Source organism: Mustela nigripes, chromosome 7 (assembly GCF_022355385.1).
Source record: "Mustela nigripes isolate SB6536 chromosome 7, MUSNIG.SB6536, whole genome shotgun sequence".
NCBI lineage: Eukaryota > Metazoa > Chordata > Mammalia > Carnivora > Mustelidae > Mustela > Mustela nigripes.
The window spans coordinates 72047259-72119347 of NC_081563.1; positions in this window are offsets into that span (position 1 = coordinate 72047259).

Below are 72089 nucleotides of genomic sequence, written 5' to 3' on the forward strand. Positions count from 1 at the left end.
AGGTGATATCTCATTGTAGTTTGGGTTTGTATTTTCTTGATGATGAGTGATGCTGAGCATCTTTTTATGTGTCTCTTGGCCATCTAGATGTTTCCCTTGAGGAATATCTGTTTCTGTCTTCTGCCCATTTAAAAAATTAGATTATTTGGAGGGTGTTGAGTTGTATCAGTTCTTTATATATTTTGGATACTAATCCATTATAGGATATGTCTTCTGCAAATATCTTCTCCCACTCAATAGTTTGTCTTTTAGTTTTGTTGATTATTTCCTTCACTGTGCAGAAGCTTTTGATGTAGTCCTAACAGTTTATTTTTTTATTTCCCTTGCCTCAGGAGATCTATCTAGAAAAATGTTGCTACAGCCAGTGTCAGAGACATTACAGCCTGTGCTCTCTTCAATGATTTTTATGGCTTCAATTTTCACATTTAGGTCCTTAATCCATTTTGGGTGTTTGTTTGTTTTGTTTTTGCTGTGTGTAAGGTTAATAAGGTGGTCTGGTTTCAATTTTTGCATGTGGTTGTCTAGTTTTTGCAGCACCACTTGTTGAAGACACTGTCTTTTTTCCACTATGTATTCCTGACCCTTTTGTCATAGATTAATTGACCACATAAGCATGAGTTTATTTCTGGGCTTTCTATCCTGTTCCGTTGAGCTATGTGACTACTTCTTGCCAGTACCATATTGTTTTGATTACTATAGCTTTGTAGTGTATCTTGAAATCTGAGATCATGATGCCTCCAGCTTTGTTGTTTTTCAGGATTGCTTTGGCTATTCAGGTCTTTTGATGGGTTCATATAAATTTTAGGATTATTTATTCTAGCTTTGTGAAAAATGTTGGTATTTTAATAGAGAGAGCTTTGAAACTGTAGATTGCCTAGAGCAATATGGACATTTTAACAATACTTACTCTTCCAATTCATGAGCAGGGTATACGCTGCCATTTATGCCATATGTAATGTCTTTCATCAGTGAATTATAGTTTTCAGCATGCAAGTCTTTCACCTTCTTGGTTAAAATTTTTCTTAGGTATTTTATTCTTTTTGGTGCAATTGTAAATGGGATTATTTTCTCACCATCTCATTCTCTTATTTTGTGATTAATGTATAGAAATGTGACAGGTTCTCTATATTCATTATATATCCTGCATCTTTACTGAATACTTTTATTACACCTAATAAGATTTAGTGGAGTTTTTAGGGTTCTTTCTGTATGTCATCTGCAAATAGTGACGGGTTTTTTTAAGTGTTTGGATGCTTTTCATTTCTTGTATGATTTCTATGGCTAGGATTTCTAGTGCTACGTTGAATAAAAGTGATGACAGTGGATATCCTTGACTTGTTCTGACCTTGGGGAGGCTGTCAGTTGTTCACCATTGAGGATGATGTCAGGTGTGGGTTCTTCATATATGTCCTTTATTCTGTTGAGGTGCGTTTCCTCTGAATCCAATTTGTTTTAATTAAAAAAAAATGTACTCATTTATCTATGTGGTGTATGTGTGAGAAAAAGTATCTATTTTTCAAAAAAAAGTATCTATTTTTCTTATTGATCAGCCAGTTGCTTGACTAGTTATTGAGTAATTGTTCTATTTCTAATTAATTTGAATTGCCATCTTTATCATGTATTGAATTTATGTGGTGTATAGACTTCCTAATGTCTCTTCTTCCCAATTTCATTAGTTTAGATGTTTATTCCCGTGCTAACTTATCTTGTAATTATTGCAACTTTTTCATTTTATTTATTTCCTGATTGAATAGATGGTATCTTATTTTCATTGAAATAAGCTCTTTTGTATCCAGTTCCTCATTCTAACATTTTTTTCAAATTTCTCTTTTTTAAGTTATCTAAGAGGTTTATCTACAGTACTATTCTTCTAAAAAAAAAACAGTTCATAAATTTATTCATCAATTTTATATTTTTTTCTATCTATCTAATTCATGGTTTATTTGAACATATTCTTATTTAAATAATATCTATTTCAACCAATCCTATTTATTCTCAGATTTTTGGGGAAGGTTCTAATTCATTAAACTGTAAATAAGAATCTTTTCTCTTTTCTTTGATTTATACCAATTCCATCTTAAAAATTCTCCACCCAAAATTCATCTAAGCAAATTCCATTCTCCTTCATGCCCCATTATACATGACCCAGTGGAACCATTTGTCTCGGACTGAATCCATGTAATACAATCACTTGCTTTTCATATGTAAAATTGTTCCTTAATCTGACCTTTGTATATATCTAGCTTTTTCTGGTAGATTGAATTTATTAGAAACAGGAACCGACTTCTGTAAAAACTTGGCATAGTAGTCAACAGGTTTTTCAATGAATCATGGACACACATATATTAATCTTCTACTTATTTAGTCATCTTTTAATTAAAAGAGAGATACCAGTACTATGCTGTCTTGGTGATCACAGCTTTGTAGAAAGCTTGAAATCAGGTAACGTGATGCCCCCAGCTTTATTTTTGTTTTTCAACATTTCCTTAGCAATTCGGGGTCTCTTCTGATTCCATACAAATTTTAGGATTATTTGCTCCAGCTCTTTGAAAAATACCAGTGGAATTTTGATCGGAATGGCATTAAAAGTAAGATTGCTCTAGGCATTATAGACATTTTAACAACGTTTATTCTTCCTATCCAAGAGCATGGAATTGTCTTCCATCTTTTTGTGTCTTCTTCAGTTTCTTTCATGAGTGCTCTGTAGTTCCTCGAGTACAGATCCTTTACCTCTTTGGTTAGGTTTATTCCCAGGTATCTTATGGTTCTTGGTGCTATAGTAAATGGAACCAATTCTCTAATTTCTCTTTCTGTATTTTCATTGTTAGTGTGTAAGAAAGCCGCTGATTTCTGTATATTGATGTTACTGAATTGCTGTATGAGTTCTAGTAGTTTGGGGGTGGAGTCTTTTGGGTTTTCCATATAAAGTATCATGTCTTGCCCTTCAATGGACGGATGGATAAGGAAGATGTGGTCCATATACACTATGGAGTATTATGCCTCCATCAGAAAGGATGAATACCCAACTTTTGTATCAACATGGATGGGACTGGAAGAGATTACGCTGAGTGAAATAAGTCAAGCAGAGAGAGTCAATTATCATATGGTTTAACTTACCTGTGGAGCATGAGAAATAACATGGAGGACATGGGGAGATGGAGAGGAGAAGGATGTTGAAGGAAATTGGAAGGGGAGATGAACCATGAGAGATTATGGACTCTGAAAAACAACCGAAGGGTTTTGAAGGGGCAGAGGGTGGGAGGTTGGGGGAGCCAGGTGGTGGGTATTATGGAGGGGGCATGTATTGCATGGAGTAATGGGTGTGGTGCAAAAACAATGAATTCTGTTACACTGAAAAAAAATTAAAAAAAATAAAAATAAAAAATAAAAAAAAATAAAAGAGAGGTACCACATTTTTTTAAAGATTTTTATTTATTTATTTGATAGACAGAGATCACAAGTAGGCAGAGAGGCAGGCAGAGAGGCAGGCAGAGAGAGAGCGGGAAGCAGGCTCCCCGCTGAGCAGAGAGCCTGATGTGGGGCTCCATCCCAGGACCCTGAGATCATGACCTGAGCTGAAGGCAGAGGCTTAAACCACTGAGCCACCCAGGTGCCCCGATACCACACGTTTTTAATGGGCTAAAATATTACATCAGGAAAAATACAAATCAAATAAATCCAGGGGAAAAATTGGTTGAAATTTTAGAGGCAAGGGAATCCATATATATTTATAAAATGTGAGAGAGAGAGATGTAGTTTGGGGCTTCTCAATAATTAAAGTAAAAATTTAAGAATAACTGAAATATTTTATTAAAAGAGTATGTAGAGTATGTTCCTTTGTGGAAAAGAACATGTAAGTTGAAATGCTTGATGTTGAGTATTTTATAAGTAGGCTAGAAATGAAACAAGGGGGTCTCTAATAAGGGCAAATATAAGTGGCCTAAGGAAATAGAGCAAGTCATTGCTGGCCCTGGTAGTGGGAAATGTATCATGGGTCACATACGTACACTTTCACATGGATTTCTAGGGAAGGTTAGATTTCAGATGAGTTTACTATCATGGTAAGAATATTCCAGATAGGTGCAACTCTTGAAAAAATTCAAGAGTTGAATTAAGAGGTACTACACATTTTATACAACAAACCAGAGTGGGTAGATCAGTAACTGAGGCTGTGACATAAGTAAAATAATCAGCTGTAACACCATCTCTTTCTCATTCCATAAATTCTATTTAAATATGGAAAGAGAACAGGGTTGATACAGGGTTAACCTACATAAGGGCTATTATGATGCTGTCTTCATAGAGAAATTCCCAGTTCAATATAAAGACAGGATTGAAGCATTCTGAGGTTTCAAGAAATCTTTCCATACATAGCGTGCTTAGTATTGATTGGGAGATAGATGCAAAACTTAGTCTTTTCATGATCCTCTTTTATGTCAGCCATATAGTTAATAACCATCTAACTGAACTTTTTCTGGTGTCCAGTGGGAAATGGAAATATTTGATGGACCCAAGCAGTTATGCTATCACTACAGGAAAGACTAGTTTATTCTTAAAATGTGTAGTTTATCTATAATCAACCAAAGTTCATAAAGCATTAAAAGAAATAATCTTGAATACTAAGATCAGGCAGACTGCCAGGTGTTTAAAACCCAAAGTAAAATTGTTAGTAACGTGTACATGGAAACACTTTGAGCATAGTCAAAAAAGACCCTCTAGCAATGCAAACATAGAAAAGATGTTAAATCTGGATTACAAGTCTTTGCCTGAGTATACTGGTTTTGTATTCTTGAAGGAAGTATCTTCATTGTTTGCTTCTTTTTCATGGGATGTTAAACATTCAGAACAATTTAAGAAGCCATAAACCTGAAAGATTTCTTTTCAGCTTAAACTAAGTCAAGACAATATTTATTTTTATTTGTCTAGTCCATACCACTAAAATCAGTTTATCATTGACTGAAGTGACCATAGTTATTCGCGCTGGGGTATCATTATAATGATCCTTTTTTATTTTTATTTCCTACTTTACTGTTTTGCTAAAATCAATATTTGAGGCTTCATTAAATTGACAGCTAAGTCTGAAATGTGTTTGCTATCGTTCAAAATGCAAATGACTATTTGGTGCTTTTAGTTCCAAAAAAAGTAAACATGTCAGGGATATTATGACTGTATATGTTTATTTTGAAATTTTCTACTCAGCAGGTTCCTTTATACTTCTGTAGATAAATCTTCTATATAAACATAAATTACAAAATATTTCTCAATTTAATTTGTTATCATTATGTTTTGAAAAAGTAAAATGAGAAGATACTCAATCCTGAAGATATATGAATTATGGTTTTGTTTTGTTTTTTAACAGAGTCATGCACATTCCCTGAATTTGTTCTCAGCTTCCCTGCTATCTATGTGAATTTGATCAAGGAATGTTAAGAATACAAGGTGAGAATTTGCCTTATTTGTCACCACATAGCTTGGTTCTGTCATTTTCTACATTAATGGGATTTTGTGACTGAGTGACCTTGTTAATACAGCAATATGTTTTCTGCCATATCATCAGTAACAATCTTCATAGGAAAAACTAGCATAGAAAAAAAATGGTTCATTTCACTCCATTTTTTTCTCTTACTTTAACAAAAGCAAACAACTTCCATTATGTCCTAATGCAACTACCACCATAAAAAAAATCTATTTTGAATGTTGAAAACATAACATGTTAACATAGAAGGCTAAAAACTTGCTGTCTGACAACACAATCAGATGCAGACATTTGGATCTTTGGCAAAATGTTAAAAAAAAAAAAAAAAGAAAAAGTGACATATTTTCTACCAGAGATAGAAAAATGGAATTAGGAGACCTCTAAAAGACCTCTAAAGATTACTATAAAAAATGAGTTGTATTAAGATGACTAAAAGTCATTTTCTTTCTTCTTTAAATCTTTGAACCCATGTGATGTTATGTCAGTTTCTGTTAATCCTATACTATCACATCAGTCAATTCTGCCTCCATGATTTAGTATTAAAGAGGCTGTCTCTTAACCAAGAGTGTGCGAAAGCAGACACTTTGTTAAAGGGAGATTAAGAATCCCAGTAATTTATCCTAATGGGCAGCTAAGAATTTTGTCTCTTCAAAGAGGTAAGTAAACTTTACTGGGGATTTTCAACAGGTGTTTCACTTGCTCAAGTCTGATTTTCCCTTTCCTTACCACCAGATCCCTATGCTCTCTGGAAACTTTCTACAAATAAAACATTTGCCTCTTACTTCTACTCTTTTAGGTAATTCATTACTTGTCAGGAGTCATTCATTTCTCCATCTAAAGGTTCTTTATCTTTGCTAGCATCTTTAGGTCAACCTTATCTTCAATTCCTACTCTGCTCATGGAGCCTCATTATTTGTGCCATCCTTTCTTCTCCACCTGTTTTTTAAATTAAAGTATAATTGACACACAATGTTATTTTCAGGTGTACAACATAGTGATTCAACCACTGTATACAGTATGTTTTGCTCATAGCAAGTGTAGTTTCCATCTGTCGCTGTACAACACTATTAAATACCAACTGGCTATACTCCCTATGCTGTACCTTTCATCCCCATTATGTATTCATCCCATGGTTGCAAGCCTGTGTCTCCTTCTGCCCCCCAGCAACCACCAGTTTGTTCAGGGTACTTGTGAGTCTGCTTCTGATTTATCTAGGTTCTACATGTATGTGAAGTTATATGGTCTTTTTCTTTCTCTGACCTAATTAATTTAGCATAGTATCATCTAAATCCTTCTTTGTTGTCACAAATGGTCAAGTCTTCATTGTTTATTATGGCTTATTAATATTCTGTTGTATATGTACACCACATATTCTTTCTCCATTCTTCAATCAGGGGATATTTAGTTTGCTTCTGTAACTTGGTTATTGTAAATGATGCTGTAAAAAATATAGGGGTACATATATTTATTCAAATTAGCGATTTTCTTTTGGTAGATATCATCCTTTCATCCTGAGAATAAATCCCACTTGATTATAGTGAATGATGCTTTTAATACATTATTGATTGTGCTTTGCTATTTGTTGAGGGTTTTTCTTTTCTTTTTTTCTTTTTAAAGATTTTATTTATTTATTTGACAGACAGAGATCACAAGCAGACAGAGAGAGAGGAGGAAGCAGGCTCTCTGCTGAGCAGAGATTCCAGTGCAGGGCTTGATCCCAGGACCCTGGGATCTGACCTGAATAGAAGGCAGAGGCTTAACCCACTGAGCCACCCAGGTGCTCCGAGGGTTTTTATTTCCATCTTCATTGAGGATATTGACCTGTAGGTTTTTCTGTAGTGGCTTTGGTTTTGGTATCCAGGTAATGCTGGTTTCATAGAATGTATTAGGAAGATTTCCCAAAGTTTTAGGACACACCTTCAATGGAACATGAGTTTGAGGAGAAAATGATGAAGTTCTATTTCAGTATTAGAAAAAGATTTGTTTTTATAAATACTATATATCACTATGCATGTTTTGATATGTAAATATTAAAACATCAAAATATTTTAATTATGTCAATGACAGTTGTGATATGCTCATGGAAGCAAATCTATAAAGAGAGGACAAGGCCTTTCAACATCTTCATTGAGAATATTACAAAACTCACAAACCCTTCACAACTGCCACTCACTCCTAGGAAGGAAGCAAAGTAATATCCAATTCTAAGCAGGTAGCAATGCAGTAAAGTTGCCAAAATTTGAGTAAGGTCATGTCCTTTTTTGTCACTTTTCAAAAAAAAACAAAAAATGAAAGAAAACACATCTTAATAACTTTTTAAGCCCTCCATTTGCTAGTTTGTTTTTTCTTTTAAAGGAAACAGGTTTCTGATTTGTCACAAACAAGACTTAGGAATCAAGCCATTTAGCCTCAATCTTAATTAAGCCTAAGAAGAAGAGCCTGTGGCTTTTAAAAAATCTAAATGGTTCATCATGAGCCACTCTGTCTGTCAGCTGTCACTTGGTCCAGGAATGAGCAGTGAATAAGGTTGTTTAAAGCTCAGATGCCGTGGCAAGTGCATCTGTCTTCCCAGGCAGCTCTAATCCTGCCTGGTCCACTGGCTCTACCTTTATGAGTTCTTTTGATTGATAATTGAGAGAATAAATCTTTGAAGGACTTACAGGAATGCAAAAATATATATATTAAGATTTCAGTAATAAAATATCTACCAAAGTACTTTTATGCAGTCTCCTTTCAGCTCTTGGACATCTAGTGCATTGTGCTAGAAAAGGATTTGGAATTAGGATTAAATTATACAGTTTCTGTTTTTCTGACATTAGGCATTTCAAACTTTCTTTCCTTTTTTTAATGTGTTTTCTTTTCCAAATTTTTATTTTCTGTCCCAAATTAGGAGTTATTCATGTTGGGTTAGGGACTGAGGTGGGGGCAGGAGTCACATCACAGCCTTAAATAGAAATTACTTTTATATAAGTGGAAAACTACAGGGAGAATTCAAAGGATTGGTCTGAGAAACATTAGATCTGATAGGAAAAGGTTATTATCCTGGAAGAAAAAAAAAGACTTAGTGGAAGCACTATTTTGAGGAAATCAGTAATTAAACACTCTTGCTTTAGAATCCTAAGCAGCTCCTGGAAAAGAAAGACCTCTAGAGGCTTAGGGTCAGGGTTTGAATAGACCTTCCTATTTCCTAAGTCAGGTTACAAATGTATCTGAACTTATTTTTCATGTTTTCCTTAGAGGATCCCCCTACCTTACAAGAGACAGGTTTGTTGTTGTTTCTGTTGTTAAGATTTTATTTATCTATTTCACAGGGAGATAGGGAGCCAGAAAACACAAGGAGAGGGAATGGCAGAGAGAGAGCAGGGAACTCAGTGTGGGGCTCCATCCCAGGCCCCGGATCATGACATGAGCTGAAGGCAGATGCTTAACCATCTGAGCTACCCAGGTACCCCATACAAGAGATAGTTTTATTCAAGTATCCCCATTATCTCCAAAAGAGCCATATAATATCAAACCCAATACTAATAACAATATTGACAATAACCATAATTTACTAAGCATCCACTATGTGGCAACAACCATTCTAAGTAAGCACTTTATACTTACTAATTCTCAAAATAGTAATATAAAATGATCACAGTGATAAACACTTTATATTTTAAGAAACCAAACTCAAGAGGAGTCAGACACACTATTTAGAATCAAACGCTGTAAGTGGCAGAACTTGAAATCTTATCAAATCGCATCCACAGTCTGTGTTTGGTCTCCTCACCCTCTAAGTGCAAATATGATGGAAAAGTACTGTTAAGTATGAAGATGTTAATAGCCAAATGATTTATAGTAATGAATGTGAGCTTATTCAAAGGTATAAATATATGTGAATTATTAAATAAAACTATGGTAGATGTACTTGATGAAATAAAATAAATGCATAATTAATGTGGAAAATGCTTATTATTATAATGTTAAATTTTAAAAAGTCCACGTGATACAGACTTGATTGAAACCATGCTTTTAAAATGCCCAGACTAAATCTGGAATCCACTCTACTAAAACATCCACAGAGCTGGGAAGGGACAGTATAATGAGAAATAATTTTGGTTGTTCTTTCTCTCTTAAATGTATTTATGTTTTAATAAGAATGTATTATTCTTACCTTCATTACTTAAAAAATATCTTTATTTATTCCAAACAGGGATCATTTGCAGCCTAAAGTTAAATCCTGCCATACAGAATCATCCTCTTATGAAACTCTCTGCACACTTCCTGACCTCTCCTTTCTGTCTAGCTTTCCTCTGTGTGTCAGTGCCTACCAACAGTCTCATTGTCTCTAAGATCCTTGTTCTGGCTCCCTCTTCTCATGGCAGTTTTTTGCCTTGACACACTTTTGGCTTTTATATAGCCTGAAATTGTTCCTTTTCTGTTTCAAACTTGTTTTATTTCAGAAGGTATAATTCAGTGTTTTATGAACCTCCATAACATGCCAGTGGTTCAATTAGTGGAAGCATTAAGACTGTTCTTCCTAGGATAGGTGTCACACTGTTTCCCTCTCTTTGGAGTCAAAAACAAGAGAATCAGGCCTGGAATTCACACAAGAAAGGAGTCTTATTCCTACGAAATATTTAGTGCTATTAAAAGCTGTATACACTGGAATAAGTGACCAAGTGATGTTTAGGATTTACCACACGGGCAAGTGTGACTAATAAGTTTACTTGATGGATACAGTCTTTGGTGAAGGTCATACTTATGCCAAAATGATAGCTGAAGAGTTGTTTTCCATTTTCAAGAATTACTTGAAGTTCTACTCCTTGAAACAAGAGTTTGTTCCTTTGGAACATAAATGCAATTTACAATAATTTCTAAGTCATGATATTTGTGAATCGTATGAATCTGTACGAAAAGTAAAAAGAACCCTCCCAGGAAAGATGATTTTGCCTTATGTAGGTACCTCTGGAGATAACAGGAGATGACCTGAAAACTTGGGAACATAAGCCCTTTTAAAATCGGTATAGCTCTCAAATATTATCTCCTTTCATTTACTTCTCTGTAAGAAAATAAAACTTCAGCTTTTCAGCCCTACCCATATATCAAAAGATACTTGAGAACTGATATTCTGTTTTATCCATCTCAGTGTCTGCTAGAAACTGGAATTGTGCTTATTACATAGCAAATACCCAATAAATACTCACTGCATGAATGAGTACATAAATGTCTATCTTCTATTGGCCCATGCAGGCAAATCTTCAGCCTCAGCATGAACTAAAAGTGCAAAAGAAACTTTTCCTCCAGGAAGGAAAACAGTGACAAGTTCACTGCATTTCTTGCAAAATCTATCCGGTAATTTCATGTTTCTTCTATGTGAGCCCATACAGAAATCACACATGTATGTCCATATATGGATTAATCATTTCATTGAGCTTTAAGAATGTTATGACTGAGGGCCAGTTCCATTCCTTCCACCTGATAGATAATAAAGGAAGATCATTTATTTAAACATCATCAGGGAAGATTGGCAAGTGTGTGTGTGGAGGGGGTAAGTGTGTTCTAATTTCAAGATTATTTAAATATTCTAGTATTTCATGGGTATGAAATACTGAGTTCCTGAATTTCAGGGCACATATCCCCTGGATTAAGTTCCACAATAGGAGTTAGCTCTCTATACTTTCTTATTCACAGGGAACAAGTTAGCCTAAAGACTGCTTTTTTTTTTTTTTTTAACTCCAGGAAAGATATTTTCCAGACAAAACAGAAAAAAAACAATTAATAAGTTTCAAATGTAGAGAAAAAAATCAGGGTCATACAGTGGGTGATCTTATAATCTACTATCTAAATTGGGACACTATTGTTCTAGAAAAAAATTAGGTAGAACTGATTGGAAAAATGGGTACGAACAGGAATTTTCCTAGGAAAATCCATGTGTAGTTACCATTTCGGGCACCACCAATGACTCCTTGTATGACCTGAGGCAAATTATCATTATGCTCTGTATTTCACTTCACCTGGGGAAAATCATTTATGTCTTCAGTAAACACTTGAACACCTACTGTGTTCGGCATGATGCCTTCCTTCAAGGTGAAAATAAAACCATTTTAAGTTCAGGATTCTAATTTCAGAAAAATTATCAGGTAATTGAGTAAATGAGAGCTAGTCCTACACATTGAAATCATGTCATTCACCAATTTAATATTTAGGTTTCAATAGTTACTGTGTGTTCAAAAATTTATAACATAATTTCTAATTTTGCTGATGCAAGAGGTTTGGGGATGTATATGAAGGGTGGCGTGGAAAAGCAATATTACAGTTAGTAAGTTAGTCAAGCTGACTGCTCATCAACGCTGTATCTGCAGTTCAGTGGGAATTTGCTTTGACATCATTTATGACCTTGAGGGAACAGTAAGGCCTGCTGATATTTGTGAATTCAGAGATTTAGGGTCTCATGACAATCCTTTTCAGCATATCAAGGATCAACTATGTATAATTTATCCACCTCCCTTTCCCTATTCTCTGCAAAGCTCACTGTTGGCTCATTCAGAAAAGCTTATTGATTGATTCATTCATTCTTAACATAAAAACACCTTTATATCCAAACATATTCTAGTAAGGTAATATAATGTAGATGAGCCTATCAGAACAATTTTTAATCCTCACTGTAGGTGAAAAGGTCAGATTCTTAAAAAGCACAGGCACAGGGAAGGACAGATGAATAAAGTAGAAAATGGAATCCTAAGAACAGGACTCATTTTGCTTGTTACAGTCTGGCCTAGGGAAAAGCAAAAATCAGGAATAATGAGTAATCATGTCTGTAATTATTTCACATTGAGCAGTAGAAAATGCCAAATACCTTTAGCACTTGGGTTTCAACATTTCCTTATTATGTGAAAACCATGAAATACTTCTGCCAGGTCACACAGGGTCCCTTTAGTGTAAATGAGCAAAAGCATCTATCTTTCCTTTCCACATTTCTCTTACACAACACTCTACTGAAATCTCTGCCTAGTTACTTAATGAAAAAAAATCTTTGCTGAGTTAATATTGTGTGTCAGGGACTGTGTTTGTGTCTGTTGATTGTTGGCTTTCTTAGAGCATCTACAAAAATCCTGTTGATCAGGCAAAGCTGAACTTATTGGATGAACAGCAGCAAGGGAGAAAACTATATTGATGATCTCAGTATCTCAAAGAAGAAGTTAGCGAAAGATATTTATAGGGTTTTGTGGAATGAACTCAAATGGTGTTTGTTTTTGACAGTGGAAGGTTTTTGGAATTGGACAAAATGTCTAATACAATTTTTTAAGATTAGTGGATATATAAATTTAAAGGTTTTTAAGGCTTATTTATTTGTGAGAGAAAATGAGCATGGAGAACGTGGTGGAGGGCCAAAGGGAGAGAGAGAAGAGAGTCCTAAGCAGACTCTGCTGAATGAAGAGTACAACATGGGGCTCAATTGCATGATGCTGAGATCATGACCTGAACCAAAACTAAGAGTCAGGCACTTAACTGGCTGGGCCACCCAAGCACACCTCAACTTAAGGTGTTGGTTTTTTTTTTTTTTTTTTAAGATTTTTTGTTTATTTATTTGACAGAAAGAGATCACAAGTAGATAGAGAGGCAGGCAGAGAGAGGGGGTGGGGGGAAGCAGGCTCCCCGTGGAGCAGAGAGCCCGATGTGGGGCTTGATCCCAGGACTCCGGGATCATCACCTGAGCTGAAGGCAGAGGCTTAACCCACTGAGCCACCCAGGTGCCCCTCAATTTAAGGTTCTTGATGAGAAAATGGTTGTCTGATAAATGGGTTGTATGCCCAAGTGAGAAGGATGCTGTCCAATAAGGTAACAGTTTTCCCCAATGAGCAAATTAGTTTCCTAAATAAAATGGTTTGCCAGAATTTCCTGAAACAGTTTTTTATCAGTTTACATTTTAATTTTTATAGGAAGTCATACTGACAGGTGGTCTCACTTCTCAATTATGCAGATATAAATTTGAGAAAGACATATTTCTGATCTCAAGAAAATTGTGCTCTAGTGTGGTTGATGAAACATGTAAACAAATAATTTTAGTTGTGGGGCCACCTAGCTGGCTCAGTCAGTAGAGCATAGTAGAGCATATTCTTGATCTTGGGGTCATGTGTTCAAGCCCTATGTTGGGCCTAGAGCTTGCGTAAAAAGTAATAATTTTGGTTGGAGAGGAGGGGGCAGATATATTATAGAGTAAAGGTTAAAAGGACTTAATTGCCCTTTGGATCTGGGCAGTAAAAAAGGAGGAATCTAGAATGTTTTCCTTCTTAATTGGGTGTTTTGACAAATAATGGCAATGCTGAATAAGATAGAAAATATGGGGGAAAATAGGTGGAGGAGAAAGATAAAGAATGCTGTCCACCCTAGACTGAGGCTGATGCTGAGATGCCTTGGAATAATGATGATAAGTAGGTGGTTGGCTATACGGATCAGTGTTTGGGGGAGAGATTTGTAGCAAGGCATTACATGTAAATATCATTCAGCCAGGCTGGTAGCAGAATCCATGGACACAGACAAGATTAGCCAGTGAATGTGCAGAGTAAAAAGAAAAACAAAGATGAAACCCTAGGTAACTTCAGGATTTAAGAGACAGGCAGAAGAAGAGACCCCAGTCAAAGAGATAAACAAGGCTAATGCAGAAATCAAAACACTAAAGAATTTTAAATAATAGGGAGAGTCAAAAGTATCAAATGCTACACTGATGTTGCTAAGACATAGGTTAGAACGAGCTATTAGATAATTGGAGTGTTAAGAGTGACTTGTGTATTAATCATTACAGTGGACAGAAAGAACAGTAGAAGTTTCTCTTTCTCTTCTAGTTGTACTCCTTAAACTTTCTGCTGTTTTAAAGCAACAGGGGAAGATAACCATTTTCATGATAATGAACTTCTAACCCTTCTCAGAATCATTGACTTAAATACTACAGTGTAATGGGTATTTGTTATTCTTTTTTTCTAACTGAATTCTTTTCTCTGGGGAATCTTGATCTTAGGAAGCTCAGTGGGAAGCGGGTCCCAACTCCCATTACAGAAGAGGAAAACCTCAGGTACTGTCTTTTCCATCATGATCCATGATCCACATTCCATCGATCATTTACACGAACCCACTTTGACTCAGGAGTTAATGATGCCAAAATCAGAAACCTTGTAGGAGTCTGTCTCTGGAAGCAAGAGTACTTCCAGGCAGACTGGGTTCCTGGCTTAACAGCTGGGACCATTGAAAAGTCAGCTGTTTCATGGCAGCAGGAGTCCTTTCCTTGTGAGAGCAATTTTGTGCTGTGTTGGCTCTCTAGTAACAGAAGCAACAGCTGACACTTACTGAGCACTCACTCTGTGCCAGGTACTGTCCTGAGAATTTCTTTTTTGTCCTAGGGTGCAGGGTTTCTCAATCTGAGCACTATTCACATTTTGAGCTAGATGCTTGCAGGGGTGTGTGTGTGAGTGTGTGTTTGTGTGTGTGTGTGTGTGTGTGTGTGATGGGGGTGGCTGTCCTGTGTATTGTAGGATGTTTAGTAGCATCCTTGGTCTCTACCTAGTAGATGCCAGCAGCACCCTACTGGCAATAAAAATGTGACAATAAACAATGTCTCTAGACATTGTCAAACACCCCTTGAAGGGCAAAAAAGCCCTTTCTTTAGAATCACTGCACTAAGTCATTTGATATTTACAACCAACCCAAGGAGCAACCCAAGCTAGATTCTTCAGGCCTCCAGAAGATTCATTTCAAACTCCTTTCAGTAAATCTGGTAATGGGGTCTAAATCAGTTTTTGTCAAAATCTATTAATTCCAGTTTCTGTCTTTCACAAAATTAGGCCCACCTGCAGGAATTTTTCATTCCTCTTTATTGTCACTGGAATCTCACATTAGTTCCTCCCTTCCCTTGGACATCAAATCCCTGGTCTTACATAATCAGAACACTGATGTTAATGAGCTATTCCTGCACAGGAGTTAGAGCTTGGGAAAGAGAAGAGATTTTCTCTGTTTCTCCTATCCATTAAGGCATTTTCTAAGCTTAATTAGCTCTCTGGAATGACAATGGGGCCAGTGCCTCTGCAGCCCTCATAAAAGCATTATCAGTAAAATAGAAGGCTCTACTGTCCCCTTTTAATGAGGCAATTTCATACCCTATTTTCCAAACAGTAGGTCAGGGAAAGGCTTCCTCTTAAATTTGTTGATGGCAGGTAATTGGGTAGTTAGTTCATCTCTTGACTGAAATCTCCCCTGGAGAGCCTACTTTGTTCTAACCCAAGCCCTTCACTTTCTCCGAGGGCATCACCTTGGTAAGTACCTACTCACCTCTCAGAATCTTTTTTTAAGATTTTATTTATTCATTTGACAGACAGATCACAAGTAGGCAGAGAGGCAGGCGGGTGGGGGTGGGGAGAGCAGGCTCCCTGCTGAGCAGACAGCCCTACAAGGGGATTGATGTGGGGCTAGATCCTAGGATCCTAACATCATGACCTGAGCCAAAGGCAGAGGCTTTAACCCACTGAGCCACCCAGGTGCCCCTCAGAATCTCTTGATAGGGAATAAAATCAGACCTATTGTGTCAGATTCCAACATAGCGTGCCCAAACATCTTCCAGGAACTTTTATTTTTATTGGGGAGGTAGTACAGTGTAGTTAGCTCACCACATGGGTTTATAATCCCGCCTCAGCTTCTTCTGCCTTGTTGGCTTTGGAGAGTTTACCCAACCTCTCAATCTCCATCACCCCATTCTTAAAATAGAGGACATCATTCAGAGTTCACTGTAAGAATGAAATGAGAATATGAATATGGGAATATAGCATATGTGCAGCAAATGGTAATTGTTATTATTGTTACTATATTATTATTGCAGTTATTATTATGATAATTAATTGTGTCCCATTTCCCTTAGTTTACAGATATTTCCTGGTCATTTCTTTTTCCTTACTCGTGCCTACATATAATCTGACACAAATTTTCCAAATTCTGATTACTGGGACCACCCAGTGTGTGATTTAAATGCATCATTGACTGAGCCTCGGACTTTATTTTTGCTACTGTCTTCCCAATTTGTAGAAAGCTTTCACAAACATCATCTCATTTGATATTGAAACTATGCAACTACACAAGGACACAGAGGTCATAGAGGATAAACTCCATAATACAGAAAGGACTTGAGCATGAATATCCTCAAGGCCTGGTAGCATCTGTTCGGGTGCTCTTCCCTGATAACTTATGGACCAATACAATGTCTCATATTTTTTAAAAAATTGTTTCTATTTTTCATTGTATGTTAAATGAGGGCGAAGTAGAGGATCAAGCAGTGTTTATGCCACCTCTAACCATCTATGAACTCACAGAGCAGGTTCAAGTAAGCTGAGCCATGTAAAGAAGTAGAAAATTGGCAAGGTATTCATCTCTAACATAGACCAGGTAAGAAGAAAATCAGAGCCACATGGAGCTAAATCTCAAAAACCTTCAAGGACATTGGGCCATGCTGCTGGCATGGCTGTCTGATACTACTCTTTATAATTAGTGATATCAAATGATTTCTGCCTTCACTGCTGTTCAACTCAGTATACTACTGAGACTGGCTTTTCTTATCTGATTCCAATCAACATTAACTTTCTAATTTCAGCCATCACTGTCTACTATGTAGGATACTTTGTTTCTGGTTACCTTAACCCTGGACTGGCTCCCACTCTTCACCTACTCTCCATCACTCAACTCCCAGAGACCCTAAAACTACCCACAAATTTCTGAGAACTCTAAGAATTGGTCTTTGTTTTCCTAGCCTCTGGAAACTCACTAATAGAACTCTGATTCTGGATTTTGTTTCTATCCATAGATTTCCTGAATTTTCTTGATTTCCTGGTATGGATTTTCCTGTGCAGCCTGAGAGTCATTGTGTTGAGATACCCTAATCAATCTTGGATAGACTATAGCTATCACTAAGTTTGAGTATCTACAGAGATATAAACTGCCTACTTGAGGGAATACAGTGCCTTTAGGAAGATTGCTAAAAGTAGATAAGGAGCTCTGCCTACATCAATAAAAACAGTAAAGAAATAGCTGATTGTTATCCCTTTATGGGGAGCCAAGAACCATGGACATGGATACAACTGTAAGATGTTTGTGAAATTTCTAGAACCTTTGTAACTTTCCTGGTAATGCTATTTTTGCTATTACCATATGTTTCCCCATAGTGATTAGCACTAACCTTCTTAAAATAAAAATGGTCTGTGTGCTTATCTTCAGGACATTAAGAAAGAAGAAAGCAGAAATGCAGCTTCTCAGTCTGTAAGCAGGCTTGCAAGGATCAAGAATCAAAGAGGTGGAGGGGCATTAGCAATTTCCAGAGAGAAAAGAGGGTTGAGTTCTTGAAGCCAACAGAAAAGAAAAGTACTATTAAGTAAGGGACTCAGGACTAGATAGCAAAGAAGTTCTTTATGTGATTTTCTCAAAATTTACAGGGAAAGGCAAAGAATCTATTTTAATCAAATTATCTCCAAAAAAGAAAGTTTTGAGGTCTTGTATCACCTGAGTTAGTAAAAAGGTCCAGTAATCAAAAGAGGTGAGAAAGAAAACATTAGAAAATCATGTATTTGATAAAAGATTCGTATCCAGAATTTACAAAGAACAATTCTCAAATCTCAATAATGGGGGAAAAAATTCAACCAATCTTTCATCAAAAAGAAGATACGCAGTAAATAAACACATAAAGAAAAGTACTCAAAACACTAAGGAAAGGTAAGTTAAAACAATGAAATACACCTATCAGAATGTCTTAAAAGACTGACTACCCAATGTTGATAAGGGTATGGAGAAAGTGGAATTCTCAAACACTACTGATGCTAATGTAAAATGACACGATTCCTTTGGAAAACAACTGGGTAGTTTAAGTGTGTATCTATCCTGTGTTTCAGATCTCTTCTGCTCCTGGGAGTTTATCCAAGTGAAATAAAAAGATGTTCTTAAAAATACTTATATACAAATGTTCATAGAAACTTTATTTGTAGTAGGTAAAAACTGGAAACTAACCAAATATCCATTGACAGGTGAATGGATAAACAAACATGGTATATCCATGCAATGGAACACTGCTTAGCAACAAAAGGAATAAATTTTCATGTATAAAAAAAATGTGGATGGGTCTCTTAAAGTAATTATTATAAGGAATACCAAAAAAGGGACATACTTTATGATGCCATGGTTCAATTTTCATAAAAACTCAAAAAGGCACACTAATCACTAGTGACAGAAAACAGATCGGTTTCCTGGGGAAGATGGCCGGGCAGAGATTGTAAAGAAGAGCAGAGAACTATGGGTATGATGGATATACTCATTATCTAGATTTTGATGATGGTTTCCTCATTATTTGTCATAAGTTATATCCTACACTTTAAATATATAGTTTATTTATAGTTTACTTATAGAACTCTAAGTTCTATAACTCAATAAAGTTATTAACTATAACTCAATAAAGTTATTAAAAAGTATCAGATGGGTTGCTTAGACTGAGAATATAAAAATCTCCAGAAGCTTAACAGGCAGTCTTCTGGCTGCATGTTATTTTTGTCAAGTTATAGTGTTCAAATACTACTCTCCCTCTAACAAGTGGTTAGGATTTTAAGGAAAATAATTATATCTAGTCTAAAACTTTAACCACAGGAGGAACTCAAAAAACCTTGCTATGTCCTTTTGGAATTTACTCCAACACAACAGAATGGGAAACAAATTCTACCTTCAGTAAAACTCAGATGTTCATTACCCTAAGCCACAAGTGACCCAACATTAGAGCCAACAGCCATTTAGTGGCTGAGAACAAAACCCCTGGGGCCAAATTGCCTAAATTCAAAATCTAGCACTGCCATTTCATAGCTACATAACTTGGGCAAATGACTTTGTGCTCAGTTTCTTTGTTTGTAAAATGGGAAGAATATTAGGTATATATTTATATATTAGGTATATAAGAAGATATATATAATGATATATATATGTTGTATATATACACTATATATGTAGGAAGAATATTAGGATATAAATATATATGCATATATGTGTGTGTGTGTGTGTGTGTGTATGAATGATTGTTGTGTTATTGAAATGAGTTTTATTTGCAGAGGCCTGTACTAGCATACAGTAAACAGCACGTAGCTTTTGTTAAGCAAATAAAATAATGTAGAAAGATCTATTCTAAACAAAATGTGTAATGATGGGGATAATAAAAACAAATTCTGTGCAGGAAGGATGACTGGGGTGGTAAGGCTAAAAATACATGGGGCTTATCTGAAAGTCCCTATAGTAAGAATTAGACATTTACTTACCTCTTCCCCACCCTCACTCTTGTTGGGAGATGACTTGGTTTATTTTCTAAAAAAATTAAATCAGAGGGCTCTGGAGGCAAAGATACTAGGTTTCAATTGGGCAAGGATGAGGAGATGGTAGAGTAAGAGGATCCTGAGCTCACCTTATCCTACAGACACACCAGAGCAATAACTATATCCATTATTCTGAAAATGCCATGAAGATTGGCAGGATAGATCTTCCATGGCTAGCTGTAAGGAGAAGGCCATATGGGAAAAAGGAGGAGTAGCAACACAGTTGGGAACCCAACCCTCAGCACAACCAACTACAAACAAGAGGGATATCACAAGCATGGAGGAGCAAAGGGATCAGAACCCATACCCCCCCCCCCCCAAAAAAAAAGAACCCATACTAAGTAACCCTGGCTTGGGGACCTGCACTGGTGAAACAAGTCCCCATAGTGTCTGGATTTGTAAAACAGTGGTTTTAATTCTGGGAGCTTTAAAAATCAGCAGGTCTTAGGGTGTGTGGGTGGCTTGGTCAGTTAAACACCTGCCTTTGCCTCAGGTCATGATCCCAGGGGCCTGAGACTGAACCTCTCATCGGGCTCCCTGCTCAGTGAGGAGCCTGCTTTCCCTCTCTGTGCTGTTTCCTCTGCTCATGCTCTCTCTCTGTCAAATAAAATCTTTCAGAAAAATCAGTAGCAGGATGCCTGGGTGGCTCAGTTGGTTAACCAAGAAACAGCCTTTGGCTCAGGTCATGATCCTGGAGTCCCAGGATCGAGTTCTGTATAGGGATCCCTAATCATCAAGCAGCCTGCTTCTCCCTCCAACCCTCTCCCCTCTCATGGTCTCTCTCTCTCAAATAAATAAAATCTTTAAATTAAAAAAAAAAATCAGTAGGGCCTAACTCCATGAGAACAGAAAGAAGACAGGAAACCAAGTCCCTACACTTAAAGAGTCAACAGGCTAAATAACTCAACCTGAGACACAGCATGGACATAGCAGTTTGAAAAGCACCTATGATATACTTGGACATTCCTTGACTAATTTTATGACATATGCCAGAGGGGCAGGGATCTGGAGATTTCTCCATGAACAAGAATGCTAGTGAGCACTATTTTTCTTGCCTTGCCCTAGCAATGATAGCCAGACGCTTGACGGAGCCTGTTCTAACACTTTCCATTCGCACTGCTGTGACCACATGCTGCCCCACTCAACCCACCTGGCTTAGCAGTCACCCCTTCAAAGCAGCATTTGCCCTACCAAACCTGGCAGGCAGCCCTGGTGGGGACTGGAGTCTTTCCAAAGTGACTCTTCCCATAGGGAGAGGGGGGTGATAACGGTACATACCAGTGCACCCACAGGTCCTGTAATGAGGCCTCTTAGGTAGCTGAACAGTGAGCAAATCCTGCCCTTCCTTATACCTGCAGTCGTCACAGAGGCTAACGACAAACAGTGTTGAGTGCTGGCTGAGTGCTGGCCCCAACCACCAGCATGTCCATGGTGGCTACAGCCAGGCCTCTCAATAGCACCAGCAGCAAACCCTGCTCAGTATAGCTGCAGCAGATGTATCAGGTCATTAAGCTAGCTCAGTCGCCATAGGAGGGTGCACACAGCCTACACAAGGGATGTCTCTGGAGTACCTCATTCTAATGAGGGTTGCCCTCCAGGGTACCTCGGGATATCTTCCACATAAAGCCACTACTTTTAAGACCAGAAGCCAGAGATGACATAATACATAGAAAGAAACAGAGTTAGACAAAATGAGGAGACAGACGAATTTGTCCGAAATGAAAGAACAAGACAAAATCTCAGAGAGTTCAAATTAATGGTCATAACGATACTCACTGGTCTCGAGAAAAAAAGGGGATGATTCAGTGAGAACTTCAACAAGGAGAAAGAAAATATAAAAAAAATCAGAGTAGAAGAATTCAGTAACTGAAATATAAAATGCACTACAGGAAACCAACAGCAGATTAGAGGATGTATAAGATCAATCTGTAAGATGAAGTAATATGAAAGCAATCAAGCTGAAGAACAAAAAGAATAATAAAATGATAACAGGTTAAGGGAGCTCTGTGACATCATCACACCTAATAATATTCATATTATGGGGATCCTAGTAAAAGGGTCAGAAAAGTTATTTGAAGAAGTGATAGCAGAAAACTTCTCTACTGCAGGGAAGGAAATATACATACAGGTCCAGGAAGTACAGAGAACCCCAAACTAAATGAATACAATAATACTTAGACACGTAGAATTTAACTGGCAAAAATTAATGATAGAGAACCTTAAAAGCAACAAGAGAAAGAAAGAAAGTTACATACAAGGGAAACCCCATAAGGCCATCTGCTGATTTTTTTTTTTTTTTTTTTTTTTTTTTTTGTAGAAAATGTGTAGGCCACAGAGAGTGGCATGATACATTTCTAGAATGCTCTACCCAGCAAGCTTACCATTTAGAATGCGAGGAAAGTTAGAGTTTCTCAAACAAAAGTTAAAGGAGTTTATTACTACAAACCAGCTTTATAAGAAATGTTAAAAGAACTTCTTTTACTGGAAAGCAAAGGCTGGGTGGCTCAGTGGGTTAAGCCGCTGCCTTCGGCTCAGGTCATGATCTCAGGGTCCTGGGATCGAGGCCCGCATCGGGCTCTCTGCTCAGCAGGGAGCCTGCTTCCCTCTCTCTCTCTCTGCCTGCCTCTCCATCTACTTGTGATTTCTCTCTGTAAAATAAATAAATAAAATCTTTAAAAAAAAAAAGACAATGTGGGGTATATATATATGTGTATATATATATATACACAATAGGCTATTACTCAACTATTTAAAGACTGAGATCTTGCTGTTTGCAAAAACATGGTTTGACCTAGAGGATCATTGCACTAAGTAAAATAAGTCCGATAGAGAAAGACAAATACTGTATGGTTTCACCTATATGTGGAATCTAAAACCAAGAAAACTAGAAACGGCCTCAAATACAGAGAATAAACTGCTAATTGACAGAGGGAAGGGTAAAATGAATGAAAGGGACTCAGAGGTGCAAAGTTCCAGTTATAAAATAATTAAGTCATGCACATGAAAAGTACTGCATAGGGAATATAGTCAATATTGTAATAACATTGTCTGGTGACAGATGGTGACTACACTTGCAGTGGTGAACAATGAGTAAGGTATAAAATTGTTGAATCACTATCTTATACACCTGAAACTAATAAAACTTTTCTTCAATAATAAAAATAAAATAAAAATAAAAGTAAAGACAATGTAAGAATTTTCAAAGTAAACATGGTAACCCATTCAATAAGCTACAGCAGCTTTTTATTTTCCCAGATTTATTTATTTACTTATTTATTTGTTTGTTTGTTTTATTTTAGAGAAAGAGAGTGTGTGCATGAGTGAGAGAGGGGCAGAGGTAGAGGATCTTCAAAGAGACTCCCTGCAAAGCACAGAGCCTGATTTTGGGGGTGGGAGACCTCAATCTCCTGACCTATGAGATCATGACCTGAGCTAAAACCAAGTCGGGTGCTTAATGGACTAAGCTGTCCAGGCACTCCTCTATAAGGTACTGAAGCTTTAGATACTCTTGTTATTGCCATTCACCCACATCCACACTTTTTTTAGTCTTGGTTTCACTTCGGGCATTTTCTATTAGGTAACATACTGAATTAAATTTTTTTTTTAAATGGGCAAGAATGAACCACTGGATTTTGATACAGGGACAGAGTGAAAGCTGCTCACTAAAAATATGACTGTAGGCCTTTCCCCACGACTCCAGAATACACACCATGCAACCAAGCATACATTACCTAGGCCAGAAAGAAGGGAATCGTTTTCCAGAGAAAATGAACCTCGTGAAAGATAAAATATCGGAGCATATCTAATGATAAACCAGAGGCCTTTAAGCTTTCTAACAAATGATGTCCACCAGAGACAAGACCACCATGGACACAGAAATTGCAAACTGATTTCTGGTGTCCCTACCTAAAAGAGTAATGGATAGATGAAAATTACCAGAGACCAATGCAAACAGATAAAGAAAATACAGAGGATACAGAAAACATGAAAATGCCACATTCATGTATCAAGAACAGGATACTATACACAGAAATAATCAAGGGGGGGGGTGCCTTTTGAATTTAAAGGCATAGTTACTATGTTACATGGGGTACCCCCAAACCAGAGCTTGAGATGGGAAATCTGTTTAAATGAGACTGAGGGGAAGCTTTCAGGAGAGAGGAGAAAAGCAGGACAGGGCAGGGCACAAAATCTACCTAAGACCCTGGTCTCAGTTGGATACTTCAGCCTGGTCCCACTATGGAAAAACCTAGAGTACACATTGCATCACCAAACCAATCCCACTTTGAAGCGAGGGTCCAGCTTCTTTACCCCCAGTCAGTTAGTCTGAGGTCTGAGCCTGGAGAAGTTTGTGCTTAGGCTTCAGAACAGGCAGCTGCTACTGGGCCAGGACAAGTCTCTAGAGAAGGGGTGCTGCGACTTACTAGCCTGCACCCCAGCAACTACAGGATAACCACACTGGCTGGTTAGGAACATACTGCCCTAATGTACCCTCATTATTCATTTTCATTAGCCAATGTAATCTGATCATTTCCTAGTAACTCTTAGTATCACTCATACTTTCTTTTTGTTCAAACACATTGCAAATAACAAGGTTTTGAAATGATCTAATTTTTTTTTTCCTGGCTATTCTGACTTTTAGCTTTTGAAAAATTTAAACAAATAACAGCAAGACTCACTTGCAGTGAACTTTCAACAAATATATGCCAACTCTTAGGCTAACACCTGGCATCAGCCTCCTTTCACTTCTATTTTTGTAGTTTGTATTACATAACTGCGGAAGTTTCATTTAAATCTTCTTCTGCTTTCATTATATTAATAGAAGTTCTAGAAAAAAGCGGTGAGTGAAGAATTATCAAAGAAATTATACTAGAAAATTTTCCAAAGTGAAAGGCATATAACTCCAGTTTAAAAGTACCCCCTGAGTGCCCCATGAAATGAACGAAAAAAGGACCCACAGAAATCTTGGAACACCAGGGTTGAAGAAAAGATTCTAAAGGTTTTGAGACAGAAAATCAGGGCTATTTTTATAGTCCTTTTGATACTATCTGACTTCTTAAAACTACAAGTCATAAAGCTGTAACACAGTATCCATAATCTCAAGAAATCTTACATTCCACAAAACTGATCACTAAAAATAAGTGTTCATGGAGAAAAACGTGATTGAGGAAGACTAATGAAACTGGTTAATTGAAGCACAAAAAACACCAATATAAATCCTAATAAAAATATACACATATTTTCAAAGTCAGTGATAAGGTATAGGACAGCAGGGTGTGAAATGAGCAAAATGTCCAATGAAAAGCCAGAATCCAAGGTGTCTATCTGAGAAGTAGTGGGCCACGCCAAACCACGGCAGAGGTGATGGGATGTTTCATCTTTCAATCTTTTCATTATGCCACATTTAAGTTCACAAGATTTTAGTGAAAAGAGATTCCTGTAGATCTAGCCTAATTCACTAGTCTGGGAAGTACAACACATCATGAAATGTAGAAATAGGTCCAATGAATGATACCAAGGTCCAATGAGTGACACACATACTTAGAAGATCCCGTCCCTGTCATTTTCATACATCTAAAGTAATCTCTTTTAAATGATTATGCTGAGCACAAAAATAACAAAAGAATAGAAACCCGGGTTTGCTATAAACTAGCTATCTTCTCATTCTCTAGACAGCGAACCTCAACCAGCGATAACTCCCCTCCCCTTCAAGGGAACATTTTTTATTGTTCCAACTAATGAGAGGTGTTAGGGGGTGGGAGGAAAGGTGCTAGACACCTAGTGGGAAAAGGCCAGGGATCCTACAGTGCAACGCATATCCCCACAGACAAAGAATTATCCACCCAAAGCATCAGTACTGCAAGGATTGAGAAATCCTGTCCCCAGGATAATAAAACTTTGGTCCTATTTCCATAACCAGACCTCTAACCCAGGATGAGGGCTAACAATTGCAGGGGAGCTCTTCCTCAAAATTGAAGATGTCTCTAAGTGGAATGTGATGCCTGCTGAACTGCAAGCATTCTTTCCCTGGAAATTTTCAAACAGAGGTCAAATGATGTTGTTCCAGGGCTGTTGGGAGGCGATCTCCACCTTAGAAGATATAAAAAGTAAAGTACTTAGTGTTCCTTGCAACATGGAACTCTCATCAAAGAAAGATGAGATGGGAAGCCCTGAAAGGTGAGTTGAAGTGAGTCATGTGCAAGAAAGTTCTAATACAACTCTCAGATCCATTAGCGACAAATTATTAGAAAACATTGCTCTAAGGGAAAACAATATATGCCCATAGGATGATGAGATATGTTTTATTCTTTTCCTTGGGACAGCATGATTACTACCCCCATCTTACATCAACTATGCAGTCTTCACTCTCCAGGATAAAGTATTTTTCCCACTCAGGGCCTTTAATTAAGGAAGTATAGAAAATAAAGAAATTGGATAAAAGGAGTAAAACAAAAAGGAGAGGGGACTACACATTTTAAAGTTCTTTTGATTAAGACTATACATGGTAATGATAGCCCCCTCTTATATATAGTATGTATAGTATATTTAAATAGAAAGGGGCAGAGAGAACATCTATGGTTCAGACAAGGGTTTCAACCTTACCAATGGCTTTGATTTTTTTTCAACTTTTTCTTGTCTCTGAAAGACCTCTTTGGAAGGGAGCAAGGCCAAGACTGGGGACAGCAAGCATTTACAATTTTAAGCTGAGTAATTCTATGTCTTAGGGGCATTTTTATCTTAGTTTAAGAATGCAAATTGTCTTGTGTTAACTCATGTTTATTTCATTATGGATTTTTTTTTCATATTTCGTTACCTTCCAATGTTCTGTCTTGGATAGCTGTGTAAGCTTTTAATATTGAACATTGCAGGTGTGTGTGTGCGCACACGCGCGTGTGTGCATGTGTGTGTTGCCTGACAGTGTTTGTTAAGAAATAATTTCACTGGAACCATTTCCCTAAGTGAACTTAGCTTTGCTAATAGATACCACCTGCTAGGTTTGGTGACAGCTTTTCCTGATACTTAATGACAATTTCTTTTAATTTAACATTTTTAATGAAAAATAATGTAGGATTTTAAATTGAGGCTAGAGTACATTGGTACCATAACTGGCATCAAAACTACCAATTAAATATTACATGAATTAAAGTTTTATGTGTTTTTAATTGTACTTTCAATAAGTGAAGAGTACAGCTTGTCTATTAACTATACAATAAATTATTTAACCATTGGAATTAGTACTGAGTTTCATAGATTTTAATTACCTAGAGAAAAAGCAGAGAGGGGACAAAGGAGGGGCACAGAGAAGGTATGATCAAGAAGATCCCATGTGCTTCTCGGTGTGAGAATACATCTAACCAATGGTAGCTCTTGTGTAATTGTAAAATAATTAAAGTTGTGATTAGCTCCAACCACAGCATAGACATTAACAAGTCTGATGGAAAAATAACTCAAGTTTCCAGTTCATGGGCTGGTATAAAAAAAAAAAAAATTAAAAAAAAATATCCAGCTGTCTACCGATTCAAAATACTTCCTCAGCAATGGCTCATATTGGACTGAAAACAAGAAAGTAGGTTGCCTAGTTCTCATATTGCTCAATAAAAAGATCCCTCTTTGGAATGCATCCTAAACCTGATGGTAATTTGCAAAGTAAAGACAAAATATGAGAAGAGACTGTTAACCAGCTAGCTTCCTCCCAAGACCTAAGAAGCACAAAGTACATTTGTCATCACTCCTCTGTCCAACCTGCCGCCTACCTACAGAGCATTTCCTATACTGAGGCACTGCGCCAGGTACTGGCTCTGCATGGATGTGAGGAAGAGGTCAGCTGGGTTTGGTGACGATGGAGGCCACAGTACAATGAGTTCTACCCTAAGCAGATCCACTTCGCTCAAGGGGCATCTCAGGGCTCAGGAATTTCTATGGAAGAAAAACTAAAAGCGAATTTGGTTCTTGTAAGCTGTATCTAAGTAACCTTTATTTTTAAATCCTAGGTGTTATTTTTGATGTGATATTCATTTCACTGTGCTTGGAAAAGAGACCTTGTAATTCTTTAGACAAGCCTGGCAGCTGCAGCTTTATTATGAAACCGCAGTGAAGCCTATATCCACTGTCATTAAAGCATACTGTGAAATGATTCAGTGACAGGTCTTGAACGAGATGGGGAAAACACTGGCAGAAAGGGGATGATGGTGATTTGGGATTTGGTGATCCCCAAACTGTTAAACTAGATAACAAGAGTTCTCTAATCCCCTTGATAAACTCAATTCTGTGGATCTCCTGCTGGCTACATTCACTTTATCAGCTGGGGACATTCCTTAATGACATTTGTACAGCATAATATTCTATAGACACCACACTGTGCCTATGGGATTGTCCACACCTCCTGGGAATAGACAGAGCTTTCAGAAATTAGGAAGCATGTCCACTGGGCCTGGTGCTGAGGAGGGGCACACAAATATCAATAGAGGCCCATTCTGCCTCAGAATTTCTCATTTTCTCATCTGCCTCTCAGGGCTAGGGGAATAGATTAGAGAGTAAGCAAGAAATCTGGAGTGGTTCCTCAAAGAAAAATCAGATCTTAATGATGCCGAGGAGCTCCTGATTGAAAGAAGTGACCTCAGTAGAATTAAGAGCCCAAATCCCCTTTCCCGGCCCTTTTACTGCAGTGAGTTTCTGTCACGACTTACTGTTACACCACTGGATCCTTCCCACCCTGATGTTTGATACTTCTTTCAATGATCTGACCTCCTGGCTCTGGCTTTTCTTCTTCGTTAGCCTTCTCAAAGAAGTGTGGTCTCACATTTCACTTAGAACTCATTTTCCTATATAATGCCACATATCCCTATCTGCATTAAAAAAAATCACCAATCCATTATCTCCTTCCCACATGGTTTCATTCCTTTCTTCCTTATGCTTCCACAGGATTTCAACAAAAGATATTAATCATTTGGAGGATGTCCAGTATTGTGTTTCACACTATTTAGGGTCACTCTTTGGAAGTTTCATCCTTCCTCTCCTACCCATAACATATATTACTGTGGCTCTTCTCTCTAGGTCAGGACTCAGGCAACTGTGCACACTAAATATGGTCCACCACCTCTTTTTATACATAAAGTTTTACTAGGACATAGCAAAGCTTATTTGTTTATGCTTTGCATTTGGTTGCTTTTATGCAATGACTGAGTGTTTGCATAGAGATGGTATGACCCTTAGAAAAAGAATGTGGGCCTCTTTTTTAGTGTTTATTTCCTATCTTCTCTTGCCTATTCTTTTTAGTTACATAATGATCCTAAGGTTAGAAAACTCAACCAGAAATAATACCAAACTAGAGATGCCAATTGATTTCACTTAACTTTACAGAAGGATGTCCTCCATTCTAAGATTATTAAGAATCCCTATTCTTTCTCAAATATAACAGCATATTGTTTCTACCTTTACTACATCCTAAAATTAAAATTTGTTTATTAAACCCAGCTCAAGTGGCCCTATTTCCAAGAGGTCTTTCTGATTCCTTCTAATTGTTTAGACCATTTCCCCACTTCTGAGATACAATCTTCCCTCCATCTCCCTAGCTCACTTGTCTCTGCTTCCTTTCTCCTGCCCTCCTCCTCCCTTAGCTTTCCTTCATCTTGTGATTTATGATTTAGCAATACTTTTTTTTTTTTTATTATTGCTTGAGAATGCCTTGTAGGTTTTTCCTTTTACTCTAGGCAGCATTTTTTTCAGCAAGGCACACATAGTACATCACCTAAGATGGATTCTAGAAAACAAAAATGTCTCCATCTCCTTCCATGAGTGAATACCCTATTCTAGTCTTTCTTAGACTCCTCGAGAATTTCTATGTTTATCATTGGTTCTGAAATAGCATCACTAATAGATGCAAGATACAATCTTGAGGAGACAGTATAGAATGGGGAAATACCTGGTATTTTATTTGAAACAGTTCAAAACATTTAAAAATTGTAAGCATTCAATTAGTATCTGTATTCTCAGCCTTTCTAGGAAAGAAAACCTGGTACTACAGGGATTTTCACATGGCTTCAGTCAGCTGGAGCTCTCCACCAATGTCCCCTTTAAACGAGTCATATACTTTCTGATTTCCAGTTCACCAAAGTTTCTGACACCCCGTTACCCTGGGCTGGGCCAGCTTTATCATTTGTGTTGCCTACTCATTCCTCTTAGGCATTTAATTTGTGATTCCTGCTCTAAACCCAATAGGAAAGGGACATGCACATTTGGCTGGAACACTATACTCCAAATATGGTTATCATTAATTGCTTCATATAACTGGAAGTAGAGGTAGTACAATGGGAGGAAATGGCAGATTCATGGAATAATATCCCAGAAATCTTAGAAGCAATACCAGAAAAATGCTGAAAGAGAGAAAGACAAAAATTCACCATGGAACTCTGACACTCTGTGTAGATAGCCACGACCAAGCTAGGCTCTAGGTTTGATAATAGCATTTTTGAATATATGGTAACATGTGTATTATGGTCTAAACTGTGTTCTTCCAAAATTCACGTGCTGAAGCCCTAAACTTCAGTACTCCAGAAAGTGAGATAGGCCTTTTTTAAAAATAGGGTGCTAAAGTTAAAATGAGGTGATTAGAATGGCCCTAATCAATCTGACTGATATCTTATATAAAGAGGAAATTGGGACACACAAACACCGGGGGCATGTGCGGACAAAGGGATGACCATGTGAGTAGGCAACAAGAGTGAAGCCATCGAGAGAGGCCTCAGAAGAAACCAAACATGCTGACATCTTGATCTGGAACTTCTAGCATCCAGAACTGCGAGAAAATAAATTTCTGTTGTTTAACCCACCCAGTCTGTGGCATTTTGTTAGGGAGACCCTAGCAAACTAATATAATGGCGACCCTACAATAATCTCCTCCTCAGCTTTTTTTTTTTTTTTTAAAGATTTTATTTATTTATTTGACAGAGAGAGATCACAGTAGACAGAGACAGGCAGAGAGAGAGAGGGAAGCAGGCTCCCTGCTGAGCAGAGAGCCCGATGCGGGACTCGATCCCAGGACCCTGAGATCATGACCTGAGCCAAAAGCAGCAGCTTAATCCACTGAGCCACCCAGGCGCCCCTCCTCCTCGGCTTTTTATGAGATTTTTCTCTCACTCTCTTCTAACTGAAAAGTGTCATGTCCACTTGTCATCTCCCATTCTCATGAAAGCCAGTCTCCCAGCTGTTAATGCATTCCCCACTCCTCACTCTTCACCAAACCAACCTATTTGTGTGTTTTTGCAAGGTGGTGATTGCCAAGATGCCACAATTTACCTAATACAATCCATCTTTGAGAGACAAAGAATAGAGACTGAGGGACTATAACAAGCATATATTTGTTTTTCCAAATTCAGCCTAGAAATATAGAGTAAAACAGTTGATCACTTCTCATTACTACCTCGGAATTACCTTTTCTGTTGATGTTCCTAAAATAACACATATCCCTACCTTTGGAACATTTCTGCTGTTCAGAAGATCACCGATGATCCCTCTCTTGGCAATCATAAATATCTCTATTTATTCCTGACTCAAAGAAAACTGGCCTGGAATTTTTCTCTCAAGATTCACCCTTTCTTCTGCTCAAATGTGAAGGTGACGATGGCTTGTTGAAAAAGGGTCCCTTACAGCAGGCGAAAGAGGGCTTGCTGGATGAATTTTCATGGTATGAACACTGCACAGTGGGGACAAATAATCAACTTGGCCTCTCAACTTAATGAAATCAGAACACTACCTTTACAATTTTACACTTAAACAGAGACCATCACATACCTCTTTGCGTTGTTGGGAGATAACACAATGAGAGTACAAGGTCCCTGGAAACAGTGATTAGTTTTTTCCTTTATGTGTATCTCTATGTTGCTGGAACTTGACATTTCACTGGACAATCATCTTTGGCAGTTGTGGGCTGTGCCCTAGTTGAAAGGAAAATCCTTTTAAGAATACCTCATCTAACCTTTGCAGTGATTAACACTATCCAACATGATAGTTAACTGCAGACAGTTCCTTGAAAGGAGATGTCTAATGGAGTTTGGAGTTCATACAAAGAAGCTCCTTTTAGAAGGGGGCATATCCAAGGGGATGCCAGAAGGGAGGGATCTGACTAGTTATCCAGAGGATAGTAGAAGAGAGACAATCCGGTTTAAGATGGAGAATGCCACTGATAAGAAAAATGGGAGAGAATTCAGAAATACAACCATCCTGCTGAAGGAGGTGCCCTATGTGTGAAAATCTAACCAGATATCTCAGATAGCTACACACACACAGGTTTTCTAGGCACTGGTATATTTGAGAATATCCTCAGATCTAATTGTTTTTTTTTTCCTGACCAGAGTCAGTACTATCATCTGCAGTTTTCTTGTTTAAAATAATCTATAAACATCTAAGCTTTACAAAACTTACAAAAAGGTATATTATTCACTCTTTTTTGAATAAATATTGGTTTCTGAAAGGATCTGCAGTAAGTCTCCTTTCAAAAATACATTCATCTATTACCATTTCAGAAGTGTTTCCATGTGATTACAAGTTTTTTCTAAAGCCACACATATGACAAACCCAAAGTGCATAACATATAATGACACTTGAAAATATGTATATATTTTATATATGTCAACATACATGCACACACACATACACATGTATTTACACACATGCATAAATATATGCTAACCACTTCCCTTTAGTTTTTAATTAAAGTGCCAATTCCAAAGATTAATGATTTCTATGGATGGAGCTAGAGAGTATTATGCTAAGCAAAATAAGTTAGTCAAAGAAAGATAAATATCATGTGATTTCACTCATACGTGGAATTTAAGAAACAAACAAATGAGCTAAGGGGAAAAGAAGAGAGAGAAAGAGGCAAATCAAGAAACGGGTTTTTAACCACAGAGAACTGAGGGTTGCCAGAGGGGAGGTGGGTGGGGGGATGGGTAAATTAGGTGATGGGGATTAAGGAGGGCACTTGTGATGAGCTTGAATGTTGTATGGAAGTGTCACATCACTAAATTGTACACCTGAAACTAATATTATGCTGTATGTTAACTAACTAATTTAAATAAAAACTTAAAGAAAAAAGATTAATTATTTCCATGAGTAGGTACTGAAACAAGCAGATAAAAGGGGCAGTGGCATCTTGAGAGCTGACAATGTGACCAGACTGCATGGTCCAGATTTTACTAGAATAAATCTCTTCCATGCTCATTTTCACTTTTGACTCCATTTCTCCACTTGGTCCCAGATAGGTTTTGGGAAGAATGCTGGTTTAAGCCAGTGAGTTCAGATACAAGGAACAGAGACCCATCTTCTCCAAAATCTTCCTTGAAATCCTATATAACACACTAAGAACTGGGGCACTTGGGTGGCTCAGTTGGTTGGGAGTCACAACTTTTGCTTCTGGCTCAAGTCATGATCTCATGGGTTATGGAATCCATGTCAGGCACACCACTCAGTGGAATTCTGCTTGAGATTCTCTCCCACTGCCCCTAAGTAAATAAATAAGTGCATAAAAAGGAAAAAAAAAAGCACTAAGAACCAAGAGCCTCATTAATAATTATACATTTAATGAACTAGTTTTCCTTTCTAGATCTCATCCTCACTGTGGGAAGCCAAGCCAAGGGAATATGTTAAACCAGTGAGAACAGACTTCATCCGGAAAAAAGACAAAAAGGATGTATCCCTTGAAAAGCACATTTCATTTTTAGATTTCAATTCTCCTTCCACTGCTAGCATTGTGACAGAGTCTGGCTGCTTGCCAGGACCTTTTCTCACATCTCTGATCCTCTCTCTCAGGGAAGATTAACCCTCTGATAAAGCCAGCCACAACTTGGAAACCTTCATTTCCTGAACAGAGCCTCCTAGCCACACTGAATTCATCTGGGTAAAAGAAAACTAAGTGATTTGTAGTATTTTGTAGATTATGCCCCCCCAAAATGAATAACCCAGAATAAGGGGATTTATTTGGATGAAATGAGAAATGGCCTTAAACTGTCTTTCACTTTCACCAAATCCCAAACAAACTTGCCAAGTTTACAAACATTTATTCATTATTTTTGTCAATCTTTCCTCTCATTTGGTAGATGACTCTACCTCTACTTTTTCATCTGTGGTGATACAAATGTATCAGCAGTTCCAAAAGAAACTGATTAGAGTTTTTTCTCATCATTTTGCTGATTAGGAAGCACAGATTGTGCACATGAATTTTAGATAAGCATCCAAACTTTATTGGCACCGAGTATTGATATCTGAATTTAATCCACACTAATTATAATGAATCTCACATTTTGTACATTTGGGATCATGCAACATAATAGTGTGCACATTTATTACATGGAAATACCCTCATTCACCTTCCCCATATGTATGTATCCTAATGTTATCCTTTCTTACCAATCATTCAGTTAAATCTTCTTCTTGCTCTCCTGCATGTATAGTACACATAATAAGATTTTGCCATCTTCTGAGACAAGTGAGCTTTTCTGACCCTCACCATGAAAAAAAATTAAAACAGATAATAGACGTGTTAACAGGCCTCATAGTCTTCCAATGAGTACATACCAACCCTAAGCAAATATCTGGCACCAGCCTCCTCTCATTTATGCTTTTTATAATCATGAGGTAGACAAAAGAGGATTTTTTGTGTAAATACTCTTAAATTCAGTAGAAACTACAACTATTCTGGACTGACTTTCATCAAATGTGAAGTGTTATGGTCAGTATCACCCTTATGTATTGGTGTAAATGACCCAAGATGACCTGCATTGCATCCAGTTCTAAAAATAAAGAAATAAATCATATTATAGTTATTATGTTGACTTCTTAAAATAGTCTTGAGACTCCTCCTAAATTCTTTTAAACTAACTTGGAAACAATACTTTAAGACAATGGATACTGATAATATTATGTAAGGTATTGTGATTCTCATGGCCTATGTACATTTCAATAGAAATATATGGCCCAAGAACACAGGATGAAATGAAATCAAGATGTGTACGAAGCGGCAAATGTGCAAATAGAAAGCATGAAGAGCTGATCCTTGACTTGAGAGCTACTTGCTTTCTGAGATTTTTTCAGTATTGGTTCCTATTTCAAGGGTCTCTGCTATATAGTTCCATTTTTCTCTTTTATAAGGGCAAGAGTCACTGTGACATGTCACAATATCAGGCAGAGGGACACCTGGGTGGCTCAGTCGGTTAAGCCACTGCCTTTAGCTCAGGTCATGATCCCAGGGTCCTGGATTGAGTCCCGAATCAGGCTCCTTGCTCAGCAGGGAGCCTGCTTCTCTCTCTGCCTCTGCCTGCCTCTCTGTCTGTTTGTGTGCTCTCTCTCTCTCTCTTTCAGACAAATAAATAAATAAAATCTTTAAAAAAAAAAATGAGGCAGAGTATCAGCTCATCATCAGAAAAAAAATCACTAATACGTGTGATTTTGATATGAAGAACTTAATGATGAGGCCACATCTATTCACTTTAATGTGACATTGTGCTGTTCAACAATGGGACGATGCTTACAGTTGGCTTCCAACTGTCTGTCCAAAGGCTAATTCATTGTATTCATCCAGGTTATCTACCCCATGACATTCGTTCTTCCAAGGGACCAAGTTGGACCTCTCTGAGCCTTAGAAGAGATAAAGCAGTGTTAAGAAGAATTTTACTTGACAAGGCTACAACATTACAACATGTTGTTTCTAATGTTGTAATTTTCCCTTACTTCCTCCCACTATTCCGACAGTAAGTCTCACACTGAACAGGTTTCTGACTACTTCTTAGTAAGAGAGATTAGCTTGAGGCAATGATTTCTGAACTTATCTGTTTATTGGGGATCACCTGAGGAGTTTTTTTAAAAAATGCAGATTCCCAAACTCAGAGATTCTGATATACTAGGACTCAAGTTTGGCAAGTTTTTATTCTTCCCTTCTTATACTTTGAAACCTTAGTAATCTGAAAAGCTTTCAAGATCCAAAGAAAAGAATCCCTGATTGTGGACATTTTAGAGTTTGAGTCGTGTGATGGAAGATAGTTTTGTATCATTTATCACTATGTATTCAATATTATGCCTAATCCATGATCTGGCCAATAATATCTGAGTAATTAGGATTTTTCTGGTCCCCTTCTCTCTTGAGTATATGTGTGTATATGTGTGTATATTTGTTTGAATCTTCTCTGTTGTGCTTCTTATGTGTGGAAGGTGTTTGCACAGATGTTAAGGGCATCAGCTCTCATTTAAGACTTCCTATGTTCAAATACTGATTTTGCTACTTGCCATATCTTTAAGCCTCAGTAAAAATGGGTAACAGCAGTATCTACCCCCAAAAGATTGTTGAGAAGAGTCATTGATGTCATGGATTGCCACAGTATCTGATATATAAGAAGCACTCCATAAATGTAATTATGATTGTATTTTAAAGACTTATTGGAATCTGAAACTTCTGATTTTCCTTTTTGCAAATCTTTACCACCTCTGATTATTGAAATGTAGAAAAGGTGTTTCCCAAGCATCCCACCTTCTTTGAGTGCAGTGTGCACTTTCTATTTCAAACATGGAAATCTTTCTTAAGAAGACAAACTAACACTCTTCCTAGATGTCATTAGTACACTCCCAGGTCTTCTCTACCTTGTAGTAACTTTTGTGTGTACTAAGTGAGAATCCCATCCCTAATAACTTCCGGTATTAAGCTTGGCCCACTGCTCTAGTGAATTTTCCTCTCCTCCTAGGCTCTGGTTTCTCCTAGCTTTAATACCTGTTAGTGGAGCCACCAACTTCTCTGATGACATCACTCTACTTCCCACTTCTTTCATGCTAACAAATTACCACTGATTATGATACCTATTAAGACAATCATGATGATCGACCAAAACTATCAAATATTTTAGTAAATGATTCACATTTTGTCCTTTCCTAGCTTCTCCTGGAACAAAACTTTCCAAACTCTACTAGTGTTACTTAAAGTATGGTGTACATGTTGTCATAGTCCACAAACTATTAGTGATCCATGAGCAGACAGGAAGCTTGTACCAGAACATAAATAAGCTGTCACTAGGGATATAGTTTGGTTGACTTTGTTGCCGTTGTTGTTGTTAGAACACCCCTCTTGATGAAGGAAGCACTGTGATGATTCACATTTTGGCAAACTGGTAACAGCTAATTCACAGATCAGCTCCTCTGTGTAGCACCATGTTAGAACATGTACTAGATCTTAGAGAAGCAACACAGGAAAAGACAGAAGAGGTCTATTCTCTAATATAGCGCATGTCCTACCTGAGTTTAGAGTTGAGAAAGAACCACTAAACAAGTTAACACATTAGTACACTTCAAGAGTAATAACTGCTAAGAAGAAAGCAAAATTAATGGGATGGAGAAAATCCAGAAGAAGGCTCCTATAGGATATAACATTTGAACTGACGATTGAGTGGTATCAAGGAGCCATCCATGCAAAGATAGGGAGAAGGAAGAGCACTCCAGTTGGGAGAAAAATCTAATACAGAGGCTTCAAGTGTCAAGAACTTGGTAAGGCCCAGGACGTAAAAGAACATCAGTGGCTGAATCTAAATAAACAAGGAAGAAAGCAATTTGAAGTAATATCTGAACAGTAGACAGCAACTAAATCACACAAGGCTTTGAAAGTTGTAAGGTTTCACATTTTCATCTTGTTATAATGAGAAACCACTGAAAGTCTTAGGCAGAGGAGGCCATGATCTGACTTAGAGTTTCTGAAGGTAAGTTTTGTCTTTTGCCAAAGAATACCTCACATCCCAGTTACTATACCTTTGGTCTTATTCTTTCTCTGATTTGATTCACCCTTCCATCCCTCTTCTTGTATGTGTCTTTCTTACTCTTCAGAACAAAGCCTAAGCCCATCTTTTCTCACTGGTGTTTCCTAATCACTCTAGACACCCACCCCCCTCATTTTTTTCCTAACTTCTGTAATACTTAACAACTTAAAACTCGCATACATATATCTAACAAGAACACTTATGCTAGTCTTCAGGTCAGACTATTAGCATTTGTTTGCTTACCTAAAACACCTACCTGAGTGTTTCATTGAGTGAGTGAGTGAGAAATGAATTCCTGGTTATTGTCCCTCCCTTTGCTTTTGACACCATTGCCTGAGAAAACCAGTAGTATTCAGAGTAGAGATAGGAAGTGTAGAATAGTAGAATATAAGTAAGTGTTGCAGAGAGGGATATGAGTTTTCCTGACTAGAGAGTATATGAGCAAATGTGAGACCTTTAAAATGTACAGAAAAAAATGAAGAGTGCAATTCTTAGCACTTTATCACTCACTCCACTCATGGATAGGTTAGGTTCATTGGGGTTTTGACACTTACATTTCCCATAGTATGAGCCATGTGGTTTCCAAAGCTGCTGTTTTTACACTCTTCTCCAAACCACTCCAATCTTCCCCTTGTTCTTTCCTATATAAAAAGAACAAGAGTGCAATTATGAAATACTTCAGCCCCTTCTCTGATCCAAGTATTTTAATTTTTTATTCTGGATTATAATGTTCTAATTTTCTCTTCATCTGATCACTTGAATTTGTAACACAAAATACATTTGGGGCCACTGTATTTGAATGCCTTCTCACATTTATTATCTACGATTCTCTTTGCATTTCTAATGCCTTCCTTTATCTGTTCTACCATGTTCTTGTAATCTACCTACTGCTCAGTTCTTAATTAAAAAAAGTTATTCTTGTGAGGTTGAATGGCTGCTTTTGAAATCCAATCAGTAAGATTCTTTTCAGATTTCAGTACTTATCCTGATGAGTGCTTACTTAGTAGATGATTCAAAAATTGATGAGGTTAAAGAGCCCCTTTAGTTTCAGGGAAAACTGCTTTGGAGGGAAAAAAAGAGAAGATATTGATGTTGGTATGGTCTTGTAAGTTTTTCTCCTTCATTTATTTTCATTAAAAAAGATAATTGCATGAAAACAAGATTGTTTTTTTTTTCCTTGAGGGCACACCTGCTCTTTCTGTGACACATGACTTAAAGAGTTTCTTCTTCTCTGTGACATCTGTTATTTCCAGAAGTCTGGATAATGTTTTTTGTTTGTTTTTTTTTTTACAATTAAAAAAAGGGGGGGCCAGATAGATAACACTCTTATAAGCTAAAAGGAACAATAATCCTAAAACCTGAGTTTTAAGTTGTTATTCTTATGGTCAAAAATACTGCATTCATTTGCAAAAAGGATACTTTTTAAGAAAATGGCTACTAAGTGGAGTGAAATCAGTTGATGCTACCACCAATGTAAATATAAAAATGGTATGATGGGGCGCCTGGGTGGCCATCTGCCTTCAGGTCAGGTCATGATCCCAGGGTCCTGGGAGGGAGCCCTGCATTGAGCTCCCTGCTGGGCAGGAAGCCTGCCTCTCCCTCTTCCACTCCCCCTACTTGTGTTCCCTCTCTCACTGTATGTCTTTCTGTCAAATTAAAAAAAAAAAAAAAAGCGGGGGTATGATTAGGATTCAGGGAGTTCAGAGAGCAGATTGTCTCTCTGAACAAGACAAGATAAAGTTTTTGTCTTTATAAGTACTTGAAGGTACCTGATTTTTCTTATGTCATTTTTCTTCTTTATAAAGGGTAGGGTATTAAAATACTCCGGTTGTTGGGGCACCTGGGTAGCTCAGTCTGTTGAGCCTCTGCCTTTAGCTCAGGTCATGATCCCAGAGTCCTGGGATTGAGCCCTGCATCAGGCTCTTTGCTCAGCGAAGAGCCTGTTTTCTCCCTCTTCCCCTACTCATGTTCTCAATTAGTTTGGTAGTGATCATGAGGAAGGAGATTATTTGGACTAGGTCATTAGTTCAAAGTAACATTTCATACAATGGTCTACTATATCAAAAGATCCATGGTGTATATTTTTCAAAATACATAAATGATTTGATGCACTTTTGATAGTCCTTTAATATTTTGTACTGTTTAAAATGAATTTTACTTCCCATGGGAAATGTAAGGTTATATGAATTCCTGCTTTTCCCTACTAAAGTTTGTCTTATGATAGGTATGATGTAATTTGTTGGTGGGGGACTGCCATCTAAAAATTACCCACTCTTCTTTGCCCCAAGAGCTCTCTTAATATCTCAAATTTCACTTTTAGAGATTAATTTCTTTTGGTCTTGAAGGCTTTTGTGTGACAAGAGTTCTCTATTAAAATGCAAATGCCCCTGGGAGTAGAAACATCTTAAACCCATAATGAACAACCTGAGGCTCCAGTTGGCTCTAAGCTATGTCCAAGATCTAATTCTGCCTTAAAAAGATTAAAAATGCTCTCTTGTTGCTATTTTCAAATACACCCAGATATTTACCTTTTAGTGGATAGAAAGAAGTATCATTTTTTCATTTATATTTTTCTAGTCAATAAAGTAGATAAAAAAAATTGCCAGGATATACATTTTAAGATTGAATCAAGATGAAGACTGGGTCAAAAAAAGTTTAACTACATAGTTATATCTGATTTTAATTCTGATATGGAATCTTCATGCATTTACCAAGATTTTATTTCACAAAAAATAGGCCATATATATATATATATATATATATATATATATATATATATAAAAGGTTACTGGCATTCAGCTCAATTTAACAATTAGTTCATTATGAAAGGTTGATATTCAAAATAACCGTATGCTTTTTTTAAAAAAAAAATTTTCCAAAATAACCATATGCTCTTAAATATGCCTGATTTGATAGGCATCTTATTCAAATTTAAAATTGAGTTTTTATATATGTTAAACAATTAGAACTACATTCAGTAAATTTAGTTCAACTAAAAAAAAAAAGGAAAAAGAAAGAAAGAAGGGGTTTGTAACCTATGAAAAGCAAAACACAACAAAACAAAACCTAAGCTATTGTAAAAGTGTCCTGAAACACAAAAAGCAGATGGATTAAGCCTGATCGAACTTAGTAACCCACAGTATAAAGTTTGAGCAGGTGAAAGTCATCCTGTAGATAAACAGAGAGAGAAATACCAAGCTGAAAGTAAATGCATACAACAAAACAAAATAAAACGAAATGGTACCTGGAGCAACCCAACAGAGCTCTTTATGAAAGAACTGTAAAGTAATTGTTCTAGTTGGTCTTTATATAAATAAACACACACACACACACACACAGAGCAGCGCAGCTGCAGAAATTTTTTACCTTGGGCTAAAATCCAAAAAGTAAAGAAACTATGCTGAGCACCTGAGGAGGGCTTAAACTGGATCTGAGGGCTTATTCCAAGTTCCTCTGAGAGAGAGAAGACAGGGAAGAGAGAAGAAGAAAGAGGTAGTGAAAGAGCTCGACTGAGGATAGAAAAATAATAAAGTTCTCTGCTAGCAGAATAAATCTCTTACTTGGCAGCGAAGAGACCAAAGCTAAGGAAACTCCATGACTGTGCTCCTAAAAAGTAGCTTGTAACTACTATTTTTCCAAGTAGTTGAAACAAGAGGACTATACACCTAGAACCTACCTTTGCCCCTCCATTTAGGATAGAGGACTGAAAGAAAAGACCTGAAGAACTATGGGGAAACCCCACAGCACCTGACTCCATTAAGCCAGTTAATACATGAACATGAACAGATCGTCAAAGACCACCACTCAAGTAGAACATTATGAAAAAATAAGGACAAAGTGAACACATAGAACGAATGGTCCTGGAGGAAATAGACTTAACAGATATTTGAGGAAGATCTAGAGACAATTCTATGAAGCCTCGGTGAGATTAGAAAAGGTAATACCTACAGAATATAAACTCGGCATTCTTTGATAAAAGGACAGAAAGCACAGAAGAAGTCTTTGGAGAGAAAATATACATACATATTTGCAACTGAGCCAACTCATTAGAATGATCACTGTTAAAGACAAAATGTGTAATCTAGAAGGAAATGTGGAGCCAAACACAGAAGATATGAAACATAAGAAGGAGAAATTCAGAAACCAGGAGCATGTATTCAAGATTTATATAGTGTGTCTAATAGGAGTTCCAGATTAAGAGAACAGAGGCAATGATGATAAATTATGAAACCAACAATAGAACAAAATATTTTCAAACTGAAGTTAGGGATGCAATTTCAGTTTTAAAAGGGCCATTAGACCTTGAGTAAGATAAAGAAGACACACACACACACACTCCCATGGCCAATCCTTTAAGGAAATCATGAGCCAAGCCTTTGCAGGAGTGAGAGTTTCAGGCAGACTTGAAGATGGCTATGATATAGGCAGGTAAAATAGAAGAGAGAAGTGGCTGAAGATGCAGTTGGGGGTGGTGCAGAGAAAATCAGATGGAGAACTCAGATGCTAATATTCTTCTATTACCAAATTTTACATTTAAAAAATTAGGGAAATGAGAACTTATGCAAGCCAGTTAAATGCCCCATATGTTTATAATGACTAGTACTTGCTCACTTGAATTGGGAAAGAAATCAGTTCTTTCTTTTTTTTTTTCCTGACCTTATCACATACTTAGCAGACTTCTATTTTTGGATGGATACAGCCAATTTTGAAAAATACATGAAAGGCCGCTTTGGGGATTGGAGTCCTAATGTTGGCCCAGTATATTCATCTTGTTTTGAATCATAGTATAATGAATAATTCTGGTGGTAATGACTGAACCTCCGTATTTATAGAAAACTGACATTTCTTAAACATGAAATTATTCCTGTTTCTATGTAAATGAAGCTCTGCATTTAGGTGCAGTGGCTTCTGTTCATTTTACTTGCTCTGTCTTATTTAAATCAAAAGATTGTATCACCAATTTTCACCCTGCGCCACCCCCCACCCTCCAAACTGTCATGCATTCTCTGGAGGGTCTTTGCTCCTGCTCCAGGAATATTTTCCTTCCCTTATGTCTCTCACCCAACATGCTTATTTTGTACTTACTGGATTACAAAATTATAAATATCTTATAATCAAGTAAAGTTGGAATATCAAACTAAAATAAAGTGGGATATATGTGTGTATTTTATCTTCCTCCTCTCCTACTCATACACAACACATGCATTTGGAGCATTTCCCTTCTTGACATGGGTCTTGCCAGTGTTTTCTTTTTCTGGCAAGATACAAAATCTGACAGGGAAGAGGCCAGCTCTCCTTTTAGGATAATTTCTGTCTGAATCAGCTTAGGCTAAACATGACAAAGTACATACTCTTGGTGGCTTAAACAACAGAAATTTATTTTCTCACAGTTCTGGGGTCTGGAAAGTCCAAGGATCATGGTGCAGGCAGATTCGGTTTCTGGTGAGAGCTCTCTTCCTGGCTTGCAGGCCGAGAAAGAGAGCTCCTATCATATTCACATGACTCTATTCACATGGCTTTCCTTTGGTGCATGCATGTAGGGAGAGAGAGATCTCTGCCCCCCTCCCCTTCCTCGCATTTAACCTTAATTACCTTCTAAAAGTCACAGTGCGGGTTAGGGCTTCCGCTGATACACTTCAGGGGGCTAACAATTCAGTCCATAGCAATTTCTATCTGTGGAACCCAGCATGAGGCCTCAGAAATACGGATATTTTTAAAAAATAATTGTTTTGAGCATTTTTATTCTATACAAGTGTATTGCAAAAGCAGATGTATGTGGAAGGGAGGCAGCAATTCAATCCAAATCCCTTCCTTTCTCTGAAGATTCTTAAAACTTCCTCTGAGCATTTTTATTTTTAATATTTTGTTAGTGTTTTGACTATGTCCTCCCTTTTGTGCCTCTATCTTCTGGAGCATATATTACCCGTTTTCCTTCACTGAAAAGTTAGTCAGCACTGCCTTATGACTACTGTACTGTAAACTGCTTTTTAATCTTTCATTCTTACTATTTTTTTTCGTGCGTTTCTTGGTTTTCAGTAGGGTTCTAAGCTATGTATAGTCAACATGGGATCTTTATAGTTTCCAGGCATAGTAATGACCGGCAGGAAGGTGTTTACTGTTTTCTTTCTTCCTTCCTTTCTTTCTGCTTGTTTTAATCTACATATACTTAATTAATGATCACACACTGTGATTGCTCTGCTGTGTGCTAATATAATCTCAGATCGTAACTGCTCAGTTAAAGAAATTTAAACAGGTTTCTTTATTGCAGATCTTCTCAGAACCTTTATAAAGCTAATGTACATTGTGATTCCCTAAAAAGGAACAAAAATAAAAGTTCTAAGATGGCTTTAGATTTTTTGGAAAAAACACTGATCCATTCCCATAAGTATTTTCTTTACAATGACAGAGTTCCAGGTAAAGTCCTAGTCCTGGGGAGAACATATTTATAATTCAATATAGCAGAATGCACCACTTTCCAACAACACAAAGAGTGGTTTCAGTCACAGCAAGAAGCAAGGTATGGAGGGAGCTATCACTCGTAGGATGGCTTCTGAGATGTGATTTTCTACTAACTAGCACTTTCAATTGAGTGTTTTAAGGCTGTCTGCTTTGAAAGGGCTTAAAGTACCAGTTTACCAAACTCACCAGTCATGTCTACCCAATGAACTGATACTGTCTGAAGAAATGGATTGAGAGGTGAACTATGCTATGTTTTGGGGAAGTCATCGAAGTATCTGAAAGGAAAGAGAGGAAGCCACCAATGTCTAGATTATCTTAAGGTCAGCATTATTCTATAAAAATGAAGTTCCCCCTGTGGTAGTACATTTTAAGTGCTCAGAAGATCTTTTGGGTATACCTTGGTCTCTGTAGAAGAAGAAAAGTTCTCTTGTTCTTATGAAAAATATTTAGGAAGGAATATGTCATCAAATCAAAATCAAAACCTTGATTTAAGATGAAAGTTGGAAACAACAGAGTTGATCTGATTTCACTTCACTGTTTATAGGTTCATCTGCACATACCAGCATATAGTTAAAGTCCATAGGGTCTTCTCAAAAGAAAATGTGAAGGCAGGTCACAGTGGATTTTCACTGATGGTTTACACTAAAACATTATACCTTAGTAAAAACAATGGCCTGTACTGGAAATAATATGAGCATTCTGATACAACTTGATTTCTTAATGCCTCTCACTTAACCCTGTACAATTTACATAAGGAACTGGCTGAGTTTCAGCTTCCTCTTAAGTAAAATGGAGATCATTTGTGAGAATTAGAGTCATTTGTGAGAATTGGAGGCACTGTATGTGTTCAAGCTAGTTTTCAACCCCACAACCAGTAGGTATTCAATAAACGGTAATAGTTATTACTGTAGTCAATACTAACACTGAAGTTACTATTTTTCCTTCTTTTTTCCTGAAATTTCTATTTGATTATAACATCAGACAATTTAAGTAGATAGGGATTACCTAACTCTACTGGCTTCATTATGTATATTTAAATAATGTGAAGTGCTACAATGACAAAGACAATTTCCTTTGGCAAAGATCTATCCATTGCTTTTTGCTGAAATGACAAGTAGCTTTTGCATACATGATGTCAGTGAAACTTTTCAACAAATTGCCCTCCTGTAATCACAAAGAGAACACCATCGCTAATGCTACAAGTATTTTTTTTTTTTTGTAATTATTTGTAAGGGAAACAGTGTAATAGAAGTTCTTATGGTGCTTTCCATAAGTGCTAATTAAATTATGCAGTGAATACATGTGCAATCGATTTAAATGCCTTAAGTTCTTTTCAGCATTGTTATGAATAAATGCACATATGCTTACAGATCCTAATGTGGTATTTTATTCCATTATCTTGAGTGGTTTGCTTTCTCTATCTATGATGAAAGACATACAAGGGAAAATGTGTGGCTGTCAAATGCCCAGTGCAATGAGAAATCAATTATTCCAGGAAGTGTTGTAATAAGGTTACTAGCTTCTGGGAATATGAATATTATAATCTCATCTGTCCTTATTTCTTCTGAAGATGGCATAGCTGCTTAGACAGAGAGGAGGCGGCAATGAGAAAGTGAGTTTGGGAGAGGTCTCAGGAGACTGAAGTTTCCAGAGACATCCAGATACATAGTCTCCAATAGACTTCCATATAAACAGTCTCAGGTGTACAGATCCTACTGGTCTTGACAATGTTTTGACTTTATTAGGACACGAAAAGGATCTTAGGTAGGTTTTAATGCTATTAAGAAAACTTTGTTCATCTCTTTCAAACTTTGGAAGGCTGGTATTAAAATAGTCTTTCCTTTTTACAAAATGGGATTAAGAGGACAGAGTAGTTTTCTGTTTGGTCTCATATTACCATCCTTACTTGCTCAAATAAAGCACTCATGTCACTTTATCAGTTACCTAGGTTGGTCAAAATGTTAAGAGGTCTCCTTGAAAAGAAAAGAGAGGCCTGCTAATTTACAGAACACGTGGTCCTGGCCCTGGCTCCTTTCTTTCACCAGCCATCTGTTCTTCTAAATCCCTGGGAGGTAAAGCGTGAAAACGCTCCAAAACCTGATTCACCATTACTGTTACTAAATCATTTAAGAAGTATTTATTTAATTTCATTTGCTATGTGTATGCTATGGAGGCTCCTTATGCCGAAGTAACATGTCGGTGTGAATGAGGTGAACTTGCTTCCCCAGTCTGACCTCCAGGAGTCAGGAGTCATAGAATTTCAAGTCTCTGGATGTGACAGCATTGTAAGCAGAAGCAAGCTCCATTTTGTCAGATTATTTCCTGAGGAATTAATGATAGTGCTACTGGAGATAATTAACACTTAGGTAGGACTCTAAAGTTTAGAGTCCTCTATGCCTCTTTTCAAAAGAACAAACATCCAGCTTTTAAGTGCCTTGAATGCAGATTTTCTACCCAAATTCTAGCACTCCTTCCTAGAGCCCAGGTATGGTCGATCCTGCACTGGAATGACTCCCAGAAGGTAAGTTTAAAGAGTCTGGTCCTCCTCCCTTTTCCCCTCAAGGGTGATATGCTTTTGAAACATGATTCTAGTCCCAGCTTGAATCATCCTTCATGTCTGGCAACACCTGTGCTGCCCTGTCCTTTCCTATCAGCCACAGTGCCCTGGGCTCACCAGCTCCCACAGATTTCTCCTTTGTGCCTGGGGTTTGATCTGTGACCCTGAGATGCCAAAACCCTGGGGCTCCTTCCACCTCTACTGTCCCATTATCACTAGAGGACAGCACAGCAGTTACCTACTGAGCACTTCGGGGAAGACAACTGGATCACAAAGCTATTCAGGGAATGCATTTGTCAGGCCTTTGGAGTTATAGCAGCACTGGCTAAGTTCATACAGGCTCATAGTCCAAGCTGCTTGGTCTCTTCCCCCACCCCACCCCCCTGGCTCATGTCAGCTTGGTTCCCTCAAAACTAAGTATGGTACTGTGGGGGACACAGCAGCAACTAGATGACAAGACCCATGATGCCAGATTCCCCTTTCTGGTTTCCACATATGTGGACCATACACGGATCACTTCAAAGAGCAGTCCTGGCCATTCTGCAACTTCCAGAGATAAACATACAAAATAAAATACTGTCTTTGGATTTTATTCTTAAGAGAAGATTAATATCAGGCCAACTCTAGTGCACAGGACTTTAAGAGAGGCAGGAGATCTGAATGATTTGAAGTGTCATTTTTCACTGTTTTGTTTTGTGTTGTGTTTTTAAGTGTTAGAGCTCAGATGTTTCTGCAAGCATGTTTTTGCCTTTTTGCACAGTCCTAAGCAGCTCCAAACTGAATTAGAGCAGATTTTTGCAAACCATCAGGAAGAATATGTATTTACCAGTTTTAAGAGCTTCCTGAAAGATTTAAGAGGGCAGGAAAATTTCAGTCACAATCCATTAACCCTATTTATCATCCACTGAAAATGTCTAAGTGTGAAACCGTTTTCAATCTCCACTAATGTGCCTAGAACTGATATAATGTATCGTACTTAATTTCCACACTGCATTATGTAGTTGTGTGTTGTATTTGTGCATCCAAAGGTGACAGATCTCACAAATTCAGGATTTCATCCCTGCACAGCCAGCCAGCGTGACTGAGGCTTGCGCTTCCCATCCTTTGACAGAGCAGAAATCGGAGGTATGTGAGTTGGTTCCTCTTCACCCCCTGCTCCGTATACCATATAGCTTCCTTACCCCAGAAAATGTGAAGTGGGGCTTAAAATATGTAATGAGTTTGATTTAGAAATAGAACTTCAGCTGCCAAGGATATTTTGGTGTGAGTTCTTAGTTTGACTCCCCTGGCTCTTTTCCCTGTTGACTTCACACAACGTTTATTGAACATCTATTATATGTGACTGGGTGGCAACTGGTACAAAAAGAAACATTTATTGAAAATTTACTAAGTTTTAGTCACTGTGCTAACTGGCTGCTGGGCAGTTTCATTAACTACTCACAACAGCCCCGTGACTTAAGCTGTGAGGGTGTTATCATTATAACCGTCTCACATGTAAGGGATCGAAGATGCCAAGAGTTTAAGGAAATCGCCCAAGGACATACAATTATTAAATGTAATGCAAACCCAGTCTGGTCTGACTGTGAAACCTAGCTCTTATTCTATAAAGCAGGAGAAGTGCCAGAGCAAAGACCCAAGGAATAACACCCATAAATAAACACCTATCATGTAAATTAGCAACTTTTATGTCATTCCATACCAGAGTATATGAAAGCAGAAAAGTCAGGCCAAACATTAAGGCCAATCCAGGAGGGAAATAGAAGGAGGTGAGTCCAGTATCTGGGTTGCAAATAAGAAAAGTAGTTTGGGGGCCAAGAGGTCTGCAGGGGAAAGCAGAGCAAAAATATGCGAGAAAGAGTATAGTGGAAGCAGGAATGAAGCAAGGAACAGGGCAAAAGAAGGGGCCAGAATTTGGATGAGGCATGGAGCAACAGACGGTCAGAGCTTCCATCAAAATGTGACATCCACAAGACATGCATCAGAAGTTTGGCAACTTTCCTAGAAAGGCACATGCCAATTATCAGGGGTGAGTATGGACCAAGTGAAGGCATTTCTCAGGAGTGCAGGTTAAAGAGTGCTAACTGCAGGTAACTGAAAAGTCCTGCCATTGAAAGTGTTCCAACCTGGGCAGGAGATTAATAAAGAGGGTTGCACTGAACAACTTTGTGGGGCATAAGACCAGAGAATGGTGCTCTTTTGACAAATGCATGCTATGTGGCCCTAACCACCCAGCAAAAATGAATGAGCCTTTTCTTATTCTGATTCCCACCTGGCTTCAGGCAAAATCAGTCAGGCTTTCCTTTGTAATCTGAGAGCACTGAGTAAATATCTCTGTGTGGCAATGACTATGTTAAGGTAGTATGCGTCTCCCTCACCAGCTGCGAATACTCTGGGGGCATGTCCACTGAATTACTGCTATTTAAAACAATACTTATAAGTTAAGTCTACCTTTAATAAACACACTCAGCAATCTTCCCCTTAGTGACATTTTTCAAACTCTCCATAGCTATTTTGGCTTTGCTTTTGTTTCTGGTATTTCCAATGTATTATTTCTTGGCGAGAGGAAGAAGGAGGTGACCAGGGCAAGTGATAGGAGAGAAAGGAAGTGATACTAAGGAAGGGAGCGTGCAAACAGTGCATCTTTGAAACACAAGAAGAGCCCATATCACCTGAAGATGGCTTCGCATCCATATGTGTAGATGGATTGTCTCCTGTATGTTGGGTTACATACCAACTCAACTTGTTTACCTGCTTGGAGCCCTCCAGAAGCAGGACTACCCTCTTGGCTCTCAGAGGACAAGGACTCATCCTTAACTGGAACACTATTCTGTATCCTTGGACTTTCATCACCTTAGCATAGAAGTATCCTGCAGCCCCAGTCAAGCTTCCCAGAAAGTAATGTTAATGGAAGCCCCTCTTGCTGATGGCTTGGGGGAGAGCTTGCCTTAGCAGCCCTGTTTAAAAAGGCAGGTTGGAAAGCAACCCAGTGTTCCTCCTTGAGCTCCTGTGCTTTGTTTTTGTCTTCTTCTGTCTCTGCTCTTTACCATGTATCCTGAGGCTGCCTTCTCATTCTGACTTCAATCCCATGAGAGAATGGATAACACAGTTCACTTCACTGGACTCACAGAGGCTCAGGTAGATTACTAGTTCCAATCTCGAAACTACTAATATTTGCCGAAGTCAGCTGAGATTATGAACTTTGCATCCAGGGAAAGTGGTAAGACCTAAACGGTTGTATTCCCAGAGGGTGTTCTCTATGGGAAGAGTTCATGTGAATGTGCTGATTGTCTAGGTCTGGGCTTAGTAAAGAAAAGCTCTGCTGTACCTCGGAGTGGCACGTGGAAGGAGAGGACATACATTAGAAGAGGACATTCTTCAGCTTGGACTTCTCACTCTCTGTATCTCCTCTCCACTTAGGAGAAACTTCATTTTGTGGTTGAGAGCTTGAGTTCTGGAATCACGCAAACATGAGCTGCGATGCCGGTTCCTCTAGGTTGTACGGGCTACTTCAGTTTGTTTGTTTGTTTGTTTGTTTGGCAGTTAAGACTGGTTCCGACTTAGGTTGGATCAAACTTTTTTTTTTTAAGATTTTATTTATTTATTTGACAGTGATCACACATGGGCAGAGAGGCGGGCAGAGAAGGGGGAAGCAGGCTCCCTGCTGAGCAGAGAGCTGGATATGGGGCTCGAGCCCAGGACCCTGGGATCTGACCTATGCCGAAGGCAGAGGCTTTAACCCACTGAGCCACCCAAGCGTCCCAGCTACTTCACTTTTTAAGACTTAAAAATTTCCTTATCAAGAATGCAAGTAGTTCTTTTTTTTTTTTTTTTAAGATTTTATTTATTTATTTGACAGAGAGAAATCACAAGTAGATGGAGAAGCAGGCAGAGAGAGAGAGGGAAGCAGGCTCTCCGCTGAGCAGAGAGCCCGATGCGGGACTCGATCCCAGGACCCTGAGATCATGACCTGAGCTGAAGGCAGCGGCTTAACCCACTGAGCCACCCAGGCGCCCCAAGAATGCAAGTAGTTCTTATAGTTAATGCCTAATACAGAAAGTATCAAATGGATTTCTGCAGTTATGAGCTTAGGTGTTCAAAACCATATGTAATTTTATCCCCCACTGGCTATTTTCTTTCTAGAGCTACCATGTCTTAAAGTTTATACCAGAGCATGTGAAAATGGAATATGACCCTTGATCCTCAGACGTGTTGTTTTTCCCATTTTCATGGTTAGAAAATGGGTTGAATTATTTCAAAAATTAACAGAAGCTTTCACTTAAATATCCTAATTTCCAGCTTCTTTTGAAAATTCAGAAGCTCTAGCAATGCTGGCCATCACCATTCTTACATAACAACAATTACCACTAGCTCAGTAGCTAGTGCCCTCCTGAGACAAGCGGACTTTCCAGTTTGACATAGACTCCATCACTATATTTTCTCCCAGAAAATGAGACCTACTGCCAGTTGTTATTTTTCACTGGACTCTTAAACTGTGTCTGTATGTTTGTCTTTCTTAAAGAACAGAAGACTTCTTTTTATTTCCTTATTTATGCAGATTAACTCATTTTTGTTTTGTTTTTTTTTAATAGCTCCCTTTAAAAAAAGAAAACAATTTGGATACTGATTAGAACTGCATTGATTAGGTAGGTGCATTTGAGAATAATCGGTAAGGAGATTTTTATTTTTAACTTAATTTTCCAATTGTTTGTTCATTTATGTATATTGATCTCTTTATTCTGTGATACCACCAAATTACATCTTAGTAATTTGGGTAGATTCTTTAATATTTTCTATATGAAAATATCAGGCTCCCCTCCAAATTTTTACAACTCTTCTTGCCTAGGAGCTTCAAAAACAATACTAAAAAAAATGACAAGGGTGGCCATCATTGACTTTTTCCCATTTTAAGAAAAAAGCATTCACACTACCCTTAGGTGACCTTTATTAAATGGACAAAGTTATCTTTTTCTCTTAATTTGCTGAGAATTTTTATCATAAACTTTCTCAAATGTTTTTCCTGCTCCAAGACAATTTTATAATTGTTTCTCCTCTATTCTGTTAATGTAGTTTATTACCTTAAATAGTTTACAAATATTGCAATTCTTATGTTACTAGAGAACCCCACTTGATTCATCATGACATATTATCTGTTTGTATAAAATTGGATTCATTTTTTAATTTTTTAAAATGTATTTTATTATGTTTATGAGAAATATTAGTTCCATATATTATAATGTTTTTGCCAGTTTTATGGTGTAATAAAAAATACAGGCAAGTATTCCTCCTTTTATCTGAAAGAATTTGTGTAAGATTTCTATGATTTCTTCTTTACATGACTGGTGAAATTTACTAACAAAATCAGGTGTTTTAGAAATGTTTAATTTCAATGAGAACATATTTAATTATGGATTTAATTTTATTCCTAAATATAATATTCAGACCTATTTCATCTTTATATGGCAAGAAGTGTTTTTGAGTAACTTTCCCATTCCATCTTATGTTATTAAATTAATTGACATAAAGTTATTCATAATATTATTATTAGCTGTATTATTACACATTAGGGTTTATGGCCCTAAAATCTACAATGACATTCCTTCCTTCATCTAAGTAATTTGTATTTTTACTCTTTTGCTCCTGCTCTGACTTGAGATTTATCAGTGTCATTAATTTTTTCAAAGCACAAAATTTTATCTTTGTTCATTTTGACTGTTTATTTTTCTACTTGATAAAATTTATTTTGATTACATTTATTTTTATTTTATTTTGATTACATTGATTTGAATTTCCTTTTCTTTTTAAGCTTCCTGATATAAAACCTAGATTCCTAATTTTAACTTTATTTTCTTTAAAATTTGCATTTCTAACTATAAGTATAGCTCTAAGAACTGCTTGAGCTGCATCCTCCAAATTGTGATAGCTTATGTTTTCATTATTGATTGAAAGTGAAATTTCTTCTAAGTTCCCAAGTGTTTTTTGTTTGACCCATGAATTATTAGGAATGAATTATGAATAAACATGTTATCATATCTAATTATTTGACAATTTTACAAGTCTCTTACTACCATTAATTTTTAATTTAGTTACATTAGAGTTAAAAAACAAATTTTATAAGATTTAAGTATCTTCAGCTGAATTGAGACTGACTTTAAAAATTTTTTTATTAATTGTTAAGTTTAGTATTCTATACTAAATATAATTAATGTGATCATATATAATTTATATGTAATATGTAACTAATGTAAATATAAATTAGACCTACTGGGTCTTCAGATCCTTTATATCCTTGTGTATACTTTTGTCAACTTGTCTAACAATGTCGGAGAACAAAATAATAAAATCTCCAACTTTGATTATGGATTTCTTTCTTTCTTTAATTCTGTCAATGTTTGCTTTATAAATTTTGAAGCTCTATTTTTAGTTACATTTAAATAATCTGCATTTAGTTACATTTATATTTAGTTATATTATTTAGCTAGTTTACAAACTTAGAATTGTCTTTCCACTGAATAGACCATCTTTATGTGAAACACTCCTTTTCTTTCTTACACTATTAGCATGGCATATCATTCCCCAAACTCTTTCTTTCAAACCATCTGCGTCTTTGTATTTAAGGCAATTCACATTTATATGTTTGGGCCCTGCTCTTTTATCCAGTCTGACAATATCTAACTTTAATTAGAGTGTTTAGTTTATTACATTTATGTGCCAATTTGCTGTTTTTCTATCCATTCCATACATTTTAAATTTTTTTACAGTTTTTTGTAAAAAAAAAAAAAACTCTTTTCCTACTATCTTTAGGTTAATTAAACACATTTTTAAATTCTATTTTATTCTCCGTATTGGCTTTTTAACTACACCACCTTTTATTATTTTTTTAGTGATTGTACCTTCAATTTATCACTAGATATGATCAATAGATATGATCTATTGATCTATGATCTAGATATGATCAATATTGAACCAGATTATATTTCATTCCTTTCAACTCATCTCCACATTCAACACATAGAGGTACCTCATAATACTATAATTCCATTTACACCTCCTCCCAGCTTTTGTGCTACTGTTGTCTACATTTTAATTTTACTTGAAGTACAAATCTAAACTTACAAGGATGCTACTACTGCTTTACACAGTCATTTCCTTTTTAAGGTACATTTCATGGGTCTTCACATATCTAAATTTTTTTTTATTTTATACTGGCTATTGCGCACAATACATTGTCAGGAGGCTAGATTATGTTGTCTTCCTTTAAAGAGTATTGAGTTTGTTTGTTTTGGCAGCAAGTTAATATTTTGATAATTCTCCCTAAACCTCTGGAGGTTTGATTTTAGGCTTCATTACAATTGCCCTTAGGAAGGGTGTGGTCCTTAATGCAAAGGGTTGGTTTTAGATAAAAGCCTGGGTGTTCATAGGATTTCTCTATTCTGGCTGGGCTAGAGCACCTCTTTCTTCCATCACTTGGGGATTCCTACTTTTTTGTGTGTGTGTTTGTTTTGTTTTCCTACCTTCCCCTCTATGGCAGCTATTCTCAGTTTAGGAGGCAAGGGGTCTCACCCTGTATAGCCCAGACCTCAGTAAGGTCCCCAGAAAACTCCACACAGATTTCTACACCTACCCCCCTTCCAGCAAGCAATATATGGAATTCCCTAATTTGTAACCTGTCTTACAAGTTCTTTAGGCTTCAGAAGCCCCAAAATCCAATCTTTGCTTCAACAATATCACCATGTTTTTGCTTAGGCTTCACCTCTATGTCAGGATCCGAAAACTGTCATAGATCCAAGAGGAAGGCGAGTCCCAAACACTGTCAGTGCCTGAAGACCACTGCCAAACATGGTTTGTCTGGCTCTAGAGTTCACAGCAAGATGTCAACTCTAGAACCACCCACGTGATGGTCAGAAACACCATACATTTTTTTTTCAAAACAGACACACAGATTCCCAGTAGCAAAGATGATTCCTTCCCATCTTCCTCAAATTCTAGCATGTTTGGAGAAGGGGGTGAGGGGAGCAGCAATGCTTCCATTATCTGTTAGGCTCAATTAGAGAACAGCTGTGTTCCAAAATAAACAAGAGAAGAGGCTATTTTGCATTAGAATGCATTAGGGGAACAGCACTAGGGAAGCACAGATGGCTCTAATTAGGGACATTGGAAAATTACCATTCTCTTCACTTTTCCAATGTCTGTGTGACTTTCAGGTCTCAAGAACCATATCCTTACTCCCTATCATAGCCAATTAGGAATAGGAATTTTTAACACTGGCTGTGATGACTGCATTTTTTTTTTCTCAAGCTTATCTTATAAGGATGGGTGCCCATTTCTTTTTTGGCAATTTATAGCATGCATGCTTGTTAGGTATTGGAGAAAGGGGGAAAAAATTGGAGCCAGGTTCTAAAAAGATAGCTGGCAACATAGGTGTCTATGAATAAAGCTCTTTGGGTATTTAAAATGGAAATGAAAATGACACTATATGATGTGTTAAGGCCCAAAGCTAACTGGCAAATTGAGAATCAGAAATCCCCGGTTCCATTCCTCGTTCAACTATTAATTCACTTTATAAACTCTGTCCTTTTTTTCTATGTTATTAAAATGTCCCTAATCAAAATTGTCCACTGCCTAGTATCTCTTATTTCTTCATCAACTTTCTGATGAGAGGATAAGACTCTCTAGGCTCCCCAAAATAGAGCTGAGTACATTCCAAGGAATAAAAATGAACACAGACAAATAAAAAGTATCATAAAAAGTGTACTTGTCTCGGTGCTAACACTTGCCTTGAAATACTCCTGCTTGGTTGGGGGGGGGGGGGGTAAAAGCTCTTGAAGCTCTGAGTGCTGTGTGTGGCTGTTGGGAGCTGCTGGACACTTACTAAATTTTATCCATGCAGAAGACTCACCGTACTCAAGGGGAAGCACAGTCTTGTAAGTGGTGCATTTTTACAGCACTGCCATGTACACTGGCAATCGTGTGCAGCGAACATCTCCATTCAGATAAAACATGTGCTCTTTGCGGGGAAGTTCCGGGCTACACAATGAGGATCACATTCAACATACAATGTTCAGGGGAAATGTAATCATGGTTATTTTTAATATTTTTTAAAAAATACTTTAATATCCCAGCCAGAAATGACCTGCTTCCTAATTATACTCTAAAAAGAAATATGCTCTATTAGTTTAAAACCCAATCTGAAAACATCAGAAGAAAATTGACAAGTTTTAAAATATTTCATTTTTTAAACTTTACTATCTTGTTTTCAATAGTTAAATTTTAAGTATTTAAGAAATTTTATTAGAAAATCAGTTATTATTTTGGGTCATGCTTAACCTACCACTGTCTATAGTGGATCTACTCCAAATCCAATTAGAAATCTCCCCAAACCCCAAGCTCACCCCAAGCACTGGCCAACATGCCTGGTTTTAACTGAACACTTCCATCCTCAAGGACACTATTTTCAATCCAGCTCTCTCAAATTGTGACCTTAGGGAACCACAGGTGGGCTTGATGCCCTCCTGACTCTCTACCACTACTTCTCACCATCTCAAGAAAATTTCTGCTGCTTTGATTTCTAGGCTTTAAAGTAATTACCACTCTCTTCCTTCCTCATTACTATCATCTGTCACATTCTTGATTGTGCCCTCTTATTATCTATAGACTTTGACAATTGGCCCATAACCCTTTCTCCATTACAAGTCCTACTATAAATCTGGGCACTTCATCATCCCCATGGATTCTCGATCCAACATCTTGGCTATTATTCATTTTCTTAACCCCCCTCCTCTTCCAGAGACCTACACTACTATTCCATCTTTTGTGAACACCCCCTGGTGTTGCTATACCCTCTAATTATACTACTTTCAGAAAAGTATTTCTCTCTTCCAGCACACTATTCCTAACATCCTTATCATCCTATTTACTTTTAATAGGATCAAGTATCTCTCACATAAAGAATAAACAAAAACCTCTCTTGACCTGTCATTTCTCTTCTGATTCATCTAATACCCTGTCTCTCTATCCCCCTTCAAAGTCAAACTTTAAGAGAACTTCTATGTATCCAGTATCCACACGCCATTCTAATCTGGTTTCTTCTCTTCATTGCTTACCAAATGCTTCCATGTCACTAACTTTAGTGGGTATTTCTGAATTCTTGTTCTACTGGATGCTGCTGACCACTTCCCCTTTCTTAAACCACTCTGTTCTTTTCTTCTGAGACATCTTACCATTCTACTTCTCCTCCTCCTCCATATCCCCTATCTTGTCTTTTCAGACATCTCACCCTCCAATCTCCAGGCTTTAAACTCTGTAGTGAGTGCTTTCCAAGACCCTATACTTAACTTCCTCAGTATTCTCTCCCTACCAGAATCTATCCATGTCCTCATCTTCAATTGCCACCAATGCAGTTTACACACCAATTTTTATCTCCAGGTAGATTTTGCTCTGCAGTCTAGATCAATATATCTATCTGCTTACTTGCATCTCCACTTTGATGTTTAGTGATCCTTCATTGATAAAGTGGCAAAAATACAAACTAATGATTTTCCAGTACCAACTCTCTTTTCCTTGCCCCCCAAATAACGGCATAGGAGGAACTGGTTCTCTTCCAGGTTTTGGTCAACCCCCAAGTTGATTCTTACAACCTCCATCTTCGTCACTCTGTATTCATTTCCAAGTTCTAGCTAGGCTACCTTCTAATTATCTCTCGAATGTATCTTCTCATGCTGGTAGCCACCATCCTCACCCTAATCCAATCTACCATTATCTCTTACCTGGACAGCTCCACAGCAAGAGCCTCCTAATCAATATCCCTTTACAAACACTTTCTTCCTTTCCATAAGTCACCCAAGTGATTACTTCTAAAACTAAACATGTTCCCCTAATGCCTGAGATACATAATGGCTCCCCATTGCACTGAATAGAGAGACCTGATCCCTTCTCCTCCAGTAGCCAGTTAAATTAAACTCCTTCAGATCTCCTCCAATGTAGCCCTTCTGGGAAACCTTCTCTGGCTTCTTTGATGCCCCTCCCCTCCTGCAGCACTTTGTGAACCAGGATTCAGCAAGTTCTGAGTTGAGTTTGAGTAAGGTTGATCAGTAAGCAATAAAAGAAGTCAGAAGTCTGACATTCTTCACACAAAATCTGAAAATGCTCCTGGTAGAATTCTCCAGCAGAAAAAGCCTCTGTCTCTCTCAAACACCATCACGCCTCCCCACCAAGAACAATCATTTGTAATTTCCAGCTTCAAGGGATTGTTTTTTCCATGCCTGGTAAATACAGCCTTTTTACCCATTCACAATTTAGCTGAGAGCAGTCAGCAAAAACAGAATGAAGAGGTCCTTTTGCCTTCTGAAAAGTGACAGCAAATTTTAAATAGCATTTAGTGTTCACCGTTTCAATAAGCTCATTAGAGGTCCCTAGTCTAACTTCTATAGAATTATAAGGCTATAATAAAAACATTTACCAAAAGTGCTAAACCATTTTTCAGAATGATTTGGTGTCTCCAATATTGAAGAGAATCGTTTTGGAACACATTTTCACAGATCACCTTAATTCAACTTGAACTAAATTCATTTACGAGAGCTGCTGGGCTGTACATCTCAACTTATCTCTGCCTTGAATTTGCCTACGATGGATATTGCTTGAGCTGCACGGATCATTGAGCAGAGAACACTTCTGCCCTTCCTTGCCCTTCTCAACAATCAGAGGGAACTTGTAACTTGTTATGTGTTTCCATAATGAAGAGTTCAGAAATGGCCACTGCATATGGCCTGGCGTGGGGCAGTATGCAATCGTCTTCTGAGTCCTTTAGGGTTATTATTGTTTCTGTTAAGGGCTGTAGAGGATATGGACAACAGAATGGAAGCAAACTCAGAAAGGCTGTTAGTTGGGGCTGCACGCTGGGAATGGGACACTACTGCTGAACCAGCCCCTAATCCAGGACTGGATAACATGCTGCTCTCACCTATGCCCTATTGCCTTTAACACACTTACGAACTTTAGGATTTTTAGGGTTCTTCAATGTCCTTTATAAAATGAAATACCTCTCAGGTCCTTGTCTTAGGATCCCATTCTTCACTCTTTCATCACTTCCATCTTTTTCTAGGTGGTAATGATTCCAAATATCATAGTTCTTGATCAGCTCTCACTCATGGACACAGATACAATGGTTTCCCTACCCACTGGACCAAAGCACTTGGATATCACGTAGGTACATCAAACCTGATATATTTAAGTCTAAACTAATATATTGGCCCCCTATATCTGTTCCTTTTTCTAGATTCCCTATGTTTACAGTCTTCCAAGTAGCACAAAACTGCCAGTATCTGTCAGCCATTGCCATAATAAGACAGTTTAATAAACTACCTCAAAACTCCATGGTTTACCATTACAAATATTTATTCTCATGCCTGTAGATCTAAAAGTTAACCATCATTGAGTGATCTTGTGTGAGGCTGGCTAGGCAGCTCTGCTTCCTGCTGCAGATCAACTAGCTTGTCTCAAGCTACAGGTTGGGTCCAGGTATAAACCACATGTATAGATTCTGGGGCCCAGGCTGAAAAGGCAAGTAGCTGTCTTGAGTATTTCCTTCAGATACCACATTATCAGAGTGCAAGAGCCAGCCAAAATGCTCCAAGGATTTCTAAGGCTCTTATTCTCGTTGCTGTAATAGTCTATAGCCAAAGTGAATTACATGGCCAAATCCAACATCAGTGGGGATGGAAATAAAGATTTACTCTACAGATAACTCAATCTATCAGACCTAGGCATTAGTATTAAATATTATCTCTTTTTTTCAATACCCTAGCAGCAATTCTACTGCCATCACTCCCAATCAATTACTAAGTCCTATTCATTGTATTTTATAAAAAGTTCTAGAATCAGTCATATAGATGACCATCATGTCCTTATCTGGATTTCTGTAATGGCTTCAACATCTGACCTTCCTGGTTGTAGCCCTGCCACCAGTCCTATCTCCACACTGAAGCTAGAATGACCAATCTAAAAATCTTTCATTTTTTCATTTAACAGGTGTGTATGTTTTACTTTCTCCTGTGTGTCAGGCATTATTCTAAAGTGTTGAGGATATAAAATTAAACTAAAATCCATTCCTTCATGGAGGTCACATTTTAGTGGGGGTGGGTGAGGGACAGATAAGTAGATGATATAGGTAAATTACATAGTGTATTGGATATTGGCAAATGCTATGAAATGGGGAGGGAGCTGGATGAAGAGGGTAGGGAATCTTAGGAAGGAGGAGTGATCTTATAAATACAGGGAGAATAAAGAAGGTCTGATTGAGAAGCTCATCTTTCAACAAGCTTAAAAGAAATGAGGGGTTGGAGATCTTGAAGCAAGACTGATTTAAGTAGAACATCAGGGGATGGAGACAAGGTGGGGGTGTACCTGGCTGAAGCACAGAGGATGAGGGGGAGGTTGTAGAAGATGAGATCTGAAAGGGTCCAGAACCACAAAAATGCAAAAGCTGGTCTGGCTTCCCACTTCAATACCCTGGTATAAGTATTGATAAAATCTTACTCTTTAGTGTGAGTTACGAATCCTTTGTTGACCTTCATTTACCTTTCGGGTTTGAATTCTTACATTCACATTCTATGCTCAAGCTTTATGGAATACCTTTCAGATCTCTAAATCTGCACTGCCCTATCACCACTCAAAATCAACAAATATATCATTCCCTTGATCTGAAACACTAATCTCCTACCTGTCTTCCCACCACAGTGTTGTCCTGACTAATTTTTTTCTTTTGCTTCTATTCCTTGGTTAGATGTCCCTTCCTCTGGGAAACCAACCCTGCCTTCCAAAGGCATTGGTGAGTTTTCCTCCAATTTGATGCCAGAGAGTACTGTGCATGCCATCTTTCTCAGCCCTCATCACACTGTGCAGTGATCACCTCTTTATTGTCTGAATTCCCTGTTTTTCACCAGATATTGTCTTGCCGTATATGTGATCCATCTTAAACAATGTATACTACAGACTGGGTGCTCAGTATATAAAGCATAAATAAATGAACAGAAATAGGATTCTAATAACACGAGTACTGCACTCAAATTTGTTGTAAGAGAATTGTAAAGATTATCATAGTTGTTAACAACATTAATAAAAGAGCACAGAAATCTGGCTTTTGAACAGTTCAAGGCTGAGACTTAGCAACAATATACTATCTGCATGTTTATCCCCTATCACCTTTTTTCTGGCCTGGTGCCTATCACCTTTCCATAAGGGCAGATAGCTAGTATCTGTTGGGTGATTCCCAAAGAATTAGCAGAAAAAGTTTAAGAATTATGCCTCCCATTAGTATTTATATTTAAACAATTAGTTTTTCCCAATAAAATTATCAAAACATAAAAGATTCACACATTAATGGTGGGATTTCAAGCACTTAAAAAAGAAGAGGATGAGAGATACTTAGAGAAACCAAGATATTGGAAGATTTCCCAAATTACACCAGGTAAACGGTCACTTTATCAGTATATAAATAAAAATCAATCCCTAAAATTCTTCCTGCTTTATGTTTTACATAGCATTCATATACTCTAGCTCCTTGAACTTTTACAGTGGGAATAATGGACCAATTCTATAGATGAGGAAAGCAAAAGGCTTAGGAACCCAATATAAAAGGAGAAACAATAGGTACAATGAATCAAAAATTCACTCTGGAATTCAAAGCCTCTACTTTTTCAAAAACAAAAAGAGGAAGAAAGAGAGAAAAAAAAATTTAATAATGTTGGTGCTAAATTAACTATCTGGGAGGTGTGAATCTGTAGCCTACAATTTTAGTTCCTGTATACACCTTTGAAGTGTGAACATTTTGTTTTGCTAAGTGTAACTCCAGTTTTAAAAATGGCAATATTTCCTGTACTGTCACTCCTAAGCACAAGCTGACCACTCTGGGAAGTGCTGTAAGAGTGATTAAGAGCACAGACTTGAGTGTGACTGCCTGAGTTTAAACGCTGGCTCTGAATCTTACTATTTATGACCTTGGGTAAGTTACTTAACCTCGCTGGGCCTCAATTTCCTTGTCTAGAAAATAAACACACTAACGCATGTGTCTCAGAGGGCTGTTGTGAATATTAAATGAGTTAATATCTTCAAACTGCTTAAAATAAATAATAAATAAGTGCCTAAACACTAAATACCTATGTAAGGATTAACTGTTATTGTCTCCTGCTCAATCGAACAAATAGCTGTTTGTTCCAACATTGAAGAAGAAACTCCTCATGTTGGAAATATTGAAAGAAGGTATTTTGATGCTACCTGCAGCACATAATTTATTGTATGTTGTATGTTATGGATGTGAGCCTTTCGTCACTAAAACTCAGGAAATGCACATGGTATTTTCACATTATACTTAGGTAAAGAGACATGCTTTAAAAAAAAAAAAAAATCATACCTTATGAGTTTTGGTTTGTGTTTGGAGGGTCCTAGAATTGAAGGCCAAATCAGATTTTGAGCATTGAACTTGGGGTGAAAGCTTATTCTAGAAATACACTGATTGGCATCTGAATGGTGAAATAATTTGTTTGCAATCATAACATAAGAATAAATATACTTTTATAACCAGTGCCATTTAATATATTTTACAGTCTCAAACAAGGTGAAAATGACTCAGTTAAAGAGACTAGGAAGTTTCCAAATACCAAAGACCAGTTCATAAATGGAAAGTCTTACTTCTAAGAACTCAAGAGTTAATTTAGGCTTCATTTTCCGAGGAACAGAAGGTTCTTAATAAAGTTGCCTAGACAACAGCAGCTCAGTCCCAGGGCAACCGCCCCTTTGATTTCTCATCATCCTGCACCAGCTCACACCAACCCCATAAACAACTTCAAGGCCATTCAGGGCCCCTCGAAATGGCTGTTGGCTGCTGTTAGTAGACCCATGTGGCAGCAAACAGAAGGATCAACATATCTAATTCATCTGATCCAAGGTGTGGGCAGGATGTAGGTCACAATGTAGCAGCTGGTGCTTATGAGGAATCTCATATGCAGGGTCAGCTACAGATTCAGTTCCTCCCACTAAGGAAAAGGGAGGAATGCCTCCATGGATAAAGGAGATTCAAAATGGCACAAGGTCATCTCAAGTAATTTTTCCTTTCCTCCCCCACCAAACCTTTTGGAGTTTTTCTACAATGAGCATTTTGTTCTTCTAAATGTCTACAATAAATGTAAATATGTTTTATAGTCAGGAATCAATTAAAATCGTCCTATATACAGGACAGATGCTGATGGCGACTGTAAGATATTTTGAAACTAAAAATTTTAAATCCTACAGGTCTCCTTCATGTTGTGTCATCACAATTGTATTCAATTGTTGGATTATTCATTTACTGTCTCTTTTCCCTTCTAAACTGCAAGCAAATCCATGAAGGTGAAGACTACATTTATCTCTTACACTAGTATACCCTCTATCCCTGGCTGCATGTCTTACACAGAGATGGCACTCAAAAAGTGATTATTGAGCAAATGAACTGCCATTTTTAAAATTACAAACAGTTTAAAACCATAGGTTTTTATATAAATGTTATAATTTATTTTGAAGAAAGTCTCTTACTTATGGAGGGAATCATTTCCACAGGCCCTTAGGTAAGGCAGATAAAAGGCAATCACAAGAAAAATGAAAACGGAAACAGTACAAAGGATAATGTTTTAGATTTACATTGTAAGTATTCTGTTTAAAACAAGACAGTGGGTTTATCTTTCAGTGGATCCAAAGCCATCCATGTCATGTGTTAATAAAGATAGCATAAATAATGGATCATATTTACATGTGTATTTATATTTATATACGTTATCTATCATTATACAACAGATTATCCCCAAACTTAGCAGATTTAAGCAACAATTATTATCTTACAGTATCTGTTGGTCACAAAACTGGCGGTACCTTAGCTGGGTGGTTCTAGCTCAAGTTCTCTTACAAGGTTGCAGTCAAGCAATGTCTAGGGCTACAGTTATCACAAGGCTTATTGACTAGAGCTGAAATACCCACTTTCAAATTTATTTAATCATGTATCCACCACCACAATCAAAATGCAGTATTTTCCATTACCTCTCCAGATTTCTCCATGTCATTTTGAAATCAGTTCCTTCCCTAACTCTCAGCCACTGACAACCACTGACATGTTCACCGTTCAGTCTCTGTAGTTCTGCCTTCTCTTAAAGGTCATATAATTGATATCCTACAATATCATACAGTCTTTGCCTCAGATTTCTTTCACTCTTGACTGGGTTTGTTTGTTCATTTTTTTGGTTTTTTTGCTGAGCAGTATCCCACTGCAGGGATGTACCAGAATTTTTTTTTTTTTTGTCCATTCATAAGTTGATGGGCAGTTGGGATGGTTTTGTTTTGTTAGGTTGTTTGTTTTGTCAATTATGACTAAAGCTACTATAGACATTCATGTAGAGGTTTTGTGCAAAGCATCAATTCTCTCAGGCAATAGTTAGGAAGAGGATTGCGGCTGTGTTATAGGGTAAGAGTAGATTTGACTTTATAAGAAACTGTCAAGCCATTTTCCAAAGTGCGCCATTTTGTATTCTCACTAGTTACATATTAGAGATCCAGTGTCCCACAGCCTGGCCAGCACTTGACACTGTCAGGTGATGCCACTGTGGGTTTTTGAATCTTACCCGTTCTAGCAGGTATGCAGTAATACTCACTGTGGTTTTCATTCACACTTTTTTAATGACCAAAGTTTGGTACTCATTTGCCATTTTTATCTTTGATAAAGTTCTGCTTTTGCTCATTTTTTTTTTTTAAAGATTTTATTTATTTATTTGACAGAGAGAAATTACAAGTACACTGAGAGGCAGGCAGAGAGAGAGAGAAGGAAGCAGGCTCCCTGCTGAGCAGAGAGCCCGATGCGGGACTCGATCCCAGGACCCTGAGATCATGACCTGAGCCGAAGGCAGCGGCTTAACCCACTGAGCCACCCAGGCGCCCTTTTGCTCATTTTTTATTTGGTTATTTGTCTGTATCAGAGGCAAAGAAGAAACTAGAGCAAGAAAAAAGTGATAGGCTGATCCTCTCCTTAACTATCCAGGGTAAAGACTCAGAAAGGACTTGATACACCTGGCCAGTCACAATGTGGACTGTCTAACTCAGGTTACACACAGTATTAGGTATATCTGAATATCTTAAACTGGGAAACGTAAACTCCCCAAAGTCACCTGAATCTCAAAGAGATATCTGCACTCCCATGCGCACTGCGGCATTATTCACATTAACCAGGATATGAAACAACCTAAGTATCCACTGACAAATAGATGAATAAAGAAAATGCAGTATATATATACACACACACACACACACACACACACACATACATGGGGATATTTTTCAGCTGTATATATAAAAAAAGAAGATCCTGTAATTTGTGACAATATAGCTGGATCTGGAAAACATTATGCTAAGAGAAATAAGCCAGTCACAGGACAAATACTGCAGGATCTCACTTATGTATAAAATCTAAAGTAGTCAAATTCTTTAGAAGCAGAGAGAATGGTGGTTGCTGTGGGCTAGGAGGAGGGGGAAAGGGAGGATATTGATCAAAGAATGCAACTTTTCTGTTATTCAAAATAATTAAGTTCCAGAGATCTACTCTACAACATCAAGTCTATGATTAATAATACTGTATGGTATATCTAAAATTTTGCTAAGAGGGTAGATCTTATGGTAAGTGGTCTACTACAAAAAGAAAACAAAATAAAACCATTGCAGTGGGAGGAAACTTTTGGAGGTAATGGATAAGCTTATGACATTGACTACAGTGATGGTTTCACACATGTATCCTAATCTCCAAGCACATGAAGTTGTATATATTAAATATCTGTAGGTTTCATTTGTCAATTATACCTTAATAGTTTTTTTTTTTTTAAGTATGGAAAAAATGACAAGAAAGCTAGGTGTCTTAGAAGGACAATATAAAGAAAATCGAGGATAGGAAATCAACAAATAAATTTTTAAAAAATTAACAGAATCAAAGGTCATAAATCTCCAGATTAAAAAAGGCCATGGACCACCAATTAGTTCACTTTTTGGCTCAGCAGTGAAAAGTCACCTGCTGAATGACAATAAGGTAAACAGAGAAATTTACTGTTGGGTAAATAGGGAGGGAGAAAGAATGGGTCTTGGTAAGTGTGCTAAGTTCTCATCTTTACAACTGGCAACTTAGTGACAATGACTCTGCACTACCATGTCCTAGGCTTAAGCTATATCAGCTAGTAACAGTAGGAAGGATTTATAATAATGTGCAATTAGCCAGTAATGCATACCTTGTCATTTCTGAAGGAGTAGTCTTCCCCCTACTGTGTTGTAGATTAATATGTGGTCCTATTGTACTTGACTAGGTATGCAGATCACATCACCCACAGATGTGTTGGAGCTCTTGTGTGGGCTCAAGAGAGCTGACTGATTTCTATATTTGACATTACATTGGTAGCTTGAAATCAGACATGGTGGGAGTATTTGTAACCAGAAATCAGCAAACACTCCAAATAGAGGGTTTTTTATTGGTGGTGCTACCTTCTTTTTTTCTTGAAAGCCAGTTTACCTGTGCATCACCACAAATAACTCATCAAGGGTAAGTCTAAAACACAGAATGATCGATACCTTGTTCAATGAGATGAGGCCACTGACGAATCATTAAATGTTGCTGCAATATCAAAAATCTATAAAAGTTCCTAAACTCTTTCTCTCAATATTTCTTTTACTTACCTAGTCTCAGACAGGTAATAGCTTGCAGACTGACATTTACTCCTGGACTGCACATTGAGCAGTGTTGCTGTAGAGCATATAAATTCTCTTCTCCAGCCTCAACTCTGTGTCAGTGATCTTAAAATTTATCTTTATTAGTTCCCCAGTTACCAAACTTAATAAAACTTTAACAAGTGCCCAAGGTCAATTTGCCTAACAAGTTTTACTTTAAAAATATTGCATAAAGTTAAGAAAATTCAGTGAAATAGAAAAGCTGAAATGCTTAGGGAAGTCCTTACCTAACAGATATCAGGAGTAAACCCCATTACTAGATCATGAGCTTTTTGATGCAAGGACCATGGTTTTGTTTAGTTTTGTGTGACTGTGTGTTTTTTTATATGAGCATTTCCTCTGATCCAAGCAAATTGCCCATTTCCTGAAATTAGCCATATGATATAACTAATGTGAGCAATGAGAGAATTTGTATTAAACTCAAATCTGAGCTCATAAGTAATCTTATTTGATCCTTTGGTTATTCCCAAAGGAGGTTGAGGTACTCACTGAAAACGTGAGCCTCAGTCATCTCATCTGCCAAGTGAGAGAACGGGAGATTTTCCTTGCATCTCTTAGTTCTACCATTAACCATTAACTGCTCTGTGCAGTGAAGAAGTGGATAATATCAGAGTTTATATGAATTAAGGAAAGAGATTAACTTTTCTGTTTTCCAAGTTTTGTCAGAAAAGACTTCATGTAGATAAGTCTTGTTTGATTTACAGTTTGTGTATACCTGAGCATCTGGTATTGTTCCATCTTCTGCCTTCTTTGCCTGCCATCTATCATCATTGGGAAACAAGGTGCCAAACATCATGAGACACAAGAAGTAGGACAGAGTTGTAGGAAATGTGTGGGACCAGACATTTCAGTGGCAACTGATGAACCATGTAATATCTGCATCTCCTTCTTAAGGTTTTGTTGTATCTAACTGACACAGTATCCTAACAGAACCTCTTAGGAAGAGAGTCATTCATCAGATTCAGGAGAGCCAAGAGTTTGGCTTATAATTCATATTTTAAAGTCATGGCTCTTAATCTCTTTGGTGAAAGCTGTGCACTCTTTATGCAGAAGGCACTTAGGCACAAACTTCTGCATAAAATTTGAGAAGGTTTATAACCCCTAAAACTAAGTAAATAATCCAGGTTAAGAACCTCATATTTGAGAAAGGAGAGTCTGGGATGATATCTCTATTGATGACCCTTGCTTGGATGAGGAGTTTGACAGAGTTAAGCAGGAGGGGTTTCTGGCATCCACAAAGAAAGGGGTGGGATGGAGAATAAGTATAGCCTCCTGTAGGATGGGAAGAGTCAGCCTCAGAGACAGTGTGGTTTGTGAAAGAGAACCTATCTGCAAGAGGGTTAAGAGCCCTGGAATATAGTTCTTGCTTTGCCTCCAAATGTCGGTATGATATCATACTATTTTCTTTGTGTCTTAGCTGTCTCATCTAAGCAAGGAGCGACATGAATTAGATGATTCTTTTAATCTTAAAATGTTATCATTTGGAGATACAAGATATGCACAGAGTATAGGAAAGACTTGTGTAATGGAGAGAAATTTTATGCCAAGGAGATGAACCTTTGCAAAAGTTTGCCTGAGGGCTAAAATTCATATTCAACACCACTGTGCTACTGGGTTATAATGAGTCCTCAAGACTTCTTGCTTTTTTTTCCTAGAAGAACATCACTGCTATCTCTCCCAGCAATCATTATAATCTCAATTTGGGGAAGGAAGCAGTAGCAACCTAAAAAAGTATACCTAGAATTCAAACTGCCTTGGATGAGATTGAAGAGGGAAAAAGGAATATAAAGTTACCAGTTTAAGAAGCCTGCTTTAAGTCCAGAGCCAACACACTCACCAGCTCAGAGAGAGCCAAAGCAGCTTGTTTGAAATGCAGCACACATAAGGATGACCACTAATTTGTGCTTTTCTAACCAGGCTCTTCGATTTAAAATTCCAGATTTAGAACTATGTCCGCTTTTCTGCCTTCTGGCTTACAGCGCCAGCCTCAACCTCCAAATCAAAATTTCTCATTGATTTTCCAGAGGTATGATGTGAAGGAAAACTGTTAGGTAGGTTTCAAGCACTCAGAAAGAAAACTTTATACTAGTTCCTCTAGCAGAATAATCAAATGTTTTGACCTTTCCCACAGCTACATGAGAAATCAGGCAAACAACAGCTTGGATGGCACAAAAGAACCAGGGTTAAAAACAAGAATATACTTATATAAGTGACTTAAGATTCTATCCAGTTGTGGGTTTGTACAGACCTCACTGCTATAAACTGGCGTGGATGACATTGTTTTTTCTTCTGAGAAACTCAAACCCCCTCTTCCCTCATATATTCGTTTTGGGACTTTAGTGAACTCTGTGGTTCAGAAAAGAGTTTAAATAAACATGCCTCAAGTCCATGGAAATAAATGTATCAGTTAAACTTGTCTATCAGGCAGCCAGACTCATGATCCATCCTGACCCTTCCTCAGCCCATCTGGGACATGGCAGCTGGAATTGGCCCTGCTTCATTACTGAATACCCAGTGTAACCCCTTCCCAAGAGTATTTTCTTTGGCATCGATCCATCTTTGAAAACCAGAATATTGGGTGGGGAGGAAGTTACCATTCATCTAAATATTTACCAAGCACTGCCAGACAACATTACCTCATTTCATCTTCACAGCCTCCCTAAAATAGTGTTATATAGAAAACCAAATCCCACAGAGACTAAGTTACTGGTCCAAATTCCCCTATTTATTAAATAAGAACGAACAAGGATCCAAACCCACATATTCTAACTCTAAGTGTACACGTTTTCCTTCTGGATCCAAAATCTCCCTGTGTATGGATGTATATGTATATCTTTCATTTGAAAGGAAAAGAGACCCAAGACATCTTTAAAATATGAGACTTTAATTAAGGAATTAGAATTTTGAATCCCAAACAGCTTTGGATATTTGTGGATCTCTCTCACAGAAACCATGTTTTCCCTTACTTCTATCTTCTTCTCCATAATGCTTCCTCCTAAAAATTTTCTAAAATTTTCCTATTGAAATTCTATAGACACCTGACCTAACTAGTAACAACATGAACTATCACTCTTAAAATTCTTTTAATGACTTTTGCAACAGAACTCCTATTGACTTACTGATTAGCCTATGACTGGAGCCAACTTTTGGGCAAGTATCCACTCTTCTGATCAGTGGCAGTCCCTGAGCCAAGTTTCCTTTCTTGAACGAGGGTTGTGGGTGATTTTTTTTTTTAGTTAAAAACACATACTGGACCCAGAGAGCAATGACTGCCATGCCTGTATACACTTAAGCTCTATCAGAGACAGATCAGCTGGAGAAAAAGAAGGCATCCAAGAATCCTGTGTCCTGTGACGTCACATAGTACAGCTGAACATCTCTGTGAATGCTTCCAGGCAGACTGTTTATATGAGTAGCTTAACAGATGACCTCATACCCTTTGCCTTTGCTACACTGTGTGTTCTCCTCACCCTGGAAACCTTTAAATCATCTATGCACTTAAAGCACATTAACCGTATCCAGAACATGAAGATATGATCTGTATATGAGTTAATCCTAAAAAATACTTTCATTGATTTCTCTGTTACCATACGTTGTCATTGTTGTTTTACACTAGTATACTTGCCTAAATGCTGTCTTTAACTCATTCTACTCCTTATAAGAAGTGAGCCTCCTCATAATCTAATGAGTATCATAAACTAAAATACTAATGATTGCATCTTTATCTTGATAAACCATAATATTTTGAGAGATTTGGACAGTTGATCTTTCCAAATGCTTACAAATGACTCATTTCTCTCTGAAATGATACTATTCTGACTTTTAAAAAAGTTTCCCCCTTAAAAGTGGTATTCCAACATATCACGTATGTAGGGTATTCTAACAGATCACACGGTGTGTGGGCAAGTAGGTGTGCTTATGTAAGTGCCACATGGCCACTATAAACCCCCACATCTTTCTCCCTATCATATACCAGATTCAGCTGGAGTCAGATTTGCTTCTATACAGTCCTCTGTGGTTCTTTTTGTATGTGTGTGTGTCTGTTGACCTTTGCGTATGGTATCTGCTATGATTCACTCCATATTCCAGTCACCCCATATAAACACAAACATATTGTCTGTGCCATACTTCCCTCTATACACATACCTCTCCCATAAAGAAGGAGTGTTGAGTACCATTGTGATCCTTACTTATCAGTACTCATGAGGTCCTGGTGGTGTCCTGGAGAAGGCTCATTGCAGTGCAATGGTTTACAAACTGTGATATTGGACTCTTAGTTTTATAGCACGGCCCCAGAGTCTTAAATGGGAAGAATCCCTAGCAGAAAGGATTCCATTTCTTGCCTACCCCCATTTCATATGAGGGTCAAAAATTTTTAATAGGAATTTATCTTAGGATGGTTTCCCAGAACCAGACTCTGAAATGGAGGTGCATCTAAAGAAAGCAAGTGGTCTGCAGTACAGGCAAAGTGGCTCCAGGTTGATGCAAGGCCTTCAAAAAGAGAACAGGAATGGGTTGTTAGAAAAAGAGCCCTTGGGCAAGGGAGGGGTGCATAAATGGTGAAAGGGACCCAAGCGGTACAGGCACAGCAGCCATAATGTCTGCTATTTGCTTCTGTAATGGTAAAGCCCCAGATATGCCCAGTTCTTATTTCACTTTATTTCTCAGAGATATTCCCACTAGCTACTCCTTCCTTGAAATAGTCTTTTACTTTGGTTTCTGTGACATTCTTGTTTCTTGATCTTTTCAGCTGCTGTTGTTCGACCTAACTGTACTCTGACAGTGCATTTTAGGGTTTATTCTAGGCTCTTTCTTCTCTATACTTGTTCTCTATTTGATCTCATCCCATGGACTTAGTTATCCGTCATAAGCAGATGTTTTAAATGTTGGTATCTCCAAACCAGTCCTTCACTCTGATATCCAGATATGTGATGAATACTATTGTCTTCTTTTAGTATGACACCATAAGCCAAATATGCCCCCAAACCATGGCCGTCCCCTGAGAGTATGTCGTTCCTATCTTCTGAGTACCACCACCATTTATTAGTCTGTGTAAGACTGAACTGATGCTAATTCCAAACATTCAACAAATCTGCTCACTTATCCCCCCAAATAAATCCAAAACTGTCTTCTTCCACTTCTGTAATACTATCACTCTCATATCCAAATGTCTGTTATCTCTTGCAGTATTATTTATCAGCCTACTAATTGGTCTAACCTTTTCTACTGCCGCTCACCAATTCAGTTTATCTTTCCCACCAGTCTATAAGCTCTATGAAGCCAGTAACCATGGATAAATTTTTTTCTTAAAAAAATATTAAATATTTTATGACAACTTTAGATTTATAGAAAATTGCAAAAATAGGATAAAGATCTCCCATAAACTGTACCCAGTTTCCACTATTATTAATATCCTACATTAAAATGGCACATTTGTTACAATTAATGAACCAACACTGATACATTATTAACTAAAGTTTATTCTTTTTTAAAAAAATTTTTTCAATTTATTTATTTTCAGAAAAACAGTATTCATTATTTTTTCATCACACCCAGTGCTCCATGTAATCCTTGCCCTCTATAATACCCACCACCTGGTACCCCAACCTCTCACCCCCCGCCACTTCAAACCCCTCAGGTTGTTTTTCAGAGTCCATAGTCTCTCATGATTCACCTCCCCT